Source organism: Myotis nattereri (assembly GCF_964212035.1).
Source record: "Myotis nattereri genome assembly, chromosome: 15".
Classification (NCBI taxonomy): domain Eukaryota; kingdom Metazoa; phylum Chordata; class Mammalia; order Chiroptera; family Vespertilionidae; genus Myotis; species Myotis nattereri.
Window position 1 is genome coordinate 54,187,127 of NC_138090.1, and position 70,019 is coordinate 54,257,145.

General features: G+C 51.1%; 3 protein-coding genes and 3 pseudogenes across 11 annotated transcripts; 1 reads left to right on the forward strand and 5 right to left on the reverse strand.

Annotated features, from left to right (window-relative positions):
- Positions 1-5,078: 5,078 nt before the first annotated feature.
- Positions 5,079-6,457, reverse strand: LOC308530692 (cyclin-L2-like; annotated as a pseudogene). Its single transcript has 2 exons — positions 6,390-6,457; positions 5,079-5,737 (listed from the first exon to the last, which is right to left on the reverse strand). The product of its transcript is annotated as a cyclin-L2-like (transcript).
- A 6,253-nt stretch (positions 6,458-12,710) lies between these two features.
- LOC308530693 (cyclin-L2-like) lies at positions 12,711-13,929 on the reverse strand (annotated as a pseudogene). Its single transcript has 2 exons — positions 13,824-13,929; positions 12,711-13,525 (listed from the first exon to the last, which is right to left on the reverse strand). The product of its transcript is annotated as a cyclin-L2-like (transcript).
- Positions 13,930-26,470: 12,541 nt separating this feature from the next.
- LOC308530694 (cyclin-L2-like) lies at positions 26,471-27,906 on the reverse strand (annotated as a pseudogene). The gene is made up of 2 exons: positions 27,848-27,906; positions 26,471-27,175 (listed from the first exon to the last, which is right to left on the reverse strand). The product of its transcript is annotated as a cyclin-L2-like (transcript).
- Positions 27,907-33,833: 5,927 nt separating this feature from the next.
- ZNF331 (zinc finger protein 331) lies at positions 33,834-49,772 on the forward strand. Of its 6 annotated transcripts, none has more exons than XM_081107085.1 (6): positions 33,834-33,964; positions 35,751-35,794; positions 36,948-37,051; positions 44,164-44,245; positions 45,390-45,516; positions 47,988-49,772. In XM_081107085.1, exons 4-6 carry the CDS (start codon positions 44,237-44,239, stop codon positions 49,319-49,321), a joined length of 1,470 nt encoding a protein of 489 aa, XP_080963211.1. In that variant the 5' UTR covers positions 33,834-33,964; positions 35,751-35,794; positions 36,948-37,051; positions 44,164-44,236; the 3' UTR covers positions 49,322-49,772. The 6 variants fall into 6 exon arrangements, with proteins under 6 accessions (XP_080963211.1, XP_080963213.1, XP_080963210.1 ...); XM_081107084.1 differs by having other exon boundaries at positions 33,844-33,964; positions 36,948-37,058; XM_081107087.1 differs by lacking the exon at positions 35,751-35,794 and having other exon boundaries at positions 33,842-33,964.
- Positions 49,773-53,872: 4,100 nt separating this feature from the next.
- LOC308530695 (cationic amino acid transporter 3-like) lies at positions 53,873-62,056 on the reverse strand (the record flags this gene model as incomplete). Its single annotated transcript, XM_081107383.1, has 11 exons — positions 53,873-53,964; positions 54,086-54,194; positions 54,468-54,634; positions 55,042-55,244; positions 55,795-55,897; positions 56,000-56,139; positions 56,562-56,784; positions 56,939-57,051; positions 57,455-57,632; positions 59,920-60,075; positions 61,684-62,056. 11 exons carry the CDS (start codon positions 62,054-62,056, stop codon positions 53,873-53,875), a joined length of 1,857 nt encoding a protein of 618 aa, XP_080963509.1.
- Positions 62,057-67,818: 5,762 nt separating this feature from the next.
- LOC308531543 (E3 ubiquitin-protein ligase RBX1-like) lies at positions 67,819-68,148 on the reverse strand (the record flags this gene model as incomplete). The annotated part of the gene is made up of 1 exon (XM_081108503.1): positions 67,819-68,148. The coding sequence occupies one exon, from the start codon at positions 68,146-68,148 to the stop codon at positions 67,819-67,821; it is 330 nt and encodes a 109-aa protein (XP_080964629.1).
- Between the last annotated feature and the right edge of the window lie 1,871 nt (positions 68,149-70,019).

Below are 70,019 nucleotides of genomic sequence, written 5' to 3' on the forward strand. Positions count from 1 at the left end.
ATTTTAATATATTTTTTATTGATTTTTTACAGAGACAAAGGGAGAGGGATAGAGAGTTAGAAACATCGATGAGAGAGAAACATCGACCAGCTGCCTCCTGCACACGTCCTACTAGGGATGTGCCCGCAACCAAGGTACATGCCCTTGACTGGAATCGAACCTGGGACCTTTCAGTCCGCAGGCGGACGCTCTATCCAGAGCCAAACCGGTTTGGCTATATATATATATTATTATTGATTTCAGAGAGGGAGAGAGAGAGATAGAAACATCAATGATGAGAGAGAATCATTGACTGGGTGCCTCCTGCACACCCCCCAATGGGGATTGAGCCCACAACGCGGGACATGTGCTCTTGACCGGAATCGAACCTTGGACCTTTCAGTCTGAAGGCCAACGCTTTGTCCACTGAGCCAAACCAGTTAGGGTGGGAGAGACTATTTTCTTACAGAGAATAAAACCGTAGGTGGCGAAAGGAAAAAATAAAATTGGTTATTCAGATTTTTCAGTTATTTTTCAATCAGTATTTGTAACATAATCTCCTAGAAAATAATACATTTCCCTTAAATATATAGACTGTTTTAATGGAAAGTGCTGTACTGTTTTACATTCTGAGCAAAAATAGAGAAGGCTTTCAGTGTCCCCACAGCCCACGTAAAAATATTCTCACTCTGTATTCTAGGGGGTGTAACATTTCATTATTGTTTTGATTTGTATTTTCCAAATGCCTAATGATGTTGATCATATTCTCATTCCTGTCTCTGGTGAAATGTCTATTCAAGTTCGTTTTCCCATGTCTTTTTTTAACCGGGTTGGTTTCTTAATGAATCTTAAAAGTTTACATATTATTCATCTGGAAATGTCTTCATTTTTGCCCCGCTTTTTTGTTGTTAATCTTCACCTGAGGACATTTTCCTCATTGCTTTTCAGAGAGTAGAAGGGAGGGAGAGAGGAAGGGAAAGAAGGAAGGAGAGAGAAAGAGAAATATTGGTGTGAAAGAGACATCCCGAATTGTTGCCGCCCACAGGTGCCCTGATGGAGAGTGAACTGCAACTGAGATATGTACTCTTGACCAGAAATCGAACCCTCCACCCTTCTGTGGGCAGGCTGGCTCTCTAACCACTGAGCACACCGGCCAGGGTGAGGATAAAACTTTTTTTTTTTAATTTTTCTTTATATATATTTTATTTAGTTTTTACAGAGAGGAAGGGAGAGAAGTAGTCAAAAACATGGATGAGAGAGAAACATCGATCAACTGCCTCCTCCACACTTCCCACTGGGGATCCGCCCCCAACCCAGGTACATGCCCCCGACTGGAATCGAACCCAAGACCCCGCAGTCCGCAGGCCGAAGCTCCATCCACTGAGCCCACCGGCCAGGGTGAGGATAAAATTTTTTAAAAGAAAGCAGAAGGTGCTGTAAAGAGGATTATCATTGCTATTATTTTGATCATTTGAGCCAATATAAGGAATATTCATTTCGTAACTTGATTCAATTAAAATACATGGCTCCAGCTTCTCTTTTCTTCTTAAAGCTCTCAGGAATTTGTGAGGGTCGCTGAAGGAGCGAAGGAGGAACTGCACGTGGACACAGAGTGGCCTAGCGATGCTGCTGGAGTTGCACAACCAGGGCCAGGACCGCTGTGTCCTCACCTGCACTGAGTGCAAGCAGCGGGTGAAGACAGGCTGGCACTGCCCCGGGTGCGAGGACTACGACCTTTGCATTAACTGCTACAACACCAATGGCCACACCCACAGGCTGGTGCAGGTGGGGCTGGGCCTGGATGAAGAGGCAGAGGAGGGCGATGGGGGCGCCAACCAGGGGGAGATGCAGTTCAGGAGAATCCGGGAAGCTCGGCGCCTGAGCATCCTGCGCTGCATCCAGACCCTGAGGCATACCCGCCAGTGCCGCGACACCAGCTGCTCTCGGACCAACTGCCAGACCATGAAGCGTGTTGTGCTGCACCCCAAGCGCTGCCAGCGTAAGGCTAATGGGGGCTGCCCAGTGTCCAAGCAGCTATTCGCCCTTTGCTGCTACCATTCCAAACGCTGCCAAGAAAACCCATGCCCCGTTCCCTTATGCCTCAAAATCAAACAGAAGCTCCTCGAGCAGCTGCTCCGGTTCCGCCAGCAGCGGATTGGGAATCGCCTGCCCCAGGGGTAGCTCATGCGCCAGTGGATGGCACCATGAACACCCGTAATGTGCCTCAGCAGTCCTCCATCCCCTCCTTGAGCACAACCCTGGACACCCCACAACAGCCCAACACACCCCAGACACCACAGCCTCCGACTCAGTCCCAGCCCTGGCCTGTGAGCATGTCACTAGCCGGCTTCTTCAACTCGGTCAGAACTTCGCCCCCATCAGTGTCCATGAGGAAGCCCATGAACCTTCAGCTCCAGCCCAGACTGCAGCAAAGCCTGCAGAACCTGAACCGGGGAGCAACCCCAGCGTGGCGAGAATGAACCACAGCACAGAGGGATGCCGCGGAGCAGCAGCAGCAGCAGCAGGAAGGCAGCGCTGGCATGGCTGCAGGCCTGGCAGGACACGCCCAGTTCCAGCAGCCTCGGGGACGCCCATGCCTCCCGCAGCCATGCAGCAGCAGCAGGTCCAGCAGCAGCGTGGGTCCCAGGCAGCCAGACCCTGTTAGGACCTAACAGTGAGGCATATTCTGTACCTTTCCCGTGCCCTCAGTTTCTCCCCTGCGCTCAGTACTTCCTATGGTCCCCACTGGAGGCTCCTGTCCTCTCTGCTGTTTTCCTGTTATTCTCCTTTCAGGTGTCCCAGGAGACAACTAAGCCGCTGAGAAAAGCAGCTCTAGACCCAGCTTTCTGCAACCGCCTGCACCTCCACCCGACCCAGCCAGAGACATAAATATCCCGCCCTCCCTACTCTTGCTTGCTGAGATGGATATGCTGGTGTGTATTAATAATACCATTTCTAGCCCTGACCGGCTTGGCTCAGTGATTAGAGTGTCAGCCTGCACACTGTAGGGTCCCAGGTTCAATTCCGGTCAGTAGCATAAACCTTGGTTGCAGGCACATCCCCAGTAGGAGGTGCAGGAGGCAGCTGATCGATGTTTCTCTCTCATTGATGTTTCTAACTCTCTATCCCTCTCCCTTCCTCTCTGTAAAAAATCAATAAAATATATTTAAAAATTTAATAATAATTTTATGGTTGGGGGTCACCACAACATGAGGAACTGTATTAAAGGGTCACGGCATTAGGAAGGAGGTTGAGAACCACTGTAGAGAGTGGAAGAGATAAGGAAAGACAGAGGGAAATACTGATGTGAGAGAAACACATTGATTAGTTGCCTCCTGCATGCGCCTTGGCCAGGGCCCTGGCCTGGAAGGAGCTTGTAACCCAGGTACGGGACCTTGACCAGAATAGAACCCGGGACCCTTCAGTGCATGCCGAGGCTCTATCCACTGAGCAATACCGGCCAGAGCTCCTTCCAGTTCTTTTTTTTTTTTTGTGGCAAATAATTTTTTAAGCTGGCTGAATGTCAATCGGTGTTGCTATGAAAGAGAACCAACTTTAACTTTACTTTTCCCTCTCAACTTTGGCCTGCTCTCATGCAAAGCACAATGCCTCAGGAAGAAAACAGGGGTGAGAAAGTACTTGGTTAAAGAAATCTAAGCGCTCAGAATCCGTAGTGCAAAGAAACATGCAAACTCAATGGACTGCCGAGCACGGAGCCACCAGACTTTTCTGAGACCAGCCGTCCTCTTGCGTTCCTCTTCTTTCAAGAGGTGTCCACAGCCTGTCCCTCCTCCTTCCATGAGGGAGTCCGCTCGGAAAGGGAGCATCACCCTGGGAGCATGGGAACAGCATGCCGAGGAGGGCTCCGTGCCCGAGGGCAGTCCTCTTCTCAGGCTTATCCAATAACCATTTCCAAACTGTCCCATTTCAACAAGGTGTCTTAAAATGAATATTCATAAAATCAGACAAGAGCATCAAAATACTACAATTTCACCAGAATCAGTACATTTAAAAACTTTATCATAGAAAACAGAGAAATACAAAAATAACTTGCATTTTTAAAAGGTAACATTTTAAAATTGGCTACATTTAACATTTTCTTTCATATGTATTTTCTAAGATTTAACAGAGCAAAATCTGACCTCATATGAAACTTTATAATATTGCACACACAAGGATTAATTCCATGAGAAAACAGGTGAACAGTCATATAGTCACTGCTCCCAACATGCCCCAATAGGACAAGCCTGAGTCAAGCTGCATCCACAGGGGAGCCAAATCCTGCTGTGATTTGCCTGATCTTCCACCCAGCCCTGGCCCCACCCCCACCCCCACCTGGGTATCGGGTATCCTTGCTCCCAAGCCCTGGAGAAGGCGACAGACAAATCCACTCCAAGGTTTCTCAAGTTCTGCACGTTCCGATGGGCGCACCAGGAGGTGACCGAGAACAAGTGTGAGGGCACCGAGACCCGGGAACCAGAGCATTGCAAGTGAATAGTTCAAACATTTTATACACATAACCATCGAGAAGTTTTCTGGTCTTAAAACATTTTCAATACTCAAATAGTGATGATAATACTACCCTATTAACTTTTAAGTCCTAAAAACAAAACAAATCCCTCAAACATATACTTAAGCTGATTGCTCCATTTGAAATGTTACAATATAACGTGCCCCTGGGGTCATCTAAAGATGCATTCCCTTTACGCAGCTGCTGAAAAGGGCAGCCCTAGAACCTGCAGAAATGATGCCATAATCCCATACTCAAGTCCCAGTTCCCATCAGCCAATTCTTGCCGCTTTCCATAGATTTTTCTCAAAGATAGGTATTGCATCTTTAGTGCACAGGTAGGTACAGCAGTTTTAAAGAAACAAAATTCAAGTCAAGACAGTTATCAAGTCTAATCAATACAATTACCAAAGCACGACAGAGGGTTAACAAGAAACGCAACCATCAGAACCACAGCAGCGTCGGCCAGCACTGGACTGTCGTGAGCATACACCATCTCGGCCCGCCTTCCGCGGAGCCTGCCCGGGAGAGGCTGAGGACGGCCGCTGTCCCCGCACCGAAGCGCTTGGGCCGCAGAGGAGAGGTCTTAGTCACTTACCCTCAGAGGCTCCCCATGAGGTCTGGACCAGGTGTTGGTTCCGCTCACACTCTAACACCTGAAGGTCCATAACGATTATCTTGTGCGGGTGCTTCACGTGGACGCAGAAACCCAGCTCCTTGAGAACCCGTCTCTCTGCCTTTATGATCTGGTTCTTCAGGTTCACATACTCTTGATCCAGCGGGAGCGGCGCCGGTTTCTTCTTCTCCCGCCGCTGCCGGAGGCGGTGGAAGACGTTCACGACATCCCGGATGCGCCGCGGAGCCTCCTCGATCTCGGAGGCCAGGTGCACGCCGGCCATGGACACGTGCTCCATGGAATGCTTCACAAGGACTTGGTGTAGAAGCAGCGCTGGAACAGCCCCTGCCCGTCGCCATGGCCGCCTGCGGCAGGCGGAGCAGGATGCCGGCCGCCTGGGTGAGCTCGCAGCCCACGACGCGGAGATCGGTCTCCAGGCCGGTGTCGAGCCCACTCGACATGGATGGCGTGAAGCGGAGCTTGTCGTCGGGCAGGAGACAATTCTCCAAGGTGATGAGCACTCCGGAGTACAGCTGGTCCCCGATCAGCACGCCCTGCGACCCGGGGCCTGGGCCCCTCCCGGCCGCCTCCGCCCTTTTGTGCCGCCGACCCTTCTTCCGGCCTCTCCAGTTCCTAATCCCTGAGCACCACAGCGTCACCCAGGCCGACAACCCACCCCGCCGTTCGCATTGTCCATCATTAATACCTTCGTTCACTTGGTAACCTTGGCCGCCAAGGGGAGGACCCCTAAAGCCAAGATTCCCTAGTGACCGAACCCAAAGTCCCCCAAGAGCCCTTCTCTCGCCTCACAGGGCCCCCCACCGCCCCCCACTCCTGTCCGCACCCCGCGCAGGCCCACCTGATACTGCGCTAAGCAAGACTGCACGGAGCGGCCGAAGGCTCACCTCACTTCAGCAACGATTTCTATCCGCCGCTGGGACACCTGAGTCCTCCCTCCAACTGTCGCTAGGGACGCTGCCCGACTTTCCCGCTACAGCCGTGGGCGTGGCTCTGTGCCGTACCGTGGCCACGCCCCGGCTCTGTGACGTCCCGTGGCCACGCCCTGGCTCTGTGACGTACCGTGGCCACGACCTGCTCCCCTCGGATCCAGTCCCAACCCCTCGACATGGATAGCGTTCGCCCTTCAAGAGAATTTTGAAATCACCTTTTGGACGCGTGACAGCCTCCCCCTGGGTCAGCAGCACCGCGCTGAGTAAGTTTTCAGAGGCCGGAGCCTATCGAAAGCCAACGCGGCGCTCGTTGTGTTTTATATTTTAGCCCCCACTTCGGGAATTCCCGGACCCCCCGGACTGGAAAGATGGCGGCGCCCATGGCCTTGCCGCGGTGCACCATGGGGGCGGCAATCTTACCGGAAGTGCAGTTCCCACAGGCGACAGCGCCCAGGAACTGAGGTCCGGAGGCGCCTGGGGACGAGCAACGAAGCCGGTAGGACCCGAGATGTCGGAGATGTGGTCAGACCAGGGACAAAGCCCTGGAGGTGTTTGCGCGCGGGGGACGTCTGGGATTTGAGTGGAGCCGGTCTGCGACCTCGATCGGAAAGGGGTTGTCGTGGAGGAACCGGTGGGGAGGGCAGGGCTGTGAAGAGCGAGGCCCACGGGTGTCTCTAGACACGTGATAACTGAAGACTGGCGCTGAGTGCAGAAGGTGGGAAGGAGGTGGGATTCCTCCCGCGCTAGGGAAACCAAAGTGCTGTCTCGCAAAATGGAAAAAAAAAAGGCGTTAACGGTAAAACAGGTCAGCAAAAGCGAAAGCAAAGTTTGAGAGATCCTATATAATAAGACCCTAATATGCAAATTGGCCAAGCGGTGGAATGACTGGTTGCTATGACTTGCAGTGACCACCAGGGGGCAGACACTCAACACAGGAGCTGCACCCTGGTGGTCACTGTGCTCCCACAGGGGGAGCGCTGCTCAGCCAGAAGCTGGGCTCGGGACTGGCAAGTGCAGCAGCGGTGGTGGGAGCGTCTCCTGCCTCAGCAGCTGCATTAAAGACCCCTGGGGAAATGTCCGACTGCGGGAGCAGGCCTAAGCCGGCGGGAGGACATCCCCTGAGAGGTCCAGGACTGCAAGAAGGCGCAGGCAGGGTTGAGAGTCCTCCCCGCCCCCCCGACCCCCAGTGCACGAATGAATGTCATGCATTGGGCCTCTAGTACCAGTGTATGGTTCCAGGCAGAGGCATGTCCCATGGGTCCCCACAGACCAGCAATCCTACTAAAGTGACCTCCAGAAAAAAACAAACTTAGTCCTTGACTGAATCTGCTTTAAGGCAGACTAAGTCCTATTTCTTGAATGAGAGCAAGGAAGGATTGGTAAGAAGACAAGGGCTGATGGGCATGAGGGATTGAAGGCCCTGGTACAGGTATCTTTTTTTTGTAACACTACCTGTTTTTTAGATATATATATATACTTTTTAAAATATTTTTTAATTGATATTTTACAGACGAAGGGAGAGGGATAGAGAGTTAGAAACATCGATGAGAGAGAAACATCGACCAGCTGCCTCCTGCACACGTCCTACTGTGGATGTGCCCGCAACCAAGGTACATGCCCTTGACTGGAATCGAACCGGGGACCTTTCAGTCCGAGGGCCAACGCTCTATCCAGAGCCAAACCGGTTTGGCTATATGTATATTATTGATTTCAGAGAGGAAGAGAGAGAGATAGAAACATCAATGATGAGAGAGAATCATTGACTGGGTGCCTCCTGCACGCCCCCCAATGGGGATTGAGCCCGCAACCCGGGACATGTGCTCTTGACCGGAATGGAACCTTGGACCTTTCAGTCTGAAGGCCAACGCTTTATCCACTGAGCCAAACCAGTTAGGGTGGGAGAGAGTATTTTCTTACAGAGAATAAAACTGTAGGTGGCGAAAGGAAAAAATAAAATTGGTCATTCAGATTTTTCAGTTACTTTTCAATCAGTATTTGTAACATAATCTCCTAGAAAATAATACATTTCCCTTAAATATATAGACTGTTTTAATGGAAAGTGCTGTAGTGTTTTACATTCTGAGCAAAAATAGAGAAGGCTTTCAGTGTCCCCTCAGCCCACGTAAAATATTCTCACTCTTTGTATTCTAGGGGGTGTAACATTTCATTATTGTTTTGATTTGTATTTTCCAAATGCCTAATAATGTTGATCATATTCTCATTCCTGTCTCTTTGGTGAAATGTCTATTCAAGTTCTTTTTCCCATGTCTTTTTTTAACCGGGTTGGTTTCTTAATGAATCTTAAAAGTTTACATATTATTCATCTGGAAATGTCTTCATTTTGCCCCCCATTTTGGTTGTTAATCTTCACCTGAGGACATTTTCCTCATTGCTTTTCAGAGAAAGACTGGAAGGGAGGGAGAAAGGAAGGAAAAGAAGGAAGGAGAGAGAAAGAGAAATATTGGTGTGAAAGAGACATACCGAATTGTTGCCGCCCACAGGTGCCCTGATGGGGTGGAGAGTGAACTGCAACTGAGATAGGTACTCTTGACCAGAAATCGAACCCTCCACCCATCTGTGCGCTGGCTGGCTCTCTAACCACTGAGCCCACCGGCCAGGGTGAGGATAAAACTTTTTAAAAGAAAGCAGAAGGTGCTATAAAGAGGATTATCATTGCTATTATTGTGAGCATTTGGGCCAATATAAGGAATATTCATTTCTGTAACTTGATTCAATTAAAATACAGGGCTCCAGCTTCTCTTTTCTTCTTAAAGCTTTCAGGAATTTGTGAGGGTCGCCGAGCAGAGAAGGAGGAACTGCACGAGGACACAGAGAGTGGCCTAGCGATGCTGCTGGAGTTGCACAACCAGGGCCAGGACCGCTGTGTCCTCACCTGCACTGAGTGCAAGCAGCGGGTGAAGACAGGCTGGCACTGCCCCGGGTGCGAGGACTACGACCTTTGCCTCAACTGCTACAACACCAAGGGCCACACTCACAGGCTGGTGCAGGTGGGGCTGGGCCTGGAGGAAGAGGCAGAGGAGGGCAATGGGGGCGCCAACCAGGGGGAGATGCAGTTCAGGAGAATCCGGGAGGCTCGGCGCCTGAGCATCCTGCGCTGCATCCAGACCCTGAGGCATACCCGCCTGTGCCGCGACGCCAGCTGCTCTCGGACCAACTGCCAGACAATGAAGCGTGTTGTGCTGCACCCCAACCGCTGCCAGCGTAAGGTCAATGGAGGCTGCCCAGTGTGCAAGCAGGTATTCGCCGCTTGCTGCTACCATGCCAAACGCTGCCAAGAAAACCCATGCCCCGTTCCCTTATGCCTCAAAATCAAACAGAAGCTCCTCGAGCAGCTGCTCCGGTTCCGCCAGCAGCGGATTGGGAACCGCCTGCCGCAGGGGTAGCTCCTGCGCCAGCGGATGCCACCATGAACACCCGTAATGTGCCTCAGCAGTCCTCCATCCCCTCCTTGAGCACAACCCTGGACACCCCCACACCAGCCAAACACACCCCAGACACCACAGCCTCCAACTCAGTCCCAGCCCTGGCCTGTAAGCATGTCACTAGCCAGCTTCTTCAGCTCGGCCAGAACTTCGCCCCCATCAGTGTCCATGAGGAAGCCCATTAACCTTCAGCTCCAGCCCAGCCTGCAGCCCAGCCTGCAGAACCTGAACGCCATGTCAGCCAGCGGGCCCCGACCTGCTGTCCCTCCGCAGCAGCAACAGTGGGACGCCTGAACCCCCAGGCCCAGGCCTTGAACATCGTGAACCCGGGGCGCAACCCCAGCGTGGCGAGAATGAACCACAGCACAGAGGGATGCCGCGGAGCAGCAGCAGCAGCAGGAAGGCAGCGCTGGCATGGCTGCAGGCCTGGCAGGACACGCCCAGTTCCAGCAGCCTCGGGGACGCCCATGCCGCCCGCAGCCATGCAGCAGCAGCCGCGTGAGCCCCAGGCAGCCAGACCCTGTTAGGACCTAACAGTGAGGCATATTCTATACTTGCCCATGCCCTCAGTTTCTCCCCTGCGCTCAGTACTTACTATGGTCCCCACTGGAGGCTCCTGTCCTCTCTGCTGTTTTCCTGTTATTCTCATTTCAGGTGTCACAGGAGACAACTAAGCCGCTGAGAAAAGCAGCTCTAGACCCAGCTTCCTGCAACCGCCTGCACCTCCACCCGACCCACCCAGAGACATAAATATCCCGCCCTCCCTACTCTTGCTTGCTGAGATGGATATGCTGGTGTGTATTAATAATACCATTTCTAGCCCTGACCGGCTTGGCTCAGTGGATAGAGTGTCAGCTTGCACACTGTAGGGTCCCAGGTTCAATTCCGGTCAGTAGCATAAACCTTGGTTGCAGGCACATCCCCAGTAGGAGGTGCAGGAGGCAGCTGATCGATGTTTCTCTCTCATTGATGTTTCTAACTCTCTATCCCTCTCCCTTCCTCTTTGTAAAAAATCAATAAAATATATTTAAAAAAATAATAATTTTATGCTTGGGGTTCACCACAACATGAGGAACTGTATTAAAGTGTATTAAAGGGTCATGGCATTAGGAAGGTTGAGAACCACTGTAGAGAGTGGAAGAGATGGGAAAGAGAGAGGGAAATATTGATGTGAGAGAAACACATTGATTAGTTGCCTCCTGCATGCGCCTTGGCCAGGGCCCTGGCCTGGGAGGAGCTTGTAACCCAGGTACGCGACCTTGACCAGAATAGAACCCGGGACCCTTCAGTCCGCAGGCCGAGGCTCTATCCACTGAGCAAAACCGGCCAGAGCTCCCTCCAGTTCTTTTTTTTTTTTTTTTTGTGGCAAAAAATTTTTTAAGCTGGCTGAATGTCAATCGGTGTTGCTATGAAAGAGAACCAACTTTAACTTTACTTTTCCCTCTCAACTTTGGCCTGCTCTCATGCAAAGCACAATACCTCAGGAAGAAAACAGGGGTGAGAAAGTACTTGGTTAAAGAAATCTAAGCGCTCAGAATCTGTAGTGCAGAGAAACATGCAAACTCAATGGACTGCCGAGCACGGAGCCACCAGACTTTTCTGAGACCAGCCGTCCTCTTGCGTTCCTCTTCTTTCAAGAGGTGTCCACAGCTTGGCCCTCCTTCTTCCACGAGGGAGTCCGCTCGGAAAGGGAGCATCGCCCTGGGAGCATGGGAACAACACGCCGAGGAGGGCTCCGTGCCCGAGGGCAGTCCTCTTCTCAGGCTTATCCAAGAACCATTTCCAAACTGTCCCATTTTAACAAGGAGTCTTAAAATGAATATTCATAAAATCAGACAAGAGCATCAAAATACTACAATTTCACCAGAATCAGTACATTTAAAAACTTTATCATAGAAAACAGAGAAATACAAAAATAACTTGCATTTTTAAAAGGTAACATTTTAAAATTGGCTACATTTAACATTTTCTTTCATATGTATTTTCTAAGATTTAACAGAGCAAAATCTGACCTCATATGAAACTTTATAATATTGCACACACAAGGATTAATTCCATGAGAAAACAGTTGAACAGTCATATAGTCACTGCTTCCAACATACCCCAATAGGACAAGCCTGAGTCAAGCTGCATCCACAGGCGAGCCAAATCCTGTTGTGATTTGCCTGATCTTCCCCCCCCACCCCCCCCCCGCCCCCCCGGCCCCACCCCCACCCGGGTATCGGGTATCCTTACTCCCAAGCCCTGGAGAAGGCGACAGACAAATCCACTCCAAGGTTTCTCAAGCTCTGCACGTTCCGATGGTCGCACCAGGAGGTGACCGAGAACAAGAGTGAGGGCACCGAGACCCGGGAACCAGAGCATTGCAAGTGAACAGTTCAAACATTTTATACACATAACCATCAAGAAGTTTTCTGGTCTTAAAACATTTTCAATACTCAAATAGTGATGATAATATTACCCTATTAACTTTTAAGTCCTAAAAACAAATCCCTCAAAGATATACTTAAGCTGATTGCTACATTGGAAATGTTACAATATAAAGTGCCCGTGGGGTCATCTAAAGATGCATTACCGCCGAAACCGGTTTGGCTCAGTGGATAGAGCGTCGGCCTGGGGACTGAAAGGTCCCAGGTTCCATTCCCGTCAAGGGCATGTACCTGGGTTGAGGGCACATCCCCAGTAGGGAGTGTGCAGGAGGAAGCTGATCGATGTTTCTCTCTCATCAATGTTTCCAACTATCTCTCTCCCTTCCTCTCTGTAAAAAATCAATAAAATATATTTTTTTAAAAAAATTAAAAAAAAAACACATGCATTCCCTTTACGCAGCTGCTGAAAAGGGCAGCCCTAGAACCTGCAGAAATGATGCCATAATCCCATACTCAAGTCCCAGTTCCCATCAGCCAATTCTTGCCGCTTTCCATAGATTTTTCTCAAAGGTATTGCATCTTTAGTGCACAGGTAGGTACAGCAGTTTTAAAGAAACAAAATTCAAGTCAAGACAGTTATCAAGTCTAATCAATACAATTACCAAAGCACGACAGAGGGTTAACAAGAAACGCAACCATCAGAACCACAGCAGCGTCGGCCAGCACTGGACTGTCGTGAGCATACACCATCTCGGCCAGCCTTCCGCGGAGCCTGCCCGGGAGAGGCTGAGGACGGCCGCTGTCCCCGCACCGAAGCGCTTGTGCCGCAGAGGAGAGATCTTAGTCACTTAACCTCAGAGGCTCCCCATGAGGTCTGGACCAGGTGTTGGTTCCGCTCACACTCTAACACCTGAAGGTTCATAACGATTATCTTGTGCGGGTGCTTCACGTGGACGCAGAAACCCAGCTCCTTGAGACCCGTCTCTCTGCCTTTATGACCTGGTTCTTCAGGTTCACATACTCTTCATCCAGCGGGAGCGGCGCCGGTTTCTTCTTCTCCCGCCGCTGCCGGAGGCGGTGGAAGACGTTCACGACATCCCTGATGCGCCGCAGAGCCTCCTCGATCTCGGAGGCCAGGTGCACGCCGGCCATCGACACATGCTCCATGGAATGCTTCACGAGGACTTGGTGTAGAAGCAGCGCTGGAACAGCCCCTGCCCGTCGCCATGGCCGCCTGCGGCAGGCGGAGCAGGATGCCGGCCGCCTGGATGAGCTCGCAGCCCACGACGCGGAGGTCGGTCTCCAGGCTGGTGTCGAGCCCACCCGACATGGATGGCGTGAAGCGGAGCTTGTCGTCGGACAGGAGACAATTCTCCAAGGTGATGAGCACCCCGGAGTACAGCCGGTCCGCGATCAGCGCGTCCTGCGACCCGGGGCCTGGGCCCGTCCCGGCCGCCGCTGCTGCAGGAGCCGCTGGACCCTTGGCCCCGGCCACGGTCGTTACAGCCGCTGTCGCCGCCGCCGCCGCCCTTTTGTGCCGCTGACTCTTCCTCGGGCCTCTCCGGTTCCTAATTCCTGAGCACCACAGCGTCACCCAGGCCGACAACCCACCCCGCCGTTCCCATTGTCCATCATTAATACCTTCGTACACCTGGTAACCTAGGCCGCCAAGGGGAGGACCCCTAAAGCCAGGATTCCCTAGTGACCGAACGCAAAGTCCCCAAAGAGCCCTTCTCTCGCCTCACAGGTCCCCCCACGGCCCCCCACTCCCGTCCGCACCCCGCGCAGACCCACCTGATACTGCGCTTCGCAAGACTTCGCGGCAGATGCCAAGGCTCAACTCACTTCCGCAACGATTTCTATCCGCAGCTGGGACACCCGAGTCCTCCCTGTGGCTGTCGCTAGGGACGCTGCCTGACGTTCTGGCTGCAGCCGTGGGCGTGGTTCTGTAACGTACCGTGGCCACGCCCTGGCTCAGTGACGTACAGTGGCCACGCCCTGGATCTGTGACGTACATTGGCCACGCCCACCTCCCCTCGGATCCCGTCCCAAGCAGTCGACATGGATGGCGTTCGCCCTTCAAGAGAAGTTTGAAATCACCTTTTGGACGCGTGACAGCCTCCCCCTGGGTCAGCAGCACCGCGCTGAGTAAGTTTTCAGAGGCCGGAGCCTATCGAAAGCCAACGCGGCGCTGGTTGTGTTTTATATTTTAGCCCCCCCTTCCGCCCATCCCCGACTCCCCAGGACAGGAAAGATGGCGGCGCCCATGGCATTGCCGCGGAGCACCATGGGGGCGGCAATCTTACCGGAAGTGCAGTTCCCACAGGCGACAGCGCCCAGGAACTGAGGTCTGGAGGAGCCTGGGGACGAGCAACGAAGCCGGTAGGACCCGAGATGTCGGAGATGTGGTCAGACTAGGGACAAAGCCCTGAAGGTGTTTGCGCGCGGGGGACGTCTGGGATTTGAGTGGAGCCGGTCTGCGACCTCGGTGGGAAACGGGTTGTCGTGGAGGAACCGGTGGGGAGGGCAGGGCTGTGTAGAGCGAGGCCCACGGGTGTCTCTAGACACGTGATAACTGAAGACTGGCGCTGACTGCAGAAGGTGGGAAGGAGGTGGGATTCCTCCCGCGCTAGTGAAACCAAAGTGCTGTCTCGCAAAATTGGAAAAAAAAAAAAGGCGTTAAGGGTAAAACAGGTCAGCAAAAGCGAAAGCAAAGTTTGAGAGATCCTATATAATAAGACCCTAATATGCAAATTGGCCAAGCGGTGGAATGACTGGTTGCTATGACTTGCAATGACCACCAGGGGCAGACAGTCAACACAGGAGCTGCACCCTGGTGGTCACTGTGATCCCACAGGGGGAGCGCTGCTCAGCCAGAAGCTGGGCCCGGGACTGGCAAGTGCAGCAGCGGTGGTGGGAGCGTCTCCTGCCTCAGCAGCAGCATTAAAGACCCCTGGGGAAATGCCCGACTGCGGGAGCAGGCCTAAGCCGGCGGGAGGACATCCCCTGAGGGTTCCAGGACTGCAAGAAGGCGCAGGCAGGGTTGAGGGACCTCCCCCCCCCCACCCCCGACCCCCAGTGCACGAATGAATGTCATGCATTGGGCCTCTAGTACCAGTGTATGGTTCCAGGCAGAGGCATGTCCCATGGGTCCCCACAGATCAGCAATTCTACTAAAGTGACCTCCAGAAAAAAACAAACTTAGTCCTTGACTGAGTCTTCTTTAAGGCAGACTAAGTCCTATTTCTTGAATGAGAGCAAGGAAGGATTGGTAAGAAGACAAGGGCTGATGGGCATGAGGGATTGAAGGCCCTGGTACAGGTATCTTTTTTTTGTAACACTACCTGTTTTTTAGATATATATATATACTTTTTAAAATATTTTTTAATTGATATTTTACAGACGAAGGGAGAGGGATAGAGAGTTAGAAACATCTATGAGAGAGAAACATCGACCAGCTGCCTCCTGCACACGTCCTACTGTGGATGTGCCCGCAACCAAGGTACATGCCCTTGACTGGAATCGAACCGGGGACCTTTCAGTCCGAGGGCCAACGCTCTATCCAGAGCCAAACCGGTTTGGCTATATGTATATTATTGATTTCAGAGAGGAAGAGAGAGAGATAGAAACATCAATGATGAGAGAGAATCATTGACTGGGTGCCTCCTGCACACCCCCCAATGGGGATTGAGCCCGCAACCCAGGACATGTGCTCTTGACTGGAATCGAACCTTGGACCTTTCAGTCTGAAGGCCAACGCTTTATCCACTGAGCCAAACCAGTTAGGGTGGGAGAGACTATTTTCTTACAGAGAATAAAAGTGTAAACGGCGAAAGGAAAAAATAAAATTGGTTATTCAGATTTTTCAGTTACTTTTCAATCAGTATTTGTAACATAATCTCCTAGAAAATAATACATTTCCCTTAAATATATAGACTGTTTTAATGGAAAGTGCTGTACTGTTTTACATTCTGAGCAAAAATAGAGAAGGCTTTCAGTGTCCCCACAGCCCACGTAAAAATATTCTCACTCTTTGTATTCTAGGGGGTGTAACATTTCATTATTGTTTTATTTGTATTTTCCAAATGCCTAATAATGTTGATCATATTCTCATTCCTGTCTCTTTGGTGAAATGTCTATTCAAGTTCGTTTTCCCATGTCTTTTTTTAACCGGGTTGGTTTCTTAATGAATCTTAAAAGTTTACATATTATTCATCTGGAAATGTCTTCATTTTTGCCCCGCTTTTTTGTTGTTAATCTTGACCTGAGGACATTTTCCTCATTGCTTTTCAGAGAGAGACTAGAAGGGAGGGAGAAAGGAAGGAAAAGAAGGAAGGAGAGAGAAAGAGAAATATTGGTGTGAAAGAGACATACCGAATTGTTGCAGCCCACAGGTGCCCTGATGGGGGTGGAGAGTGAACTGCAACTGAGATATGTACTCTTGACCAGAAATCGAACCCTCCACCCTTCTGTGCGCAGGCTGGCTCTCTAATCACTGAGCCCACCAGCCAGGGTGAGGATAAAATTTTTTAAAAGAAAGCAGAAGGTGCTGTAAAGAGGATTATCATTGCTATTATTGTGAGCATTTGGGCCAATATAAGGAATGTTCATTTCTGTAACTTGATTCAATTAAAATACAGGGCTCCAGCTTCTCTTTTCTTCTTAACGCTCTCAGGAATTTGTGAGGGTCGCCGAAGCAGAGAAGGAGGAACTGCACGAGGACACAGAGAGTGGCCTAGCGATGCTGCTGGAGTTTCGCAACCAGGGCCAGGACCGCTGTGTCCTCACCTGCACTGAGTGCAAGCAGCGGGTGAAGACAGGCTGGCACTGCCCCGGGTGCCAGGACTACGACCTTTGCATCTACTGCTACAACACCAAGGGCCACACCCACAGGCTGGTGCAGGTGGGGCAGGGCCTGGATGAAGAGGCAGAGGAGGGCGATGGGGGCGCCAACCAGGGGGAGATGCAGTTCAGGAGAATCCGGGAGGCTCGGCGCCTGAGCATCCTGCGCTGCATCCAGACCCTGAGGCATACCCGCCTGTGCCGCGACGCCAGCTGCTCTCGGACCAACTGCCAGACCATGAAGCGTGTTGTGCTGCACCCCAAGCGCTGCCAGCGTAAGGCTAATGGGGGCTGCCCAGTGTCCAAGCAGCTATTCGCCCTTTGCTGCTACCATGCCAAACGCTGCCAAGGAAACCCATGCCCCATTCCCTTATGCCTCAAAATCAAACAGAAGCTCCTAGAGCAGCTGCTCCGGTTCCGCCAGCAGCGGATTGGGAATCGCCTGCCGCAGGGGTAGCTCATGCGCCAGTGGATGGCACCATGAACACCCGTAATGTGCCTCAGCAGTCCTCCATCCCCTCCTTGAGCACAACCCTGGACACCCCACAACAGCCCAACACACCCCAGACACCACAGCCTCCGACTCAGTCCCAGCCCTGGCCTGTGAGCATGTCACTAGCCAGCTTCTTCAACTCGGCCAGAACTTCGCCCCCATCAGTGTCCATGAGGAAGCCCATGAACCTTCAGCTGCAGCCCATCCTGCAGCCCAGCCTGCAGAACCTGAACGCCATGCCAGCCAGCGGGCCACGACCTGCTGTCCCTCCGTAGCAGCAACAATGGGAGGCCTGAACCCCCATGGCCAGGCCTTGAACATCATGAACCCGGGGCGCAACCCCAGCGTGGCGAGAATGAACCACAGCACAGAGGGATGCCGCGGAGCAGCAGCAGCAGCAGCAGGAAGGCAGCGCTGGCATGGCTGCAGGCCTGGCAGGACACGCCCAGTTCCAGCAGCCTCGGGGACGCCGATGCCTCCCGCAGCCATGCAGCAGCAGCAGGTCCAGCAGCAGCGTGGGTCCCAGGCAGCCAGACCCTGTTAGGACCTAACAGTGAGGCATATTCTGTACTTTCCCGTGCCCTCAGTTTCTCCCCTGCGCTCAGTACTTCCTATGGTCCCCACTGGAGGCTCCTGTCCTCTCTGCTGTTTTCCTGTTATTCTCCTTTCAGGTGTCCCAGGAGACAACTAAGCCGCTGAGAAAAGCAGCTCTAGACCCAGCTTCCTGCAACCGCCTGCACCTCCACCCGACCCAGCCAGAGACATAAATATCCTGCCCTCCCTACTCTTGCTTGCTGAGATGGATATGCTGGTGTGTATTAATAATACTGTTTCTAGCCCTGACCGGCTTGGCTCAGTGGATAGAGTGTCAGCCTGCACACTGTAGGGTCCCAGGTTCAATTCCGGTCAGTAGCATAAACCTTGGTTGCAGGCACATCCCCAGTAGGAGGTGGAGGAGGCAGCTGATCGATGTTTCTCTCTCATTGATGTTTCTAACTCTCTATCCCTCTCCCTTCCTCTCTGTAAAAAATCAATAAAATATATTTAAAAAAATAATAATAATTTTATGCTTGGGGCGTCACCACAACATGAGGAACTGTATTAAAGGGTCACGGCATTAGGAAGGTTGAGAACTACTGTAGAGAGTGGAAGAGAGAGGGAAAGACAGAGGGAAATATTGATGTTAGAGAAACACATTGATTAGTTGCCTCCTGCATGCGCCTTGGCCAGGGCCCTGGCGGGGGACGAGCCTCTAACTGAGGCACGTGACCTTGACCGGAATAGAACCCGGGACCCTTCAGTGAGCAGGCTGACGCTCTATCCACTGAGCAAAACCGGCCAGGGCTCCCTCCAGTCCTTTTTTTTCTTATTTTTTTATTTTTAAAATTTATCTTTATTGTTGAAAGTATTACAGATGTCCCCCTTTTTCCCCAATGACCCCCTCCGCCGTGCACCTGCCCCCCCCCAGGCCTTCACCACCCTATTGTCTGTGTCCATGGGCTATGCATATATGCATACAAGTTCCCTAGTTAATCTCTCCCCCCCACTCCCACCCCACCCTCCTTCGAAATTCATCAGTCTGTTCCATGCTTCTATGTCTCTGGATCTATTTTGTTCATTGCTGGGGTCCAACCCTAGCAAGTCTCCAGGGGTCCCCAAAGGTGTGGATAGAGTCAGTGAAGGAGGAATGACATGGAGGCCGCGTTCAGGTCATCATCATAGCCACGTTCTCTAGCCAGGTTCTATCCAGGTTCTCTAGCTAGGATCTCTAGGCAGGATCTCCAGCCAGGATCTCCAGCCACGTTCTGTCTAGGATCTCCAGCCAGGTGCTGTAGCCATGTTCTCTCGCTAGGTTCTCCAGCCAGGTTCTCCAGTCAGGTTCGGTCGCCAGGTTCTGTAGCCTGGTTCTTCTGCCAGGTTCGGTTGCCAGGTTCTGTCCAGGTTCTGTTACCATGTTCTCTCGCTAGGTTTTCCAGCCAGGTTCTGCCCAGGTTCTCCTGCCATGTTCTGTCTAGGTTCTCCAGCCAATTTCTGTAGCCATGTTCTCTCGCTAGGTTCTCTAGCCAGGTTCTGTAGCCAGGTTCTGTCTAGGTTCTCCAGCCAAGTTCTGTAGCCAGGTTCTGTCCAGGATCTTTTGCCATGTTCTCTTGCTAGGTTCTGTCTCTAGGTTCTCTGTCTCCCTCCAGTTCTTAATCCCTGAGCACCACAGCATCACCCAGGCCGACACCCACCCCGCCGTTCCCAGTGTCCATCATGAATACCTTCGTTCACTTGGTAACCTTGGCCGCCAAGGGGAGGACCCCTAAAGCCAAGATTCCCTAGTGACCGAACGCAAAGTCCCCAAAGAGCCCTTCTCTCGCATCACAGGCCCCCCCACGGCCCCTCACTCCCGTCCGCACCCCGCGCAGACCCACCCGATGCTGCGCTTCGCAAGACTCCTCAGCAGCAGCCGAAGGCTCACCTCACTTTCTGGACATTTCTATCCGCAGCTGGGGCGCTCGAGTCCTCCCTCCGATGGTCGCTAGGGACACTGCCAGACGTTCCGGCTGCAGCCGAGGGCGTGGCTCTGTGACGTACCTTCGCCACGCCCTGGCCATGTGACGCACGTGGCCACGCCCTGGCTCTGTGACGTACCTTCGCCACGCCCTGGCTCTGTGACCTACCGTGGCCACGCCCTGGCTCTGTGACGTACCTTCGCCACGCCCTGGCTCTGTGACCTACCGTGGCCACGCCCCTGCTCTGTGACGTACCGTGGCCACGACCACCTCCCCTCGAATCCAGTCCGAAGCGGTCGACATGGATGGCGTTCGCCCTTCAAGAGAAGTTTGAAATCACCTTTTGGACGCCTGACAGCCTCCCCCTGGGTCAGCAGCACCGCGCTGAGTAAGTTTTCAGAGGCCGGAGCCTATCGAAAGCCAACGCGGCGCTGGTTGTGTTTTATTTTAGCCCCCCCTTCCGCCCCTCCCGGACCCCCCCGGACTGGAAAGATGGCGGCGTCCATGGCATTGCCGCGGAGCACCATGGGGCGGCAATCTTACCGGAAGTGCAGTTCCCACAGGCGAGAGCGCCCAGGAACTGAGGTCCGGAGGGGCCTGGGGACGAGCAGCGAAGCCGGTAGGACCCGAGATGTCGGAGATGTGGTCAGACCAGGGACAAAGCCCTGGAGATGTTTGCGCGCGGGGGACGTCTGGGATTTGAGTGGAGCCGGTCTGCGACCTCGGTCGGAAACGGGTTGTCGTGGAGGAACCGGTGGGGAGGGCAGGGCTGTGAAGAGCGAGGCCCACGGGTGTCTCTAGACACGTGATAACTGAAGACTGTGGCGCTGACTGCAGAAGGTGGGAAGGCGGTGGGATTCCTCCCGCGCCAGTGAAACCAAAGTGCTGTCTCGCAAAATTGGAAAAAAAAAAAAGGCGTTAAGGGTAAAACAGGTCAGCAAAAGCGAAAGCAAAGTTTGAGAGATCCTATATAATAAGACCCTAATATGCAAATTGGCCAAGCGTTGGAATGACTGGTTGCTATGACTTGCAGTGACCACCAGGGGGCAGACACTGAACACAGGAGCTGCACCCTGGTGGTCACTGTGCTCCCACAGGGGGAGCGCTGCTCAGCCAGAAGCTGGGCCCAGAACTGGCAAGTGCAGCAGCGGTGGTGGGAGCCTCTCCTGCCTCAGCAGCAGCATTAAAGACCCCTGGGGAAATGTCCGACTGCGGGAGCAGGCCTAAGCTGGCGGGAGGACATCCCCTGAGAGGTCCAGGACTGCAAGAAGGCACAGGCAGGGTTGAGAGACCTCCCCCCCCCCACCCCCGACCCCCAGTGCACGAATGAATGTCATGCATTGGGCCTCTAGTACCAGAGTATGGTTCCAGGCAGAGGCATGTCCCATGGGTCCCCACAGATCAGCAATTCTACTAAAGTGACCTCCAGAAAAAAACAAACTTAGTCCTTGACTGAATCTTCTTTAAGGCAGACAAAGTCCTATTTCTTGAATGAGAGCAAGGAAGGATTGGTAAGAAGACAATGGCTGATGGGCATGGGGGATTGAAGGCCCTGGTACAGGTATCTTTTTTTTGTAACACTACCTGTTTTTAGATATATATATATATATATATATATATATATATATATATATATTTAAATATATTTTTTATTGATTTTTTACAGAGACAAAGGGAGAGGGATAGAGAGCTAGAAACATCGATGAGAGAGAAACATCAACCAGCTGCCTCCTGCACACGTCCTACTGGGGATGTGCCCGCAACCAAGGTACATGCCCTTGACTGGAATCGAACCTGGGACCTTTCAGTCCGCAGGCGGACGCTCTATCCAGAGCCAAACCGGTTTGGCTATATGTATATTATTGATTTCAGAGAGGAAGAGAGAGAGATAGAAACATCAATGATGAGAGAGAATCATTGACTGGATGCCTCCTGCACACCCCCCAATGGGGATTGAGCCCACAACGCGGGACATGTGCTCTTGACCGGAATCGAACCTTGGACCTTTCAGTCTGAAGGCCAATGCTTTGTCCACTGAGCCAAACCAGTTAGGGTGGGAGAGACTATTTTCTTACAGAGAATAAAACTGTAGGTGGCGAAAGGAAAAAATAAAATTGGTCATTCAGATTTTTCAGTTACTTTTCCATCAGTATTTGTAACATAATCTCCTAGAAAATAATACATTTCCCTTAAATATATAGACTGTTTTAATGGAAAGTGCTGTAGTGTTTTACATTTTGAGCAAAAATAGAGAAGGCTTTCAGTGTCCCCACAGCCCACGTAAAAATATTCTCACTCTTTGTATTCTAGGGGGTGTAACATTTCATTATTGTTTTGATTTGTATTTTCCAAATGCCTAATGATGTTGATCATATTCTCATTCCTGTCTCTTTGGTGAAATGTCTATTCAAGTTCGTTTTCCCATGTCTTTTTTTAACCGGGTTGGTTTCTTAATGAATCTTAAAAGTTTACATATTATTCATCTGGAAATGTCTTCATTTTTGCCCCGCTTTTTTGTTGTTAATCTTCACCTGAGGACATTTTCCTCATTGCTTTTCAGAGACAGACTAGAAGGGAGGGAGAAAGGAAGGAAAAGAAGGAAGGAGAGAGAAAGAGAAATATTGGTGTGAAAGAGACATCCTGAATTGTTGCAGCCCACAGGTGCCCTGATGGGGGGTGGAGAGTGAACTGCAACTGAGATAGGTACTCTTGACCAGAAATCGAACCCTCCACCCATCTGTGCGCTGGCTGGCTCTCTAACCACTGAGCCCACCAGCCAGGGTGAGGATAAAATTTTTTAAAAGAAAGCAGAAGGTGCTGTAAAGAGGATTATCATTGCTATTATTGTGAGCATTTGGGCCAATATAAGGAATGTTCATTTCTGTAACTTGATTCAATTAAAATACAGGGCTCCAGCTTCTCTTTTCTTCTTAAAGCTTTCAGGAATTTGTGAGGGTCGCCGAAGGAGCGAAGGAGGAACTGCACGAGGACACAGAGAGTGGCCTAGCGATGCTGCTGGAGTTGCACAACCAGGGCCAGGACCGCTGTGTCCTCACCTGCACTGAGTGCAAGCAGCGGGTGAAGACAGGCTGGCACTGCCCCGGGTGCGAGGACTACGACCTTTGCCTCAACTGCTACAACACCAAGGGCCACACTCACAGGCTGGTGCAGGTGGGGCTGGGCCTGGAGGAAGAGGCAGAGGAGGGCAATGGGGGCGCCAACCAGGGGGAGATGCAGTTCAGGAGAATCCGGGAGGCTCGGCGCCTGAGCATCCTGCGCTGCATCCAGACCCTGAGGCATACCCGCCTGTGCCGCGACGCCAGCTGCTCTCGGACCAACTGCCAGACAATGAAGCGTGTTGTGCTGCACCCCAAGCGCTGCCAGCGTAAGGTCAATGGAGGCTGCCCAGTGTGCAAGCAGGTATTCGCCGCTTGCTGCTACCATGCCAAACGCTGCCAAGAAAACCCATGCCCCGTTCCCTTATGCCTCAAAATCAAACAGAAGCTCCTCGAGCAGCTGCTCCGGTTCCGCCAGCAGCGGATTGGGAACCGCCTGCCGCAGGGGTAGCTCCTGCGCCAGCGGATGCCACCATGAACACCCGTCATGTGCCTCAGCAGTCCTCCATCCCCTCCTTGAGCACAACCCTGGACACCCCCACAGCAGCCAAACACACCCCAGACACCACAGCCTCCAACTCAGTCCCAGCCCTGGCCTGTAAGCATGTCACTAGCCAGCTTCTTCAGCTCGGCCAGAACTTCGCCCCCATCAGTGTCCATGAGGAAGCCCATGAACCTTCAGCTCCAGCCCAGCCTGCAGCCCAGCCTGCAGAACCTGAACGCCATGTCAGCCAGCGGGCCCCGACCTGCTGTCCCTCCGCAGCAGCAACAGTGGGACGCCTGAACCCCCAGGCCCAGGCCTTGAACATCGTGAACCCGGGGCGCAACCCCAGCGTGGCGAGAATGAACCACAGCACAGAGGGATGCCGCGGAGCAGCAGCAGCAGCAGCAGGAAGGCAGCGCTGGCATGGCTGCAGGCCTGGCAGGACACGCCCAGTTCCAGCAGCCTCGGGGACGCCCATGCCGCCCGCAGCCATGCAGCAGCAGCCGCGTGGGTCCCAGGCAGCCAGACCCTGTTAGGACCTAACAGTGAGGCATATTCTGTACTTGCCCATGCCCTCAGTTTCTCCCCTGCGCTCAGTACTTCCTATGGTCCCCACTGGAGGCTCCTGTCCTCTCTGCTGTTTTCCTGTTATTCTCATTTCAGGTGTCCCAGGAGACAACTAAGCCGCTGAGAAAAGCAGCTCTAGACCCAGCTTCTTGCAACCGCCTGCACCTCCACCCGACCCACCCAGAGACATAAATATCCCGCCCTCCCTACTCTTGCTTGCTGAGATGGATATGCTGGTGTGTATTAATAATACCATTTCTAGCCCTGACCGGCCTGGCTCAGTGGATAGAGTGTCAGCTTGCACACTGTAGGGTCCCAGGTTCAATTCCGGTCAGTAGCATAAACCTTGGTTGCAGGCACATCCCCAGTAGGAGGTGCAGGAGGCAGCTGATCGATGTTTCTCTCTCATTGATGTTTCTAACTCTCTATCCCTCTCCCTTCCTCTCTGTAAAAAATCAATAAAATATATTTAAAAAAATAATAATTTTATGCTTGGGGTTCACCACAACATGAGGAACTGTATTAACGTGTATTAAAGGGTCATGGCATTAGGAAGGTTGAGAACCACTGTAGAGAGTGGAAGAGATAGGGAAAGAGAGAGGGAAATATTGATGTGAGAGAAACACATTGATTAGTTGCCTCCTGCATGCGCCTTGGCCAGGGCCCTGGCCTGGGAGGAGCTTGTAACCCAGGTACGCGACCTTGACCAGAATAGAACCCGGGACCCTTCAGTCCGCAGGCCGAGGCTCTATCCACTGAGCAAAACCGGCCAGAGCTCCCTCCAGTTCTTTTTTTTTTTTTTTTTGTGGCAAAAAATTTTTTAAGCTGGCTGAATGTCAATCGGTGTTGCTATGAAAGAGAACCAACTTTAACTTTACTTTTCCCTCTCAACTTTGGCCTGCTCTCATACAAAGCACAATACCTCAGGAAGAAAACAGGGGTGAGAAAGTACTTGGTTAAAGAAATCTAAGTGCTCAGAATCCGTAGTGCAGAGAAACATGCAAACTCAATGGACTGCTGAGCACGGAGCCACCAGACTTTTCTGAGACCAGCCGTCCTCTTGCGTTCCTCTTCTTTCAAGAGGTGTCCACAGCCTGGCCCTCCTCCTTCCACGAGGGAGTCCGCTCGGAAAGGGAGCATCGCCCTGGGAGCATGGGAACAGCATGCCGAGGAGGGCTCCGTGCCCGAGGGCAGTCCTCTTCTCAGGCTTATCCAGGAACCATTTCCAAACTGTCCCATTTCAACAAGGTGTCTTAAAATGAATATTCATAAACTCAGACAAGAGCATCAAAATACTACAATTTCACCATAATCAGTACATTTAAAAACTTTATCATAGAAAACAGAGAAATACAAAAATAACTTGCTGTTTTAAAAGGTAACATTTTAAAATTGGCTACATTTAACATTTTCTTTCATATGTATTTTCTAAGATTTAACAGAGCAAAATCTGACCTCATATGAAACTTTATAATATTGCACACACAAGGATTAATTCCATGAGAAAACAGTTGAACAGTCATACAGTCACTGCTCCCAACATACCCCAATAGGACAAGCCTGAGTCAAGCTGCATCCACAGGCGAGCCAAATCCTGCTGTGATTTGCCTGATCTTCCCCCCCCCCCCGCCCCACCCCCACCCGGGTATCGGGTATCCTTGCTCCCAAGCCCTGGAGAAGGCGACCGACAAAGCCACTCCAAGGTTTCTCAAGCTCTGCACGTTCCGATGGGCGCACCAGGAGGTGACCGAGAACAAGTGTGAGGGCACCGAGACCCGGGAACCAGAGCATTGCAAGTGAACAGTTCAAACATTTTATACACATAACCATCGAGAAGTTTTGTGGTCTTAAAATATTTTCAATACTCAAATTGTGGTGATAATATTACCCTATTAACTTTTAAGTTCTAAAAACAAATCCCTCAAACATACTTAAGCTGATTGCTACATTTGAAATGTTACAATATAAAGTGCCCGTGGGGTCATCTAAAGATGCATTACCGCCGAAACCGGTTTGGCTCAGTGGATAGAGCGTCGGCCTGCGGACTAAAAGGTCCCAGGTTCCATTCCGGTCAAGGGCATGTACCTGGGTTGAGGGCACATCCCCAGTAGGGAGTGTGCAGGAGGCAGCTGATCGATGTTTCTCTCTCATCGATGTTTCTAACTCCCTTCCTCTCTGTAAAAATTAATAAAATATATTTTAAAAAAAAATTAAAAAAAAAAGATGCATTACCTTTTCGCAGCTGCTGAAAAGGGCAGCTCTAGAACCTGCAGAAATGATGCCATAATCCCATACTCAAGTCCCAGGTCCCATCAGCCAATTCTTACCGCTTTCCATAGATTTTTCTCAAAGATAGGTATTGCATCTTTAGTGCACAGGTAGGTACAGCAGTTTTAAAGGAACAAAATTCAAGTCAAGGCAGTTATCAAGTCTAATCAATACAATTACCAAAGCACAACCATCAGAACCACAGCAGCGTCGGCCAGCACTGGACTAATGTGAGCGTACACCATCTCGGCCAGCCTTCCGCGGAGCCTGCCTGGGAGAGGCTGAGGACGGCCGCTGTCCCCGCACCGAAGCGCTTGTGCCGCAGAGGAGAGATCTTAGTCACTTACCCTCAGAGGCTCCCCATGAGGTCTGCACCAGGTGTTGGTTCCGCTCACACTCTAACACCTGAAGGTCCATAACGATTATCTTGTGCGGGTGCTTCACGTGGACACAGAAACCCAGCTCCTTGAGAACCCGTCTCTCTGCCTTTATGATCTGGTTCTTCAGGTTCACATACTCTTCATCCAGCGGGAGCGGCGCCGGTTTCTCCTTCTCCCGCCGCTACCGGAGGCGGTGGAAGACGTTCACGGCATCCCTGATGCGCCGCGGAGCCTCCTCGATCTTGGAGGCCAGGTGCACGCCGGCCATCGACACGTGCTCCATGGAATGCTTCACAAAGGACTTGGTGTAGAAGCAGCGCTGGAACAGCCCCTGCCCGTCGCCATGGCCGCCTGCGGCAGGCGGAGCAGGATGCCGGCCGCCTGGGTGAGCTCGCAGCCCACGACGCGGAGGTCGGTCTCCATGCCGGTGTCGAGCCCACTCGACATGGATGGCGTGAAGCGGAGCTTGTCGTCGGGCAGGAGACAATTCTCCAAGGTGATGAGCACCCCGGAGTACAGCCGGTCCCCGATCAGCGCGCCCTGCGACCCGGGGCCTGGGCCCGTCCCGGCCGCCGCTGCTACAGGAGCCGCTGGACCCTGGGCCCCGGCCACGGCCGCCTCCGCCCTTTTGTGCCGCCGACCCTTCTTCCGGCCTCTCCAGTTCCTAATCCCTGAGCACCACAGCGTCACCCAGGCCGACAACCCACCCCGCCGTTCGCATTGTCCATCATTAACACCTTCGTTCACTTGGTAACCTTGGCCGCCAAGGGGAGGACCCCTAAAGCCAAGATTCCCTAGTGACCGAACGCAAAGTCCCCAAAGAGCCCTTCTCTCGCCTCACTGGCCCCACTCACGGCCCCCCACTCCCGACCGCACCCCGCGCCGGCCCACCTGATACTGCGCTAAGCAAGACTTCGCGGCAGATGCCAAGGCTCAACTCACTTCCTCAACGATTTCTATCCGCCGCTTGGGCACCCGAGTCCTCTGCAGACGGGGGCGTGACTCTGTGACGTACAGTGGCCACGCCCCGGTTCAGTAACTTACCGTGGCCACGCCCTGGATCTGTGACGTACCGTGACCACGCCCTGGCTCTGTGACGTCCTGTGGCCACGCCCTGACTCTGTGACGTACGCTGGCCACGCCCAGCTCCCCTCCGAGCCGGTCCCAAGCGGTCGACATGGATGGCGTTCGCCCTTCAAGAGAATTTTGAAATCACCTTTTGGACGCGTGACAGCCTCCCCCTGGGTCAGCAGCACCGCGCTGAGTAAGTTTTCAGAGGCCGGAGCCTATCGAAAGCCAACGAGGCTCCGGTTGTGTTTTATATTTTAGCCCCAACTTCGGGACCTCCCGGACTGGAAAGATGGCGGCGCCCATGGCCTTGCCGCGGTGCACCATGGGGGCGGCAATCTTACCGGAAGTGCAGTTCCCACAGGCGACAGCGCCCAGGAACCGAGGTCCGGAGGAGCCTGGGGACGAGCAACGAAGCCGGTAGGACCCGAGATGTCGGAGATGTGGTCAGACCAGGGACAAAGCCCTGGAGGAGTTTGCGCGGGGGACGTCTGGGATTTGAGTGGAGCCGGTCTGGCGACCTCGGTCGGAAACGGGTTGTCGTGGAGGAACCGGTGGGGAGGGCAGGGCTGTGAAGAGCGAGGCCCACGGGTGTCTCTAGACACGTGATAACTGAAGACTGTGGCGCTGACTGCAGAAGGTGGGAAGGCGGTGGGATTCCTCCCGCGCCAGTGAAACCAAAGTGCTGTCTCGCAAAATTGGAAAAAAAAAAAAGGCGTTAAGGGTAAAACAGGTCAGCAAAAGCAAAAGCAAAGTTTGAGAGATCCTATATAATAAGACCCTAATATGCAAATTGGCCAAGCGGTGGAATGACTGGTTGCTATGACTTGCAATGACCACCAGGGGGCAGACACTCACCAAAGAGCTGCACCCTGGTGGTCATTGTGCTCCCACAGGGGGAGCGCTGCTCAGCCAGAAGCTGGGCCCGGGACTGGCAAGTGCAGCAGCGGTGGTGGGAGCCTCTCCTGCCTCAGCAGCAGCATTAAAGACCCCTGGGGAAATGTCCGACTGCGGGAGCAGGCCTAAGCTGGCAGGAGGACATCCCCTGAGAGGTCCAGGACTGCAAGAAGGCACAGGCAGGGTTGAGGGACCTCCCCCCCCCCCACCCCCAGTGCACGAATGAATGTCATGCATTGGGCCTCTAGTACCAGTGTATGCTTCCAGGCAGAGGCATGTCCCATGGGTCCCCACAGACCAGCAATTCTACTAAAGTGACCTCCAGAAAAAAACAAACTTAGTCCTTGACTGAATCTGCTTTAAGGCAGACTAAGTCCTATTTCTTGAATGAGAGCAAGGAAGGATTGGTAAGAAGACAAGGGCTGATGGGCATGAGGAATTGAAGGCCCTGGTACAGGTATCTTTTTTTTGTAACACTACCTGTTTTTTAGATATATACTTTTTAAAATATTTTTAATTGATATTTTACAGACGAAGGGAGAGGGATAGAGAGTTAGAAACATCTATGAGAGAGAAACATCGACCAGCTGCCTCCTGCACACGTCCTACTGTGGATGTGCCCGCAGCCAAGGTACATGCCCTTGACTGGAATCGAACCGGGGACCTTTCAGTCCGAGGGCCAACGCTCTATCCAGAGCCAAACCGGTTTGGCTATATGTATATTATTGATTTCAGAGAGGAAGAGAGAGAGATAGAAACATCAATGATGAGAGAGAATCATTGACTGGGTGCCTCCTGCACACCCCCCAATGGGGATTGAGCCCGCAACCCGGGACATGTGCTCTTGACCGGAATGGAACCTTGGACCTTTCAGTCTGAAGGCCAACGCTTTATCCACTGAGCCAAACCAGTTAGGGTGGGAGAGACTATTTTCTTACAGAGAATAAAACTGTAGGTGGCGAAAGGAAAAAATAAAATTGGTCATTCAGATTTTTCAGTTATTTTTCAATCAGTATTTGTAACATAATCTCCTAGAAAATAATACATTTCCCTTAAATATATAGACTGTTTTAATGGAAAGTGCTGTAGTGTTTTACATTCTGAGCAAAAATACAGAAGGCTTTCAGTGTCCCCACAGCCCACGTAAAATATTCTCACTCTTTGTATTCTAGGGGGTGTAACATTTCATTATTGTTTTGATTTGTATTTTCCAAATGCCTAATAATGTTGATCATATTCTCATTCCTGTCTCTTTGGTGAAATGTCTATTCAAGTTCTTTTTCCCATGTCTTTTTTTAACCGGGTTGGTTTCTTAATGAATCTTAAAAGTTTACATATTATTCATCTGGAAATGTCTTCATTTTGCCCCCCATTTTGGTTGTTAATCTTCACCTGAGGACATTTTCCTCATTGCTTTTCAGAGACAGACTAGAAGGGAGGGAGAAAGGAAGGAAAAGAAGGAAGGAGAGAGAAAGAGAAATATTGGTGTGAAAGAGACATACCGAATTGTTGCAGCCCACAGGTGCCCTCATGGGGGTGGAGAGTGAACTGCAACTGAGATATGTACTCTTGACCAGAAATCGAACCCTCCACCCTTCTGTGCGCAGGCTGGCTCTCTAACCACTGAGCCCACCGGCCAGGGTGAGGATAAAATTTTTTAAAAGAAAGCAGAAGGTGCTGTAAAGAGGATTATCATTGCTATTATTTTGAGCATTTGGGCCAATATAAGGAATGTTCATTTCTGTAACTTGATTCAATTAAAATACATGGCTCCAGCTTCTTTTTTCTTCTTAAAGCTTTCAGGAATTTGTGAGGGTCGCCGAAGGAGCGAAGGAGGAACTGCACGAGGACACAGAGAGTGGCCTAGCGATGCTGCTGGAGTTTCGCAACCAGGGCCAGGACCGCTGTGTCCTCACCTGCACTGAGTGCAAGCAGCGGGTGAAGACAGGCTGGCACTGTCCCGGGTGCGAGGACTACGACCTTTGCCTCAACTGCTACAACACCAATGGCCACACCCACAGGCTGCTGCAGGTGGGGCTGGGCCTGGATGAAGAGGCAGAGGAGGGCGGTGGGGGCGCCAACCAGGGGGAGATGCAGTTCAGGAGAATCCGGGAGGCTCGGCGCCTGAGCTTCCTGCGCTGCATCCAGACCCTGAGGCATACCCGCCAGTGCCGCGACGCCAGCTGCTCTCGGACCAACTGCCAGACCATGAAGCGTGTTGTGCTGCACCCCAAGCGCTGCCAGCGTAAGGTCAATGGTGGCTGCCCAGTGTGCAAGCAGCTATTCGCCCTTTGCTGCTACCATGCCAAACGCTGCCAGGAAAACCCATGCCCCATTCCCTTATGCCTCAAAATCAAACAGAAGCTCCTCGAGCAGCTGCTCCGGTTCCGCCAACAGCGGATTGGGAATCGCCTGCCGCAGGGGTAGCTCATGTGCCAGTGGATGCCACCATGAACACCCGTCATGTGCCTCAGCAGTCCTCCATCCCCTCCTTGAGCACCACCCTGGACACCCCACAACAGCCCAACACACCCCAGACACCACAGCCTCCGACTCAGTCCTAGCCCTGGCCTGTGAGCATGTCACTAGCTGGCTTCTTCAACTCGGCCAGAACTTCGCCCCCATCAGTGTCCATGAGGAAGCCCATGAACCTTCAGCTCCAGCCCAGCCTGCAGCCCAGCCTGCAGAACATGAACGCCATGCCAGCCAGCGGGCCACGACCAGCTGTCCCTCCGCAGCAGCAACAGTGGGAGGCCTGAACCCCCAGGGCCAGGCGTTGAACATCATGAACCCGGTGCGCAACCCTGGCTTGGCTCAGTGGATAGAGTGTCAGCCTGCACACTGTAGGGTCCCAGGTTCAATTCTGGTCAGTAGCATAAACCTTGGTTGCAGGCACATCCCCAGTAGGAGGTGCAGGAGGCAGCTGATCGATGTTTCTCTCTCATTGATGTTTCTAACTCTCTATCCCCTCTCTGTAAAAAATCAATAAAATATATTTTAAAAATTAAAAAAATTTCTAAACTCTCAAAAAAACAAAACAACCCACATACATGGCTCCATAATAATAATGTAAAAAGAAAGTGGCCGAGTTGGTGTGCTCAGTGGTTGAGCATTGACTTATGAAGCAGGAGGTCACGGTTCCATTCCCAGTCAGGGCACATGCCCGGGTTGCAGGCTTGATCCCCAGTGTGGGGTGTGCAGGAGGCAGCTTATCAATGATTCTCTCTCATCATTGGGGTTTCTTTCTCTCCCTTTCTCTTCCTCTCTGAAATCAATAAAAAATATTTTTAAAATAATTAAAAAAATAAAACGCCCCCAAAATAACAAATTTATCAGCATTTAAGGTGGTTTTTAAAACAACCAATTACTGAAACATCTGAGACCTTGCTCTCGAGCAGTTGTCTGCAGTTTGGGTTCAAATACATTCCTATAAAAATTCAAATGAATAAATAAAACAACTGATCCCACTTCTAGGAATATATCCCAAGATACCAGCAAAACACCAATCAGAAAGGATATATGCACCCCTATGTTCATAGCACAATTCACCATAGCTAAAATTTGGAAACAGCCTACATGCCCATCAGCAGATGAGTGGATTAGAAAACTGGTACATCTACATGATGGAATACTATGCTGCAGTTAAAAAGAAGGAACTCTTGCCATTTGCAACAGCATGGATGGAACTGGAGAGCATTATGCTAAGTGAAATAAGCCAGTCAGAGAAAGATAAATACCACATCATCTCACTCACTTGTGGATTATAGAGAACAACATAGACTGATGAACAGGGACAGATCCAAAGACAGAGAAACAGCGATCAGACGATCAATCCCCAGAGGGAAAGTAGGGGAGGGAGGGGAGTAAGGAGAAGAGATCAACCAAAGGACATGTATGCATGCATATAAGCCAAGCCAATGGACATGGACAACAGGGGGATGAGAGCATGAGTCGGGGGGGGTGGGGGGTATGGGGGTTAATGAAGAGGATGAGGACACATTTGTAATACCTTAACTAATAAAGAATTTTTAAAAAAAGACTAAAAAAAATAAAATAACTGATTACTTCAGGAAGTGTTAAAGAGGCAAACACAAACATCCCGCCTTTCCAATAAGATCAATATCAGATGTAACCACATAGTCCCACTTTATAAGGGAAGCCAAAAACTTACCAGTTAATGGATGTAAACGAACCTCAGAATTAGAAATCGAAAATTTAAAAAAAATAACGATTTAAGGGGAAATTCTCAATCTTAAAATCAACTACTTAATACTAGAGGGGGATGAGGAATTCTTTTTTTAAATATATCTTTATTGATTTCAGAAAGGAAGGGAGAGAGGGGATAAAAACATCAATGATGAGCGAGAATAATGGGCTGCCTCCTGCACACCCCCTACTGGGGATCGAGCCCGAAACCCCCGCATGTGCCCTTGACCGGAATTGAACCTGGGACCCTTCAGTGCTCTGGCCCACCGTCCAACCCCTGTGCCAAATCAGCTAGGGCAAAGCTGCATAACTTTTGACACCCCTTCCTCCACAAAAACAAACACCGCCCCCCCAAACTTTAAAACTACACCCGGCCCTGGATACCATGGGGAATTAGTTGCAGGACCCCTGCGGATCCCCTGCGGATACCAAAATCCATGGAAGCTCAAGTGCCTAAGGCCTTTATATAAAAGTAGGTAGAATAATGCATACAGTCAGCCCTCTGCATCAGAATTCCCAACCGGATCAAAATACTGTTCCTAATTGGTTGGTTGACTCCGTGGATGCAAACCCCTTGGGCAGGAAGAGCTGACTGTATTTTTTTTTTTTTTCCGGGGTGGGGTCGGGGAGAGAATCCCAGTAGAAGCCCTCCCTGGCAGTTCAAACCTATGTCGTTCAAGAATCAACTATAATCCCAAAGTAACATTATACACATTGCTATCTAGCTACCCCAATGGAAGGGTCCCAAATGCACATTGAGGAACAATCCACACCTCAGGACTCCCATCTTTTCTTTTGGCGATTCCTTCCTGGACATGCTCCCAGGAGTTGGTGGCACAGTGTCCGTAGCAGGGGGCCCAAATTTTTGCTAGGAGAAATCTGAAGGGTGGGCAGTGCTCCCAGCATTGGTAGATTCTGGAGGCACGCGTCCTCTAGGGGACGGGGCACGGTGCCTTCTGAAGGCCCCGCTTCCAGCCTCAGGGCATCGCCCTGTGAACTGCGTTTCCCAGAAGTCTCTGCGACAACGCCCCTTAGGGCCTTGGAGAGTGGCACGCTGGCGAGGTGAGCCGCTTCCATCTTCGCGGATTCCCGGGTTCTGGACTACATTTCCCAGAGCCCCCCGAGGCGCGGCTTCATTAGGAGCGCTCCGCGTTGCATTCTGGGAGACGCGGCCCCAGCACACAGGGTTTTTTTAGGCTCGGGCTTCCCTGGATGCCATCCAGCGTTCACCTCGACCCTTGCGCCCCCTCCCGACGCCCTGTGGGCCGTTGGGTCCCACGCGGTAAGCTGTTAGCATCCCAGGAGGAAACCCGCGCGGGATGCGGCGGGGGGCGGGGGTGGGGGTAAGGGGGGCAGGCGGGTGTCGGGGCGCCAGACGCCCGGGGCGAGGAGGCCCGAAGCGCAGCCTCGGCCTGCGGCTGCGGGGAGAAGTGCGCGCGCGCGTGAGTGTGTGAGTGTGTGAGTGTGTGTGTGTGTGTGTGTGAGTGTGTGTGTGTGTGTGTGTGTGTGAGTGCGCGTGTCAGTGTCAGGGACCGGGCCACGCCCCCGGGACTCGAGAGCGTCGGCGCGGGCGGCAGGCCGGGCCCCCTTCTGTGACGCACCAGCGCGTGGTGGTGCTGGGGGCGGCTCTGCTCCGTGGGGGTGACCTGCGCGTGGGCTCCGCGGGGCGGGGTGGGCGGGGCCGGGCAGGTGACTGTGACGTGGGTGTCGGTGGGTGCGCGTTGGGAGGATTGGGTGCGTGGCCGCCGCGGAGCGAGGACCGGGGTGTGCGCGGCAAGCGCGCCCCGTGGCTGTGCTGTCTCTGCGGCTCCCCTGCCGTCACCTTCCCGCCGGGAGGTGCCTGCCCGGACGCAGGGGCCCCAGGGGGGAGTCAGAGCCCGACGCTGCGAGGAGAGTGACAGCTGGAGGCGGGACACCCCTTCCTGGCCGTGGAGGGGCGTCTTCTTGTTTGTGGGCAAAGCTGTCCCTGCTTAATTGGTAGCAGATTCTGACTTGCGCAAGTAGCATTCTTTTTAAAAATATATATTTTAGCCGAAACCGGTTTGGCTCAGTGGATAGAGCGTCGGCCTGCGGACTGAAAGGTCCCAGGTTCGATTCCGGTCAAGGGCATGTACCTGGGTTGCGGGCACATCCCCAGTAGGAGATGTGTAGGAGGCAGCTGATGGATGTTTCTCTCTCATCGATGTTTCTAACTATCTCCCTCCCTTCCTCTCTGTAAAATATCAATAATATATATATATATATATATATATATATATATATATATATAATATTATATATATATATATTATTGATTTCAGAGAGGAAGGGAGAGGGAGAGAGAGAGATAGAAACATCAATGATGAGAGAGGATCATTGATCGGCTGCCTCCTGCACGCCCCCTAGTGGGGATCGAGCCCACAACCCGGGCATGTGCCCTTGATGGGACTATAACCCAGGACCCTTCAGTCCACAGGCGGATGCTCTATCCACCGAGCCAAACCGTCTAGGGCAGTAGCATTTTTTTTTAAAAAAAAAATATTTTTATTGATTTCAGAGAGGAAGGGAGGGGGAGATTGAAACGTCAGTGATGAGAGAGAATCATTGATTGGCCGCCTCCTGCACCCCTCTACTGGGGGTGGAGCCCATAACCCAGGCACCAGAATCAAACCTGGAAGAACCTGGGATCCTTCAGTCCCACGGGCCAATGCTCTATCCACTGAACCAAGCCAGCTAGGGCGCAAGTAGCATTCTTTAAAAAATAAAAATAAAGAAGGGCGCATCGTCCTGAGATGGCAATTTCAGCGCTAAAGTGCTCTTCCCAGGGCTACCTGAATGACAGGACAGAAGGGCCTCAGGAATAAGATCCTGTTTTGCAGGGGGGAGGTTCCAGACCTGACCGGTGGGGGGAGGGGGCAGCTGCACAGTGACAAGGCCCCGCGGGCACTGGAGCCTAGTCCCCAGGAATCTCTGAAATACTCACACCCGAGTTCCCCCTCGTTTCTGGTTGGTTTTAGATATGACATGGGGACAGGTGTGGCATGGGGACAGAAAGGACCTGGTGTCTCATTCTCTCCTCTTTCCCCCAGGCCAGCCATCCTGCATCGCCAGGCGTCTTAAAATCAAGGTTCTGGTGAGTTTTGTTGTTGTTCAGAATGCAAATGATTTGTTTATAGGGCGGAGGAATATCTGCTTTCCTTGGCCAAAAATGCCCCCCCTAACAGGGACCTATCCCAGTGACTCCTCCCCAGGACGTGTGACAGGGCCCTGCAGGTATATTCCCCCGTGTCCTCCCCACTGAGCCACCCTCCCTGGTGAGCATTCACTTGGCCGATTGCTCACATCCCCGTAGCTGATAGCACGGAATGCCAGTGGGAGGTTAGTGTTTGCGCTTTAGTTCAGTGTGACTTGGTGTTTAGGGGGAGCTGAACACTAGACATCTATGGTCCTTTCACAGGCCTGCCTTTCAGATCACAACAAGAAAGGAGAGGGTGCCCTGGCTGGTTTGGCTCAGTGGATAGAGCGTCAGCTTGTGGGCTGAAGGTTCCCAGGTTTGATTCCGGCCGAGGGCACATGCCCAAGTTGTGGGCTTGATCCCCAGTAGGGGCCGTGCAGGAGGCAGCCAATGATTCTCTCTCATCATTGATGTTTCTATCTCTCTTTCCCTTCCCTCTTCCTCTCTGAAATCAATAAAGATATGAAAAAAAAGGAAGAAAATGATTTTTTTTAAAAAAAAGAAAGGAGAGGGTGTGATCATTGTCGTAAATGACAAAGCAAACGGCTTTGGGAGGCGTTTGAGGGTGGGGTTTGAGCGAAGGTCTTTGCCAGAAAGGCAGGGGTTTTTTTCTTTTCAGTAATCAGTTAATAGAAATGTGTTGCATGCGCCAGGTCTTGTGTGAGGTCTGACAGTTGTAGCTGAGTTGCATCTTGTATGAACTGTGAGAAGCAGTTGGTACTGGGTATGAGAGCCCGGGTTGGTCAGCTTTTTCTGTAGAGGATCCTGTGCCAAGTATTTTAGTTTTGTGGGTTGCTTGTGGCTGCATGCTCTTCTTTTCCAATGGATTTATTTGTTTCGAATGGTTTTAGATTCACAGAAGAATTCCAAAGAATTTTTCATACAGAGAATTCCCAGGTACCCTGCCCCTGTTTCCCCATTTTGACCAAGTTACATTAGCACGGCACATTCCTTATACTGAATGGGCCGATTTTGGTACGTTATCGTTAACTCAAGTCCATGCTTTATTCCTTTCCCGTAGTTTTTACATAATCTTCTCCATCTGTTTCAGGATCCCATCAGGGAACCACGATACAGCTCGTTGTCCTGTCTCCTCAGGCTCCTCTCGGCTCTGACAGGTTCTCAGCCTCCCCTCGTTTCTGATGACTTGAAGACGTAAGAGGTGCTGATCGGGCGTTTGGCAGGGTGTTCCTGCCCTGGAGTCTGATGTTTGTCTCACGCGTAGAGGAGGTGCATGGGTTGGAGGGTAAAAGATCACAGAGGGTACAGACTGGCAACACGATGTACGGTTGTTGAGGTTGCCCGTGATCGTGTTGGCCACGGCAGTGTTTGTTCGTTTTCTCCACTGGAAAGTCCCTCCTTTTCCCTCCTTTTCCCTCCTTTTCCCTCCTTTTCCCTCCTTTTCATACTTACACTCTTTGGAAGGAAGTCGTATGTGCAGCTCATGGGTAGAGTGTGCAGAATTATGCCCCCTCCTCCTCCTTTGTTTCTCAATCATTTCTTTTTGTTTTCACCACCCTTTAAAAATGTAAAACCTGCCGAAACCGGTTTGGCTCAGTGGATAGAGTGTCGGCCTGCGGACTGAAGGGTCCCAGGTTCGATTCCGGTCAAGGGCATGTACCTGGGTTGCGGGCATATCCCCAGTGGGAGATGGGCAGGAGGCAGCTGATCGATGTTTCTCTTTCATCGATGTTTCTCTCTTTCTCTCTCCCTTCCTCTCTGTAAAAAATCAATAAAATATATTAAAAAAAAAAAAAGAAGGAATGCTTACCCTTTAAAAAAAAAAAATGTAAAACCGCCCTCGCCGGTTTGGCTCAGTGGATAGAGCCGTGGTTCTCCACCTTCTGGCCCTTTAACTACAGTTCCTCATGTGGTGACCCAACCATAAAATTATTTTCGTTGCTACTTCATCACTGACATGTTGCTACTGTTTTGAATCGTCATGTAAATATCTGATATGCAGGATGGTCTTAGGCGACCCCTGTGAAAGGGTCATTCGACCACCAAAGGGGTCGCGACCCACAGGTTGAGAACCGCTGGGATAGAGCGTCGGCCTGCAGACTGAAGGGTCCCAGTTTCAATTCCGGTCAAGGGCACATGCCCTGGTTGTGGGCTTGACCCACAGTGTGGGACCTGCAGGAGGCAGCCGATCAATGATTCTCTCTCATCATCGATGTTTCTATCTCTCTTTCCCCGACCCTTCCTCTCTGAAATCAATAAAAAATATTAAAAATAAATAAATAAATAATAATAACAAAATAAAAATGTAAAACCCTTTAGCCCTACAAAAATAGACTGACCTAGAGTATTGGGGTTTCAATCCTGTCTCTGCCTCTTAGCATTTGGGGCTCTATAAAGATAAGGTTGTGATGAGGATGAGATAATATAGGTAAAGTCCCGTAGAATAGCCCCCAGAGCATTAGTGTTCAGTACATTCTGTTTTCTCTATGTGGTACGTCTGGATGCCCTGTAGGTCAGAAGCAACATACATATGAAGGTCATTGTGATGGATACTTACCAGTTCTCAAAATGAACCAGAGCACCTGGCTGGTGTTGCTCGGTGATGGTGATTGGTTGAGCGTCAACCTATGAACCAGGAGGTCATGGTTTGATTCCTGGTCAAGGTACCTGCCTAGGGGGCTCGATCCCCAGTGTGGGGCATGCAGGAGGCAGCCGTCAATGATTCTCTCTCATCATTGATATTTCTGTCTCTCTCTCTCCCTCTCCTGTCCTCTCTGAAATTAATAAAAATATATGTATTTTAAATGAACTAGAGCATAGAACAGGAATCCTTAGCCTGAGGTCCTTCCTTTAATTGCATTTGCCATTTTCCAAGGGAAATTGTATACAGACTTATTGCATATGGCTTTCTTCTTCGGAAAAAATCTATAACTTCGTGGCATTCACAAGTGTGGACGTGCCCCCCCAAATTAGACCCTTGTTCTGGGACCAAAGGCTATGTTCAGAACACAGCCAGTATTCAGAATGATGGACATGGTTAAAGTAAATCACACCCAATTCATGTTATGAAGTATTATGCAGCTATGAAGAGTGATATTTAGAAATAGTCATAAGAAGGAAAAATGCATGTGATGTAATATTAAACAGTACTCAGTTATAAACAATACTATGCATGAACATTTTTACTTAGTTGAAATTTTATTTAATAAAACACTTTTTAAGTATCCTATTCAATATGACATTTTAATTGCTTACTCAATGAAGGCGGAAGGGAGAGGGGCCACTTGTATTGAGCACCTTCCCTGTAACAAACACTCTTCTTTCTGCTTCGCACACTGTCCCTAATCAGGCCACAGAGCAGCTTAGCTGTTGTTGTGCCAAGTCTGATGGCATTAGAGACACAGGGGAAGGATGTGCAAGGTCAGGAGGTCATATCGGTTTGTCACCTGTTTTTCCGATACTGGGCCTTGTGTCAGTTTCCAGTTGCTGCTGTAACATATTGCCACAGATTTAGTGGCTTAAAGCAGCACAGGTTTGTTAAGGTGCAGTCCTAGAGGTTAGAAGTCCAAAATCCCCTGGGCTGAAACAGGCATGTCAAACTCAAAGGCTGAATAAACAAGGTATAAGTGTATGTGGGCCGAAAAAAAACCCCAAAAAGCTCCCATTTTCATAGAAACGTGGGTTTATTTCACTAGAGACGTGCTGAATACAAAGGGCTGAAATAAATGAGTCATCGTTAACATAAAATAATAGAACATTTTAATAAAAATTAATATTTTTTCTTGAACATGAACTTACCAGACACTGAATAACTGCACAAATTCATAAGCATTATGTAAATAAACCTATTCTTCTTGTTCTCTGAAAGCGAAATATTTCCTGTTGTACACACCAAACAAGTCAGTCCAAGACTAATGACGTGGCAATCGGCTGCTAAAATATTCACTGCTGGTGTTAGTGGAGAGACATGGGGTGCCAGCGAGTAAGGGAAATGAACGCAACAGGATTATAGTCATCAGTCATTAGCGAACGTTGTAGTTTGTTATTAATAATTATGTATAACAGGATTTGTAAAAATTAAGTTACGCAATTTTTATTGAAACGTTTTTTACATGCCGTTATATTGGCTGGGCCGCAAAAATATTCATTGTGGGCCCGCGGGTCTGACATACTTGGGCTAAACCAAGGTGTTGGTAAGGCTGCATTCCTTTTCAGAGGCTCTAGGGGGCACCCTTCCCCTGCCTTTCCCCGCTCCAGAGGCTGCCTGCATTCCTGGAATTACAGCCCCATTCCTCCATCTTCAGAGCCAACAGACAAGTCCTCTCATGTCACATCACGCTGTCCCTGCTTCCCTCCGCGCATCTTTCTCTCTCCTTCTGACACCCCTCATCTACTTTTGCGATTACATTGGACCCACCTGGATAATTCTGGATGATCTCCTTATTTTTTTTTTTTATATATATATTTCATTGATTTTTTACAGAGAGGAAGGGAGAGAGATAGAGAGTCAGAAACATCGATGAGAGAGAAACATCGACCAGCCGCCTCCTGCACATCTACTGGGGATGTGCCCACAACCCAGGCACATGCCCCTGACTGGAATCGAACCTGGGACCCTTCAGTCCGCAGGCCGACGCTCTATCCGCTGAGCCAAACCGGCTTCGGCAATGTCCCTATTTTAAGGTCAGCTGATTAGGACTTTAAGTCCGGTTGCAACCTAACTCCCCTTTCCATTTAATATAACATATTTCCAGTTTCCAGAATTAGGACGTATGCTGTTCAGTCTACCACAGGCCTATTCATTCAGCTTTCTCTTACTGACTGCAATATACCGCACTCCAACAGTGGGGTTTTCTCTTTATTATTTTTTCTTTAACTTTGGGACTGTCTTAAGTTTATTTCTCATAATGGGATTAATGCAGGCCTACTGCCAACAATTTCAGTTTCCTAAGGAGCTCATAAAGGAGAAACTTGAGAATGTGTTCTCCCTCCCAGGCATGCCAGCACCCTCCCCTCCCCTTCCTTCCCCTCCCTCCCCCTCCCCTCCCCTTCCTCTTCTCTCTCCCTCCTACCTCTGTCCCTCTCCTCCTCCTCCCAGGCCTATTACCATTCCCTTCCTCACTTCCAAGCTCCTAGGGCCCTTCCTTTAAAGAAAAAAGAAGAAGAAACTTGAGCCCGGCCAGTGTGGCTCAGTGGTTGAGCATCAACTCATGAAACCTGTGAACCAGGAATTCATGGAGCATATACTGGGTGTCTCCCCCCAAAATGTATACACTTAAAAGCTGATAGCTAAGTTGATTTTTCTTTCTTTTTAGATTTAACCTACTGGAATTAATAATTATTCAAAGTCTGTATTCATTTTTGGGGAATAATTCTCCAAAAAAAAATATATGTGTGTGTGTGTGTGTGTGTGTGTGTGTATATATACATATATATGATCTGTGCCTTCCTTTGTTCTATGCTGCCCCCTGGTGGTCAGCACATGTCATAATGATTGATCGAACTCCCCAAGGGGACACTTTGCATATTAGCCTTTTAAAAAATATATTATATATATGTAATATAATAAAACATTATATATGTGTGTGTATATGTATTGCTTAAAATATATTATATATATATATATATATTATATACACACACACACATACATATATATACGAGACATATACATATTTTCTTCCTTGGGATACATGCCAAAAAGTAGAATGTTGAGCCAAAATCATACTTCTGTTCAGTGCCTGCAGTGAGCCTGACCCTGGGGTAAGTGCGGTGCCCTAACAGGTGCTAGGAGCAGGACATCATCCCTCTCACTGTGGGCACTGAGGTCAGGTCATGACCAAAGAGTCCTGCTCGCACAGGCTCTAGATGGAGAGATATAAAGTTTATTTTCTAAGTTAATTAAGTGTCTGACCAAATATAGCAGGCTAATGTTTAAGTGGATAATTTTGTATGGCCCAGGAATGATGTTATAAATATCCAAATGGCTCTTGGCAGAAAAAGGTTCCCCACCCCTACTCTGGATGGACTCAGGGTCCAACCCATTGTCCTACCCATGGCCAAGAGGTATTACAGGGAAAGGGTTCAGGGCAGTCAGCCGAGGAAAAGGCTCACAGGACTAATCCTCCCTCCATCAGAGTCCAGCCACATGCAGTGTTGTCTGAGGGGGAGCTCACAGCCTGGGAGCCAGGGTTTTTATCAGGTGTCAGTCACGTAGGCACCCTCTGCATAGCACATACAAACATTCCAGGAGCGTGAGCTGCTGTCCTCAGTGAGGGGATGGCGGGAACCCTGCAAGTCCAGCCAAGGACCAGTCTTGCAAGCAGGCTTAAGGTTAGCACTTTCAGGCCCGCTGTGCAAGGGATATACACTTTTCAGGATGCTTTCCTCTATTCCTTTCTACTTTGATCTCTCTCTCTCTGTCTCTCTCTCTCTGTTGATGTCTTATGGTCTGTTTGTCAGTATCTGTGTGTTTGTCTCCATATGTGTGTATATTTATTCATATAGCACATATATGGATATATACACACACTATATTATGTGTATATATTCATATATAGAATTTAAAAAATACATTTTATTGATTTCAGAGAGGAAGAGAGAGGGAGAGAGATGGAAACATCATTGATGAGAGAGAATCATTAAATCGGCTGCCTCCTGCACACCCCACACTGGGGATCGAGCTCAAAACCCAGGCATGTGCCCTGACCGGGAATTGAACTGTGACCTCCTGGGTCATAGGTTGAAGCTTAACCACTGAGCCACCATGGCTGGGCTTATATAGAGAAGTTGACAAGGTATTGTACCATCTTGTTTTGGTAACATTATTTTCCTCCTGATGGTATATCTGAAATACTTTTCATATTCTAAGTATTCCAACTTAGCAGTAAGTAACCACTGACCCTGGTGTTCTGCATTGATAGTGTGCATATGTTTATGGGGTCAGCTTTTCTTGTCCGCCTGCCACGTCCTGACTCGTGTCACCCTCTCTGGAGGCCAGAAGAGATTTGAGTTTGGATGATGCAGCCTCTCCTAACCCTGGACAGTGTGACTGGAGGGAGCAGGATGGACTCCAAGTGAGGCTGGGTACGCTCAACACACCCACTCGAGTCCAGATCCCAGTCCCCTCCCCAGAGTTAGCCACATTGGGGGTTTGAGGGCCACCCTCAGTTTTGACGCCAACTGCAGGTTTGGGAGTTTCCTGAAACCAGCCTCAGGGTCAGTAATTCAGGACTAGGACTCCCAGCACTCACTGGAAGCTCTTCTCTCAGGGGTGCGGTTTCTTACAGGGAAAGAGCACAGAGTAGCATCAGCCAAGGAAGTAGGTGTGTAAGTCCAGGTGTGGGGGGTGTTCACAACCTGAGCTCCGGTGGCCTCGCCCCAAGGGCACTGCCTACCAGGGACTCACCTGGTCCACCAGGGCTTCATCACATAGGCACCACTAATTGACTTGACTGTAGAGAAATATAGACCTGATTGATTAGGTCAGCTGATTCCCCATGACCCAAAACCCCCACCCAAATCACTTGGTCCTTCTAGGATGAGGAGCTCCTACCCTAAGACTGTTGGGTATGGCCAGCCCCACCCAAAGATTGTTGGGTATGGCCAGCCCCAGCCTAAGATTGTTGGGTGTGGCCAGCCCCAGCCTAAGATTGTTGGGTATGGCCAGCCCCACCCTTAGATTGTTGAGTATGGCCAGCCCCACCCAAAGATTGTTGGGTATGGCCAGCCCCACCCTTAGAATGTTGGGTATGGCCAGCCCCACCCTTAGATTGTTGGGTATGGCCAGCCCCACCCTTAGATTGTTGGGTATGGCCAGCCCCACCCTTAGATTGTTGGGTATGGTGAGGCCCACCCTAAGAATGTTGGGTATGGTAAGGCCCACCCTAAGATGCAGCATGGCAGCTAGTACCCAAAACAAAAGACCTTCCTATCAAGTCTGATGCAGATTACCTCTCAGAAACTGAGGACAAAGGTCAGGTCTCTCTTTGGTCAAGAGCAAATCCTTAATACTTACCTCTAACAGGGAGCTGGCTGAAGATCCTCCTGCTAAAATGTTTGGGTCTGACTTCAAAGCAAAAAAATAACTAAAAACCCCTCTTTTCTGCCCTGTGCTGCTGGGTGTCCTGGAGTTGGAGGGAGAGCCTGTTTTCCCTCCGATCTTTTCTGACCTGTGGTGTCTGTGTGGGGGTGCTGGGAAGGAGCTGGCGTCCTTGCGAAGCAAAGCTGGAGGATCAGGAAGGTTGTGTGAAGTCACTCTGGGGACCCAGGAGCACTGACTTCAATGCCTCTTTCTCCTGGCCCAGCTCCGCCTTTTCCAGAGTCGGTCTGCAGTGAAGGAAGCCCTTAGACAACTCATCAGGTCCTGATTCTGAAACTATGGCCCACGTAAGTGTGTATGTCTCTTCCCTCCCTGCAGTGTGCTATTTGGATCCCGTGGTGGTTTTTATGAATTATCCCCAAGCCTCCTGCCCCAGGGAGCCCCATCCAATGACCTGCTTCCAGTCCTCTCCATTTCGTCAATGGTAATGCCGCATAGCCCCTCGCCCACCTCGGAGCCCACGTTCATAGAACGTGGCGCTGATGATTCAGTACCTCCCTTATGCTCAGTGTTTTGTCAGCGGGAATGTTGGGGGAATGGAGGAAGAAAGTCCCTGGGGAGAAAGATTTGCTTCGGATCCATGGTCTGATTAGTTGGAGATGTTGGACGCTTTTGAGCACAGGAGAACACAGAAGTCCTCTGTTCCAGGCAGAAAAGAGGGGATGTGCATATTAGTTGGCCTCGGGGTTAGTGTGTGGGGACAGCTCAGGCTCTGAGGCTGTGAGCATCCGACAGGGCAGGGGCTGAGGCCAGGGGACCCGAGAGCCACTTTTCTTGTTGAACAGACTTCTGTGTGTGTCTGCGTCGTTTGCCACCACCATCCATTCAATCAGGAACAAGGGATGGGGAGTGGGGGCGTGGTCATGGGTCAGAGCATCCAGTACAGAGGAATAGGTGACCACATGCTCCCAGAACTGTGGACAACCAGAGTCATTTTGTGCAATCACTATCATTCAGTCTAATCTGTCCATGTGGTGGAATTTTAAAAATGTTTTCTGTCATTACAAAGGAAGACTGCTTAAAAGATAGCCTGGCAAAACGATGAACTTGAGGCTTGAAAACATTCAAACAGGCCAACCCTGTTTTCGAAGATAAAAGATCGCATGTTACATTTCTGAAACAAAGCCGGAGGAATGCTGTGAGGCAGGCACGTGGCAGTCTGTGTGCGTGGGAATGGGAGGAAGCCGGGACCGCTCTGTCTCTGCTCTGCAGGCTGTGGTGCGGAATTGCACAGGTGCAGCCGGCTTTTCTCTGCAATCACACGGAGGGATTCTGCCTGTCACAGCCACGCCCTCACTGTCCCCTCCCATCTCTCAGGCTTTCCGGGGGGCACTGTGTCCACTCTACCCAGAGCGTAGGCCTGCCTCTCCTTTCCTTCGTCTTGAAACTGCCCTTCCGTTTCCTCAGGGACATGTGGGTTTGTGTTCTCAGGGTCCCGTGACATTCTCAGACGTGGCCATCGACTTCTCCCAGGAGGAGTGGGCCTACCTGGACTCCACGCAGAGGGACCTGTACTGGGACGTGATGTTGGAGAACTACAGTAACTTGGTCTCACTGGGTAAGTTGCCTGAGTCATCTAAGTCACACTCTGCTCCCTGGAATGTCAGCCCCTTCCCTTGTGAATTTTAGGGCTGCCTTTTAAGAGAGTTTAGCCCAGCAGGTGTGACTCAGTAGTTGAGTGTTGACCCATGAACCAGGAGGTCACGGTTCGATTCCCGGTAAGGGCACATGCCTGGGTTGCGGGCTCGATCCTCAATATGCAGAGGCAACGGGGCAATGATCCTCTCTCATCACTGATCTTTCTCTCTTTCTCTTCCTCTCCCTGCCTTTCTGAAATCAGTAAAAAAAAAATTTTTTTTAAGAAATGAGTTGAATCTTCTTCCTGTTCCCAGGGAGTGCTTTGAGCCTTGTTGGGTTGGAAGTGACCATCACACACCTTCCTCTCGTCATCCACCAGTGATCTTCCCACCTTCGTCTGGCCCTTCCTGTAGTTCCCACTCTCTTCATGAGCAAAGGATTAGTTAGAATTCTGGAATATTTATTTCACAACCATCTTCAAGAACACCAAGCTTCCTACTGTGTTGCTATGTTTATACCCAAATGGCCCGTGGCTCTTTGCGGTGACGTGATTTCTCTATAGAGGTGGATCGACAAACAGAATTCACATAAAAGCAAACAGCATATTCCATGTCCGACACATTGTGCCCAAAGTGAGGTTGAAGGTTACAAATCTGTGACATTTGAGTTAAACATTAGATGATAATATCTTGTCATTATCTCAGGAAATTTCTTATTTTTCTGTTAGAAAAGTAACAACCATAATATTTATGGCTAATTTTTTAAAAATATATTTTTGTTGCCGTAGCCGGTTTGGCTCAGTGGATGGAGCGTCATCCTGCGGACTGAAAGGTCCCAGGTTCGGTTCCGTCAAGGGCATGTGCCTTGGTTGTGGGCACATCCCCAGTGGGAGGTGTGCAGGAGGCAGCTGATCGATGTTTCTCTCTCATCGATGTTTCTGACTCTCTATCCCTCTCCCTTCCTCTCTGTAGAGAATCAATAAAATATATTTAAAAATATTTATATTTATATATATATATATACATACATATATATATACATATATATATATATATATATATATATATATATATATATATATATTTGTTGATTTCAGACGGTAAGGGAGAGGGAGAGAAAGAGAGAGAAACATCAATGATGAGAGGAATCATTGATCGGCTGCCTCCTGCACACCCCCTACTGAGGATCGAGCCCACAATCTGGGCATGTGCTCTTGACTAGAATTGAACCCAGGACCGTTCAATCCACAGGCCGACAGGCTATCCACTGAGCCAAACCAGCTAGGGCCTTATGGCTGATATTGTGCTCACTGTATACGAGGTATTGAACTAGGCATTGTGTGTATGTGTTGTATAAATACCCTTCATTTCATTCCCACAAGTTTAGGAGATAGACACAGTGATTAAGTGTGATTTGCGGATGAGTATGCTGGGTCCAGAGGACATGGTCAGACAGAGGAGGCAGGACAAGAACTGAACGGAAGAATTCTGGCCCAAATCCATGCTGCCAGCTACCACGTTCTACTCGCCACCAGGGAGAAGGCCTTCAGAAGTTTAAAATGAGACCTGTCCCTACCTCTCGGTCCACCTCTTGGTTCTCTAACCCTTTCTTTTTGAAGTCTCTGTGACTTTGACGTCTAGGTGGTTATAAACTTGGTTTTCCTGGGTTGCCCAGGTTTTTCATCACCACATGTACAAAGTGTGCTCCTGCTGAAACCGGTTTGGCTCAGTGGATAGAGCGTCGGCCTGTGGACTGAAAGGTCCCAGGTTCGATTCCGGTCAAGGGCATGTACCTGGGTTGCGGGCACATCCCAAGTAGGAGATGTGCAGGAGGCAGCTGATCGATGTTTCTCTCTCATCGATGTTTCTAACTATCTCTCTCCCTTCCTCTCTGTAAAAAATCAATAAAATATATTAAAAAAAAAAAAGTGTGCTCCTTTTCGTCTTTAATTTCCAGATTTCCCCTCTAGTGTCTGGTGCTTGCTCGTGTCTGCTGATAGGAAGTAGTAGCTGATAGTCTTCAGGTTTATTCATTAATATTGTGGTACCAGACACGCACATGTTACCAAGGGTCTAGTTGGTTTATATTTATTCTACTAGAGAAGCTTTTTAAAAATACATACATATACAATGTGTGTGTGTGTGTGTGTGTGTGTGTATTTTTTAATTGATTTCAGAGAGGAAGGGGAGAAACATCGATGATGAGAGAGAATCACTGATCGGCTGCCTCCTGCACGCCCCACACTGGGGACCCAGCCCATAACCCGGGCCTGTGCCCTGACCAGGAATTGAACTGGGACCTCCTGGTTCCTAGGTCGACACTCAACTACTGAGCCACACCGGCCAGGCAGAAGTTTTATTTCTACTAGAGAAGTTTTTGGTTTGTAGTTTGCTTTGTTTGTTTATTTTGTTTTTCTTAAAAGGAAACAAAATGTGGTGTTTTTTCCTCTAGATTTGGAGTCACCCCATGAGACCAAGAACTTATCTACAGAAAAGGGCATCTGTGAGATGCGTTTCTCCAAGTGGAACTCGGACGGGAAAAGCAAGTCCCTTGGCCTTGACTGGGTGTGTGAAGGTGAGTTAGTAGGGGCGCGGGACCCTCCAGGGGGGTATCTCAACCGAAGGAAAACCAGCCGTGCGAAAGCGCCCGCCGGGGAGGAGGCCTCGGTCAGGCCACCCCAGAGACCTCCTCGCAGGGAGAATGCCTATGAGTGCAAGGAGTGCGGGAAGGCCTTCAGCCGTGGCTACCAGCTGACTCAGCACCAGAAAATCCACACGGGCGAGAAGCCCTACCAGTGTAAAGAGTGTAAGAAGGCCTTTCGCTGGGGTAACCAGCTGACTCAGCATCGGAAAATCCACACCGGTGAGAAGCCTTACGAGTGCAAGGACTGCGGGAAGGCCTTTCGCTGGGGCTCGAGCCTCGTCATTCACAAGAGGATCCACACGGGCGAGAAGCCCTACGAGTGTAAGGACTGCGGGAAGGCCTTCCGCCGCGGGGACGAGCTCACGCAGCACCAGAGGTTCCACACGGGCGAGAAGGACTACGAATGCGAGGACTGTGGCAAGACCTTCAGCCGCGTGTACAAGCTCATTCAGCACAAGCGGATTCACAGCGGCGAGAAGCCCTACGAGTGTAAAGACTGTGGGAAGGCCTTCATCTGTGGCTCGAGCCTGGCTCAGCACAAAAGGATTCACACGGGCGAGAAGCCCTACGAGTGTCAAGAATGCGGGAAGGCCTTTACCCGTGTCAATTACCTTACCCAGCATCAGAAAATTCACACCGGTGAGAAGCCTCATGAATGCAAGGAGTGCGGGAAGGCCTTCCGTTGGGGTTCCAGCCTCGTGAAACACCAGAGAATCCACACGGGGGAGAAGCCGTACAAGTGCACGGAATGTGGGAAGGCCTTCAACTGTGGCTATCACCTGACCCAGCACGAGAGAATCCACACTGGCGAGACGCCTTACAAATGTAAGGAGTGTGGGAAGGCCTTTATTTATGGGTCCAGCCTGGTGAAACACGAGCGGATTCATACCGGAGAGAAGCCCTACGAGTGCAAAGAGTGTGGGAAAGCCTTTAGCCACGGCCACCAACTCACACAGCATCAGAGAGTGCACAGCGGTGCGAAGCCGCACGAGTGTCAGGACTGTGGAAAGGCGTGTGGCCACGCGCACCATTACAGAGGACACCCGGGGCTCCACGCCGCGGGCAAACCTTTCGAAGACAAAGAATGCTCAGAGGCCTCTAGACAGCACTCGTTTCTTCCACAACACGAGGCAAATTCGTGATACGATTTAACATAAGGAAGTCGTCACCGGCCACTCTTCTTCCAGAATCTCAGGATAGTCCTGCGAGAGGCAGGTTTGGAGACGAGAAGTCACTTTTCCTCCCTGATTACAACATACGCAGTGTAGACAGTTTGTTTACTGGATGGGTTAATGGATGCATAGAAGGTTCCCAGGACCTTTTGATTTCATTTCAGATTCATTCTGGGGAATAACTGCTGATGTAACATACATGCAATAGCCTTTCCTCTCCACGGCTGTCATCCTCAGCCCCCCTCACTCACTGTGCCTCGGGGGAAATGACCTTTAACCCCTGTGTGGATCTGTGAAATCAGGACAGCCACCTGATACTGCCCGTGGGCCATTAGACAAGTCTGGTATGTGGAACTCCCTGCAAGTGTATCTGGAATATTGTGCAAACTCAATAAACATTAGCTGCGTTTCTGTCGTCATTACCCTCGCTGTTGCTGTTAGTGAATTATTGCAAGAAGACCCCCTGTGGGGATAACAAGTTTAGAAAAGACTATTAAACTTCTACAAGAAAATACAGTTTTCATAGCCCGGGGGCCTATGGTGTTTCTTAGCACATAAAAGGTGCTAAACATAAAATAAGGGTAATAAGTTGCACTTCCTCACCTGACCTGCATGGCTCAGTGGTTGAGCATCGACCTATGAACCAGGAGGTCACGGTTCGATTCCCTGACAGGGCACGCGCCTGGGTTGTGGGCTCGATCCCCAGTGTGGGGCGTGCAGGAGGCAGCTAATCAATGAGCCTAATCATTGATTTTCTCTCCTTCCCTTCCTTTCTGAAATCAATAAATATATGTATTTTTTAAATATATTTTATTGATTTTTTACAGAGAGGAAGGGAGAGGGATAGAGAGTCAGAAACATCGATGAGAGAGAAACATCGATGAGAGAGAAACATCGATGAGAGAGAAACATGGATCAGCTGCCTCCTGCACACTCCCCACTGGGGATGTGCCTGCAACCAAGGTACATGCCTTTGACCGGAATCGAACCTTGGACCCCTGAGTCCAAAGGCTGACGCTCTATCCACTGAGCCAAACCGGTTAGGGCTAAAAATATATTTTAAATAAATAAGTTGAACTTCCTCAAAAGGAACAAAGTCATGTTCATCAGTGGCACCGTGAGGAAGTGAAAGGCAAGAAGCAGGGTGGGAGAAGATGGTACCTGGACCTGAAAATGTAAAGTATGCCCCAGGTCAATAATGAATCGGCCCCGGCAGGTCACTCAGGTTAGAGCCTCATTCTGACTCGCCCAGATTGTGGGTTTGATCCCCGGTCAGGGCACATACAGAAAGCAGCCAACGAACACACCAATACTGGAACTGTTGTAGGCGGCGGGAACGGCCCAGGTGTTCTACTGGTGGGGTCAGACCACACCTGGGGTTCAGCAGCCTCGGTTCTTGGGTTCTTGCTGGGAAAGAATTAGAGCCAAGACCCAAACTGTAGGGGAGCATTTAATAGGTCAATCACTGAGGCAGGAAAGTAATTCCTAGAAGAAATGGGCTGAGGAAACGCGTTATGGGGGTAAAGGAAGGGCCCTTGGAGCTTGGGAGGGGGGAGGGTCGGGGAAGGGGAAGGCACGGGCTCCCGGTGGAAGAGAGCACACCACACTGAGTCTTCCAGCTGCAGGGTGTTATGTGGAGACTTTGGGGGCAGTCCCAGGAGATCGAAATAGACCAGCGGCTCTCAACCTGTGGGTCGCGACCCCTTTGGGGTCTAAGACCCTTGGAAAACATATATAATTACATATTGTTTTTGTGATTAATCACTATGCTTTAATTATGTTCAATTTGTAACAATGAAAATACATCCTGCATATCAGATATCTACATTACGATTGATAACAGTAGCAAAATTACAGTTATGAAGTAGCAATGAAAATAATTCTATGGTTGGGGGTCACCACAACATGAGGAACTGTATTAAAGGGTCGCGGCATGAGGAAGGTTGAGAACCACTGCACTAGACTAGTCATTTTTCCAGGTGTGTCCGTTCAGGGTTGTGGCCTCCACTGATTGACTGGCCGGCACCGGGCAGCGGGTCATTATTCCGTGCAGCTGGTCCTGACCTCAGCCGTGGCTGCCTTTGTTGCTTATCTGGGCCTGGAGCTGAAATACAACTGAGGCCTAAATGTCATCTCTAGGGAGGAAAGGTCCGGGGTCCAAACAGCGCGACCAGCAGTGACATGCTGGGGGCGAGGTCCCACCCCACAATGTCCTTTGCTAGGCCCTGGGGCTTCCTGCCCTGGTGACCTGTTCCTGGCCCGTCTTCCTTGCTGTGTTCATGTCTAACTGCCTGTTACAGACCAACAGATCAATGTTCCTCCCTGTCTCTCTCTCATCAAATTTTTTTTATTTTTATTTTTTTTAAAAAAAATATATTTTATTGATTTTTTACAGAGAGGAAGGGAGAGAGATAGAGAGTTAGAAACATCGATGAGAGAGAAACATCAATCAGCTGCCTCCTGCACATCTCCCACTGGGGATGTGCCCGCAACCCAGGTACATGCCCTTGACCGGAATCGAACCTGGGACCCTTGAGTCTGCAGGCCGATGGCTCTATCCACTGAGCCAAACCGGTTTCGGCAAAATTTTTTTTATTTTTATTTAAAAAGTAATAAATTAAGAGGTGGGAGGACTTAAATGACTATGGAACAAGAGAAGATCACCAGGTCACCAGTAAGTACGTGAAATTGTGTTCAACTTCCTTTCCCATCCAGGAAATGCAAAGCAAACCGCCACGTCGCTAGACACTCAGCAGAATGGCTAAAATAGAAATTGCATGAGCCGCTGTCTTTGTTGGATTTGCAAACATGGCCTGTTCAGGAAGGAACTGAGCCGGCACACTGTACCCATCACATCCTGGAGGTCCCTCCACAGGGACCGGAGGCCATGCTGCGGGCTGAGAGCCGGTTTGTCCTGAAGGGGCCAGGGCCTGGGGTAGAGACCCAGGAGAGAGCTGGGAGCAGTCAGACTTGGGGGGACCTGAGCCGTCTGAGGCCGATCAGCCTTAGGGCAAAGGGTGATATTGAGGAAAGAACTGGAGCCCCTGGTGGGAACCTGAGAACAAGGGGGTGGGCGCTGTCCTTCCAAACTGCTCCATACAGGTAGGGGGGTGAGGAGAAGGAATTGGCAAGTTCCTGTCGGGAGAGGGAGGAGGGCCACAGAGGACGGAGTGTGCGGAGGGAGGCGGGATGTGGGAGGCAGAGATAAGATGAAGCTGTGCAGACACAGGCAGTGCCGGGCAGGCCTCTGGACACAGCCGAGCAGGGACACTGCCTGAGTGGACAGGTGACACAAAGAAACAGGGAAGTGGCCATCACTCAGGACTCTTGCCCCAGGGTAAGGGCTACGCCCTCCATCTTACCCTGGATCCTCCATTTTTGGGCAGCCATGTGCTCGGCAAGGAGCTTTTTCCCGGAAGCCCAAGCCTCCACTAGCCACACCCAGGATTTCTTTAAACTAACCAATGACAATCAAGGGACGTGCGTGCCATAGATATGACCACATCCTATGTAACAAGACACCGACTTGTGCCTGGCCAATCAGCAGGGCCCACAGTCATCTCTCTTCCCCTTACTCCAACCCCCCTATAAAACCCCTTTCCACACAGTTCTTTCTCTCTGCCGCTTGCTGCTGCGTCGGTGAGTGTGGTCGGGGAGCCGAGCTAGCTCGAATAAAGACTCTTTGCTTTTGGATCAGACTCAGCTGGCTCCCTGGTGGTCTATTGGGGATCTTGAAATCTGGGCATAACAGTTCCGACTACATGGATGGACCTAGAGGGTATTATGCTAAGTAAAATAAGCCAGACAGAGAAAGACAAACACCACATGATCTCGCTTATATGTGCCACCTGAAAAAACCAAAATAACCAAATGAGCAAAACAGACACGGAGATACAGAGAACAGACTGCTAGTTGCCAGATGGGAGTGTGACAGGGCAGTGCTGGGTGAAAAGGGTGAGAAGTACAAACTGGTAGCTACAAAGGAGTCACGGGGATTTCTACAACACAGGAACATAGTCAAAAATATTATAATAAATATTACAGTGTCAGGGGATTCCTGCATAAATTACATAAGTATCTCACCACAATGCTGTATGTCTGAAATGAATATAATACTGAATGTCAACTGTAATTGAGAAAAAACCTTTTTTTTAATTAAAAATTACCCCCCAAAAGTGCACGGTTGACACCACAGAGTTGAAACAGGTCTTTTCACCCATGGGGCAATCTGTTCTCTCTGGAAGTGGGCACACGGGGGTTCCCTCCGTGTGGCGAATATTTCCTCCTCTGGTGGCCGACAGGTCATGGTCCGACTTGCGTTGCGAGAGCGCATCTCCCTGCCCAGGCACAGTGTGCACTGTCCGCGTGTGTGTCTGCCTTTACAAGTGGACACTGAGCAGGGCTCGGGGTGTGTCCCACCTGCACACTCCATAGAGGCTCAGAGGCTCCGAGGAACCGGAAGAGGCTGCAGCGCGAGGAGATGCCAGGCAGCATCCGGCTCCCGTGGTCACACTAATCCCACTAGAGGCGTGTGTGAAAGCTGGAGGCGGCTGGCTGTGGCTCACTGGTCTCCAAGCTGTGCCGGATCCCGTATCCAAAGTATATGGCGAAGCCTGGGACAGACACGGGACCATGAGAAGGCACAGTGCCCCCTGGGCCTCTTGTTACGGCACCTGAGACGGCTGGGTGGGAATGGAGCGGAGGTTGGGTTCAGTCCCCCAGGAGGCCACTTACCAATCGCCATCCAGATGCCAAACTGGGCCCAGGTCATAGAGGTCATCTGCATCATCAAGTACATGTTCACAAAGATGCTGACCAGGGGCAGGACAGGCAGGGCGGGGACCTGTGGGCAAAGCCAGGTCATCGCTGAACACACCAGACGCTCCAGAGGGACACCCCGCCCCCACCCACAGGTGGGAAGGGAGAGCTCAGTCCTGCTCAGGCCACACCCTCCACGCCCACTCAGAGGGGGAACCCCACCGCATGCTCCTGAGCAGAGTGTGGGTGGGGGAGCCATCCATTCGTTGTGGCCCCTCCCCCTGCCTTCCCTGGTCCAGCGAGGCAGGCAGAGTTCATTCCCTCCAGGCAGGTAGACTGGGGTCCCCAGGTCACCCACCTTGAAGCTAAGAGGAGCTAGGCTCTGGGGCTGCCTCCAGAGGATGAAAGTGAGCCCCACAATGAGCAGCAGCAGCAGAGCAGTCACCGCCGTGGCCATTGGGTCCCCGGAGACCAGACGGCCGGGCCACTGGGCCAGGACCAGGCTCAGGCCCGTCAGCAGGAGAGCTGCCAGGGGCGGGGGGCAGAGAACAGGTCAAGGTCAGAAGCCAAAGGGGTCAAAGCCTTGGGTCACATCCCACCCTCAGACTGCCCACCCCAACGTGGGCCACCACGCCCTGGCCGGGGTCACTCATGGTTAGAGCGCCAGCCTGTGCACCTCAGGGTCACAGGTTTGGTTCATGGACATGTGCCTGGGTGGCAGGTTCGACCCCTAGTGCGGGAGGCATCCGATCTGTGTGTCTCTCCCACATCGATGTTTCTCCCCGCAACCCCACCCCCAGGTCCACTCTCTCTAAAAATCAATGGAGTGGCATCGGGAACAAAAATATGGGCCGTCACCTGTCCAACACTCCTCCACAGGCACTCACTCCCGCCTCATCCCGTCATCACCCAAGAGCCAGCCCACTGCTCACCCAGCAGCAAGGCACACTCGTAGACGATGCGGCCAGATCGCGGGGTGGGGACGGCGCTCTCGGGGCTCCACAGGCTGCTTAGGGCGCCCCCCATTCCTGCTTCAGGTACAGGTTCCTGGGAACCGGCGTCAAGCCCAGGCTTTATCTCCGTTATCTCCACCTCCGGCTTCTCGTTCTGGCTTAAATGCTGGTCTGGCTGGTACCTGGATGACAGACATGCCTGCCACCTTCACACGGCCTCTCCCCGCCCAACATCACACGGCCCCTCCCCCAGCCGAGTGGAGCAGGACCCTGAGGAGGCCGCACGAAGGCAATAGAGGAGCAGCCCCCGCCCCAATCAGGACCCTGGGTTCAAGCCCTGGCCCGGGGCTCAGTTCGGGGGACATCCTCCAGTGCATCTAAGGTCCCAGGTTCCATGCGTGGTCAGGGCACAGGCCCAGCTGTGGGTTTGTCCCCAGTCGGAGTGCATATGGGAGGCAACCACAATGTCCTTCTCTCTCTCTCTGTCTCTCTCTTCCCTCAGGAGCCCAAGCCGCGGTGGCTCGTGGTTGAGCGTTGATGATCTAAGAACCAGGAGGTCCCGGTTTGATTCTCAGTCAGGGCACATGCCCGGGTGGTGGGCTTGGTCCCCAGTGAGGGGCTGTGCAGGAGGCAGCCGATCAGAGATTCTCTCTCATTATTGATGTTTCTGACTCTCCCTCCCCTCCCTTCCTCTCTGAAATCAATTTTAAAATCATCTTATCGGGGCCTCACCTGAGAACCAGCACGGAAAAGGCCACCAGGGCGTACGCCAGCAGGGTCCCGATCGACATGAGGTCCACCAGGTGGTTGAGCTCGAAGAGGAAGGCCATGAGCGCTGCAAGGAGGGCGCAGACACCGTGGGGAGCAGGCGAGGACCCCCTGGGGACATCCCAGCGGAGGGAATTGGATGGCCATGGGGCGGGTTTGGCTTATTCACCTGCAAGAGTTCCCGATACTACGGTGGCTGCGATGGGGGTGTGCGTTCGGGGGTGGACCCGGGCCAGTGCCCGGAACAGGAGTCCGTCCTCTGCCATGGCCAAGATCACCCGCGGCATGGGGAACATGGCGCCCAGGAGGCTGTCGGGGGGAAGGGAAACGTGTTTGGTGATCGCCAGCGGGCAGGCTGGGCTTCCCAGGCCTGGCCCACACTTCATCGTTGTTCATCCTCACCTGGGGATATTTTTCCATTGATTTTTAGAGAGAGCGGAAGGGAGGGGGAGAGACAGAGAGAGATACATCAATGTGAGAGACACATCCATTGATCAACTCCCGCCCCCCCGCCCCGAACAAGACTGGGGATCGAACCTGCAACCAGGGTACATGCCCTTGACCAGAATTGAACCCGGGAGCCTTCAGTCCACAGGCCGACGTCCTAGCCACTGAGCCAAGCCGGCCAGGGTGTCTACACGGCTCGAGGTGTGCCTCCCCTTGTCTCTCCACCCAAGGCTGGGGCAGCTGGGGACGGGAGCTGACGGGGGGAGGCAGCTGATGGGACTGACCTGGACGAAAGCGCACACAGGGTCCCCACAGCCACCACGTATCGGGCCCAGGGCCAGCCCGCGTGGAGGAAGGCCTCTGGCAGGGGGCTGTCGGAGTCGATCTGGTAGTAGGGCACCGTGAGGGTGAGCGCCGCCGAGACCCCGAAGTATGCCAAGAAGCAGACAAAGAGCGAGATCACGGTGCCCAGGGGGACGGCCCGCTGAGGGTTGCGGGCTTCTTCCCCTGCGCGGTGGGAGGGGTGTGGGGTCAGGGACACACACCGAGGGGAAGGCACAAAACCCTCTTCCTTCTGAAACTCCCGGGAGCCGGGCCAACCTTCCACCAACCCTGTGCCCAAGGGCGGCCCACACCCGCCACGGGGCAGCCTGACCGTTACCTGCAGTGGCGATGCAGTCAAAACCAACAAACGCATAGAAGCACGTGGCTGCCCCGCGGAGAACCCCCTCAAAGCCAAAAGGCACGAACCCCCCGGAGCCCAGAGGGCCCAGGCTGCGGTGAGAGAAGGGACGAGGAAGAAGAGGGGTGAGCAGGTCAGCCATCTCTACGGGACCACAGCCCCGGTCCATTCCCCCACCACCGGCCCCACCGCCCAGATCTGCTTCCCAGCACATTCCCAGCTCTGCACTCCACACACGTCTGTGGCCAAGAGTGCCCTCCCACCCGGCCGGTGTGGCTCAGTGGTTGAGCATCGACCTATGAACCAGGAGGTCAAGGTTCAGTTCCCGGTCAGGGCACAGGCCCGGGTTGTGGGCTCCATCCCCAGTGTGGGGGGCATGCAGGAGGCAGCCGATTATTGATTCTCTGTCATCATTGATGTTTCTCTCTCCCTCTCCCTTCCTTTCTACAATCATCAACAAAAAATATATTTAAGAACAAAAATTGCCCTCCTGACCTCAAGGTGCCATTGGTCTTAGATTTGGTCAACTCGTAGTCCTGCTCTGTGAGCTGCCAGCGGTGCAGACGTCCATTAATGAAGCCAGAGAGGACGATGAAGCCGAGAACCAAGAGGTTCACGCCCGTGAATATCTTGGTAACCAGGGCTGACTCGCGAACTCCCAGGACCAGGACACCTGTGGGGAGACGGAACAGAAAACTAGACAGAAAGCCAAAGAGTGGTTCCCGGGGGCAGGGCGGGGACTGCTGAATGGGTGCAGGGTTTCCTCTGGAACTAGAAGAAGATGGTTGCACAATATTTGGAATGTACGTAGGGGTCATACACGTTAAAATGGTGGGTTTCACCCCAGCCAGTTGGGGTTAGTGGATAGAGTGTGGGCCCTTGGACTGAGGGGTCCCAGATCCCACTGCAGTCAAGGGCACGTACCTCGGTTGCAGGCTGGACCCCTGGCCCCAGTCAGGGCAGGAGTGTGAGGCAACCCATCTTTGTGTCTCTCTCACATCATTGGTGTTTCTTTTACTCAGTCTCTCCCCCTCCCACTCTCTCTAAAAATCAATGGAAAAATATCCTTGGATGAGGATTAATGAAAAATAAAAATAAAAAACATTGATGGTTGATTTTTTTAAAAAAACATATTTTATTCATTTTTTTACAGAGAGGAAATTGAATGTCGGGATCAAACCAGCCACCTAGGTATGTGCCCTGAACTGGAATCCACCCGCCACCTTTTGGTGCACGGAATGACACCCAAGGGAGTCACACACCAGGGCTGAAATGGCTGATTTTTTTTTTCCAATTCTCACCCGGGGATATTTTCCCATTGATTTTAGGGAGAGTGGAAGAGAGAGGGAAAGACAGAAACATCCATGTGATAGAAACACATCGATTGGTTGCCTCCGACCAGGGCCTGGACCCAAGGAACCTGTAACCAAGGTATGTGCCCTTGACCAGAATCGAACCCAGAGGCTGATTTGGTCCGAAGGCCAATGCACTATCCACTGAGCCAAACCAGCTAGGGCATAGGGCTACAGGTTTAGGGGACCTACCCATGCACTGGGCCTCTAGTAATAAAATAAAATGGTTCATTTTCCATTATGGGAATGTCACCTCCATTTCTGTTTTAATGATACAAAATAATTTTTTTTAAAGCTTTCGTCTTACTACAGAGAAAGTTACTGGTTCTCAGCTGGAGGTGACTTTGTCCCATGCCGGAAGCCGGTCCACCCTTGCTGCTTGACACAGTCGCTGCAGGGAAGAAACATCTGCACAGCATATGTTTCAAGGGACCTGGCGTATATGGCATACTGTTAACATGTTTGCTCACCTTCTTGGAGCTATGTGTTTTAACCAAGGTCACCTCTCCGAGAAAGGTTGTTTCCCCAGGTAGGGATTTTCCCCTGAAGTTAGGGAGGGGATAAAACCCCTTAACTAAATGCCAGGCAGGTAGTTAATCACTTCAACTACGAACAATCACCCTTAAGCTACACAATCTTTACTCCCTGGAATGGAGATAAGAAACGCCCTAACCTTTGGAATAGAAATTGACAGGATTAAAATCAACTGGTATAAATACAGATGTAACAAGACAACAAAACACAGAACCTGGCTAGAGAACCTCGCTATGCTGATCAACTAAACGCTGCCTCTGTGTCATGCCTTCTTTGCCCACTCCGTCCACACCTTTGGGAACCCCTGGACCTGCTGGGGCTGGACCCCAACAGTCCCACAGGGACATTTGGCGATGTCCTAGACATTCCAATTGCTCTATTTGGGAGGGGGGGGGGGAGCGCCCCTGGCATCCAGTGAGTAGATGATTGGAGGATCGCTCAATATCTTAGGATGATCTTTTTTTTCATATTTATTGTTGACATGCCCCCTTTTCCCCCCATTAATCCCTTATAGCCCGCCCCCCCACCCCAGACTTTCATCACCCTATTTCATCAACCATGGGTTACACATATATGCATACAAAGTCTTGGGTTGATCTCTTCCCATCCACACTCACTTTCCCTCTGAGATTCTAGTCTGTTAAATTTTTTTTAAATGAAATCCTACAGCCCTGGCCAGTTTGGCTCATTGGATAGAGCATCCGCCTGCGGACTGAGGGATCCCGGGTTCGATTCCAGTCAGGGGCACATGCCTGGGTTGTGGGCTTGATTCCCAGTAGGGGGCGTGTGGGAGGCAGCCGATCAGTGATTCCCTCTCATCATTGATGTTTCTCTCCCGTCTTCTCTGAAATCAATAAAAATATATTTAAAAAATAAAAGGTCCAGCTCAAAATGAGTTCCGAGGGTGGGAACAATGTCGACATCTTGCCTGCCTGTTTCTCCCAAATCAGAAAAGGGAAAATCCCCTTTTCTGGCCTCACATCTCCCCACCGTTTGCCGCAACCAAGCCTTCCCGCCCCAGCCGCTCCCCCTCCATGCCCCGCTCATCCCATCCCGTCTCTGGCCCCACCTCACCCGTGAGCAGCAGCACCAGGCCCAGCGAGAAGAAGTCCAGGTAGCTGGCCAGGAAGGGCACCCGCAGAGGTACGCTCCCCTGCAGCGCCCGAGACATGTGGTGCCCGGTCAGGCTGTCGATGGTGGTGCTCCAGGCCCTGGCCACACTGGCGCTGCCTGCAGCCAGAAGGAGGCACATTCGTTCACAGAACAGCCGGCACCCCTGCTGGGCACCAGGGCTCAGGTTTTGGGGGAAAACAAACATGCAAAAGAGTCATCTCAAAGAGGTTCCTTTCTGCTACCCCCGCCCCTTTTTTAAAAACATTTTTTAGCCCTAACCACTTTGGCTCAATGGATAGAGCCTCAGCCTGTGGACTGAAGGGTCCCAGGTTTCGATTCCGGCCAAGGGCATGTACCTTGGTTGTGGGCACATTCCCAGTAGGGAGTATGCAGGAGGCAGCTGATCGATGTTTCTCTCTCATCGATGTTTCTAACTCTCTATCCCTCTCCCTCCTCTCTGTAAAAAAAATCAATAAAATATATTTTTTTAAAAAACATTTTTTAATTTATTATTTTAGAGCGAGGAAGAGAGAGGGAGAGAAAGAGAGAGAAACCTCAAACCAGCAACCTTGGAGGATGGGAACAACTCTCTAATCAACTGAGCTACCAGGCCAAGGACGCCTCCTCCTCATGGGGTGGGGAGAGGAGACCCATGTTTCACACAACAGGTGAACTATTTAATTTGTTAGAAGGAGTCCGCGTTATGCAAGAAAGGAAAACACGGGAGAAGGCCCTGGAGGGCTGGGAGGTGAGGGGTGACATTTTAAATTGGGCCCGGCCAGTGTGGCTCAGTGGTGGAGCGTTGACCTAGGAACCAGGATTCTTAGTTCAATTCCCGGTTAGGGCATGTGCCCGGGTTGCGGGCTTGATCCCCAGTGTGGGGCATGCAGGAGGCAGTCGATCCATGATTCTCTCTCATCATTGATGCTTCTGTCTCTCCTTCTCCTTCCCTCTCTGAAATCAACAAAAATGTGTGTGTTTTATTTAAAAGAAATGTTAAATCGGGTGGTCAGGGGCGGCTCCTGAAGCCAGCAGCGGCCGAGCGGAGACCTCACCACGGTGAGGCAGGAGCCTTGGGCCACTTCTCTCACCCACGGGGACCCTTCCCCGGTTCCTACCCTTCCCACTGCTTCCTGGTTGTTGTCGTTCTAGAACAGGGGTTCTCAGCCTTCCTAATGCTGCGCCCCTTTAATACAGTTCCTCATGTTGTGGTGACCCCCCCCCAATTTCATTGTTACAAATTGAACATAATTTAAGCATAGTGGTTCATCACAAAAACAGTATGTAATTATATGTGTGTTTTCCGATGGTCTTAGGCGACCCCTGTGAAAGGGTCGTTCGACCCCCAAAGGGATCGCGACCCACAGGTTGAGAACCGCTGTTCTAGAATATATTTCATTGATTGTACAGAGAGGAAGGGAGAGAGGTAGAGAGTGAGAAACATTGATGAGAGAGAAACATCCATCAGCTGCCTCCTGCCCGCCCCCTACTGGGGATGGAGCCTGCAACCGAGGTACATGCCCTCGGCCAGAACCCAACCCGGGACCCTTCAGTCCGCAGGCCGACGGCTAGGCCTAGGGCAACAGTGTGGGGGTGTTCCTCACACTTACCCACTTCCCCTCGAAGCTGGACCCCCAAGTGCTCATGGAGGAGGATGAAGACCCCCCCGCCCTCCTGTTGTCCTGATGGAAGTCTGTTGTCCCCCCAGGGGCCCTGCCGTCTCACCAATGACATAGGAGAGGATGAGGTTCCACCCGGTGACGAAGGCGCACAGCTGTCCCACGGTGACGTAGCTGTAGAGATAGGCAGACCCGGAGCAGGGCACCCGCGCCCCGAACTCCGCGTAGCACAGCCCAGACAGCACGCAGGTCAGGGCGGCCACCAAGAAGCAGAGGACGATGGCCGGTCCCGCCTTGTCCCTGGCCACCTCCCCGGCCAGGACGTACACTCCCGCCCCCAGGGTGCTGCCCACCCCGAGGGCCACCAGGTCCAGGGTGCTCAGGCACCGGGCCAGGCCGCTGCCAGACCCCTCCCTCCACGCCAGGGGCCGCCTGCGCACCAGCTTCTCACAAAACCGGCCCAGGCGTCCACACAGCATCTTGGGTGGAGCTGGGCCGGAGGCACAGATCTGCAGGGAGAGAAAGACAGGAGGCCATCAGGAATGTCCGCCCAGCCTGGCTGGCCGGGTGGCTCAGTGGTCAGAGCCTCAGCCTGCGGACCGATGGGTCTCGGGTTCCATCCCCGGTCAAGGGCACCTACCTTGCTTACAGGGTCAACCCCTGGCCCAGAAGGCGACCAATCTATGTATCTCTCTGACACGGATGTTTCTCTCTCTCTCTCCTTTCCTCCCTTCTCTCCCTTCCACCTTTTCCCTACAAATCAATGGAAGAAAATATCCTTCGGTGAGAATTTAAAAAAATAAAAATGTAAAATAAAATAGAATAAAATGAGAATGTCCCCCTAGCCTGGCTGGTGTGGCTCCACTGGCTAGAGCACCTCCGCTGCCCCATGCTGCACAGACCTCTCTCTGTCCTCCCTTCTTTTACAAAACAGGGAAACCTTCCTATTATCATGGTGTCCTCCCTGTCCTCGCCTCGGCGATAAGAGAGCTCACAGGCGAAGGTTTGTCTGTCGAGGACCCTTGAAACTTTCTGGGGGGTTTTGGGTTGTGGTTTTTTTTTTTTTTTCCCCAAATCTGATCTTTATTATTATTATTTTTTTTTATTTTAAATAAACATCAATCAGCTGCCTCCTGAACACTCCCTACTGGGGATGTGCCCGCAACCAAGGTACATGCCCTTGACTGGAACCGAACCCGGGACCCTTCAGTCCGCAGGCTGACGCTCTATCCACTGAGCCAAACAGGTTAGGGGTGATCTTTATTTTTATTGATCTATTTATTTTGTTAATCCTCACCCAAGGATACTTTTTCCCGTTGATTTTTAGAGAGAGCGGAAGGGAGGGGGAGAGACAGAAAAACATTGATGTGAACCCTGGCTGGTTTGTCTCAGTGGATAGGCCGATGCTCTATCCCGGGTTCGATTCCAGGCAGGGGCACATGCCGGGGTTGCGGGCTCGATCCCAGTGGGGGACATGCAGGAGGCAGCCGATCCATGATTCTCTCTCATCATTGATGTTTCTATCTCTCTCCTTCTCCCTTCCTCTCTGAAATCAATATTTTTTAAAAAAATATATTTTATTGATTTTTTACAGAGAGGAAGAGAGAGGGATAGAGAGTTAGAAACATCGATGAGAGAGAAACATCGATCAGCTGCCTCCTGCACACCCCCCACTGGGGACGTGCCCGCAACCAAGGTACATGCCCCGGACCAGAATCGAACCTGGAACCTTTCAGTCCGTAGGCCGACGCACTATCCACTGAGCCAAACCGGCTTCGGCAGAGTAGGATTTTTTTAAAAAAACTAGTTAAAAAAAAAATAAATAGCGCTGGCTGGTGGCTCAGTGGTTAGAGCATCCCATCGGCACATGGACTGAAGGGTCCCGGGTTTGGTTCCGGCCCAGAGCACGTACCTCGGTTGCAGGCGCATCCCAAGCCCCGGTCCAGGCACGTGCACATGCGGGAGGCAACCAATGTATCTAAGACCGATATTTTTTTTCTCGCTCTACCTCTCTCTTCCCCTCTCTCTAAAAAATCTGTGTGTGTGTGGGGGGGGGGGGGAAGATATCCTCAGGTGGGGACTCGTAACAGAAATAAAAATTAAAAACGAAAAAACACCAGCCTCAGAGCCCAAGGACACGCATCCAACCTCCCCCACCTCCACCCTCACCCCTTCTCTCTCTCTCACACACACACACAGCTCCGCTCCGGCTTTCATCAGGAAAATGGGTCTTTTCCAGCCTTGACATGGAGCCGGGCTGAGCACCCAGCTGCAGGCCGGATCGCCCAGGCCTCGGGGGATGTCTGAACCCTCGCCCCGTCTCCTGCCGAGCAGGGTCAGGTACCCAGACTTACCGGCCTGACTGCGGACGGTGAGAGCAGATGCTGATCCTGGGTCGCACACGCAGCCTGTGAGTTTGAGTGGAACCCCGGGAGCAAGGGCTGATGACATCTCTCAACTCTGAGCTGGAAACGCCTAAAAGCCCACCTCCCCCTGGCTGGGCAGGGCGTCAAGGTGGGGCCGGGGGCGGGAAGGAGCCTGCAGCGAAGGAGGCTGCTGTGTTTGCCCTCAAGGTGTCATGAACGCCCCACGGCTGAGAAACAATAGTAAATTACAGTTAAATTAGGTCATCGAAGCCTCTGGCTCTGTTACAGGACCACAGCTCCCTCTTAACATTTCTTTTTTTTTTTTTTTAACATATTTTATTGATGTTTTACAGAGAGGAAGGGAGAGGGACAGAGAATTAGAAACATCGATGAGAGAGAAACATCCATCAGCTGCCTCCTGCACACCCCCCCGCTGGGGATGTGCCTGCAACCAAGGTACATGCCCCTGACCAGAATCGAACCCTGGACCCTCCAGTCCGCAGGCCGACGCTCTATCCACTGAGACAAACCGGTTAGGGCTCTTAACATTTCTTACAGCCAAAAAGAGCAGCTCACGGTTTAGCCAGGGGTGACGGGTTCCAGAAACTGAAGTATGGTAGCAGTCATCTCAGGTAGAAATTGTAGTTTAACCCTGCTGTTTGGCTTAACAATAGAAAAGTTATTTTGATTTTCTGAATTATATAAATCATCCCATTCGATTGAACGCCTTATTGATTGTCATGCGAATATCCCATTGATTGTGATCTCACTGGTTTTAGAAAGCAAATTCCTCTGTACCTGGGAACCAGGACAGCACGATTATCCCCAGACCTGAGGGTTCTAGATAATGTGTTCCTGTCAACCCAGTGGTCCAAAGACCCAAAACTATAATTAATCTTTGTAGATAACTAATCGTCTCAATCTCGCTTCTGTAACTGCTTTGTGCAAACCAGGGTCCTCATTCCAAACCCTGGGTTGTAATCAATACCTTTGTGATTTTTGCCTGTATAAATCTGGTGTTGAGGCCATCTTATCACTTGGAGATTTAGGAGAGCGAAATGCCCCCTAGGAGTCCCGGATTGCAATAAATGTGACTCTTTTTTTAAAAAATTAAATCTTTACTGTTCAGATTATTAACAGTTGTTCCTCTTTTTTCCCCCCATAGCTCTCCTCCACCCAGTTCCCACCCCACCCTCTGCCCTTACCCCTCCCACTGTCCTCATCCATAGGTGTACGATTTTTGTCCAGTCTCTTCCTGCACCCCCACACCCCTTTCCCTCCAAGAATTGTCAGTCCACTCCCTTTCCATGCCCCTGGTTCTATTATATTCACCAGTTTACTCTGTTCATCAGATTTTTCATTCACTTGATTTTTAGATTCACTTGTTGGTAGATATGTATTTGCTGTTCATAATTTTTTTAAAATATATTTTATTGATTTTTCACAGAGAGGAAGGGAGAGGGATAGAGAGTTAGAAACATCGGTGAGAGAGAAACACTGACCAGCTGCCTCCTGCACACCTCCCACCGGGGATGTGCCCGCAACCAAGGCACATGCCCTTGACCGGAATCGAACCTGGGACCCTTGAGTCCGCAGGCCGACGCTCTATCCACTGAGCCAAACCGGTTTGGCCATAATTTTTATCTTTACCTTTTTCTTCTTCCTCTTCTTAAAGAATACCTTTCATCATTTCATATAATGCTGATTTGGTGGTGATGAACTCTTTTAGCTTTTTCTTATCTGTGAAGCTCTTTATCTGACCTTCAATTCTGAATGATAGCTTTGCTGGATAAAGTAATCTTGGTTGTAGGTTCTTGGTATTCATCACTTTGAATATTTCTTGCCACTCCCTTCTGGCCTGCATAGTTTCTGTTGAGAAATCAGCTGACAGTTGTATGGGTACTCCTTTGTACGTAACTAGCTGTTTATCTCTTGCTGCTTTTAAGATTCTCTCTTTGTCTTTTGCCCTTGGCATTTTAATTATGATGTGTCTTGGTGTGGTCCTCTTTAGATTCCTTTTGTTTGGGGTTCTCTGTGCATCCTGGACTGGTAAGTCTATTTCTTTCACCAGGTAGGGGAAGTTTTCTGTCATTATTTCTTCAAATAGGTTTTCAATATCTTGCTGTCTCTCTTCTTCTGGCACCCCTATAATTCGGATGTTGGTATGCTTGAAGTTGTCCCAGAGGCTCCTTATACTATCTTCATATTTTTGGATTCTTTTTTCTTTTTCAGGTGAGTGTTTTTTGCTTCTTCAAATTTCAAATCTTTGACTTGATCCTTGGGATCCTCTTGTCTGCTGTTGGATCTCTGTATATTATTCCTTATTTCAGTCAGTGTATGCTTAATTTCTGGATGGTCTTTTTTCATATCCTCCAGGGTCTCACTAAATTTATTGGCTGTTTCTAGAAAATTCTTGAAAAACCTTATAACCATGGTTTTGAACTCTATATCCAGTAGTTCACTTTCCTCCATTTCTGTCATTTGTAATCTATTTCTTTGTCTCTGCATTTTTTATGCTTCCCTGTGTTGGTAGAGTGGCTTTGTGTGCTAGGTGTCCTATAGGGCCCAGTGGCTCAGCCTCCCCAATTACCTGAGGTGGACACTCTTGGTGCACCCCTTTGTGGGCTTTGTGCAGTCTTGTTGTAGTTAAGCCTTGATTGTTGTAGATATCACTGTGAGGAATTGACCTCCAGGCCAATTGGCTGTGAGAATCAGCTGTGTCTGCAGTGGGAGAACTTCTGTGCTGAAGACACCCTAATGGGGCAAGACTTGCTTCAGTGGGGCTTTGGTGCTCACTGAGTCTGCCCCCTGAGTGTGTCCCATCGGGCCTCCAAGACCCCTCCTTCGACCCGAACTCCCAGCACTGCTGGCCTGAATAAAGGTCCCCAGCCTGACCCCATCCCGGGAAGCCAGTCGGGAGGTGGAAATTCCACCGGCTCCAGCAAGGTGTCTGTGCTAGGGTGAGGGACTGTGGCATGGAAGGGTTACAGAATGTTCCAGAATGTGCTGGGAGGGGGGACTGACGTATGGAGGATTGTGTCAGGGTTAGGAACCATAGAAGAAAAATTGCTAGATTGTCTTAGAAAAACAATGTGTTATGATACGCTCCAGCCAGGTGTGACTCTGTTTACCCCCCTTTGTTCTTATGAACTTTCTAGGAACGTCTAAGGTTACACTGTTGTGCTATAAAGGATCATACTGCACCCTTGATCTCTGCCACATGCTCCGAATCTCCCAGAGGGGGAGATAGGTGCTGTGGTCAGCTGGCCAGCTTAATAAAGGCTCTTAAATTTAAATTCTGAGTTGGTGGTCTATCTTGCTGAGCCAACCCATAACAGTGTCCACTAAGGATCCAAGCCAGTCCCCACCTCCAGCAACCACCCCATACCGGGCCCCAACGGCACACCAAGGACTCCTAGGGACCCTGACTGAACGCAATGTTCCAGTTCCTCAACAAGACCTCCCCGAACCTAACAGCAGACTGCTGGCTCTGCCTCAACCCTGAGCCGCCCTACTATGTTGGTTTCGGGGCCAATGCCTCCATTGGGGGCTGTTGGGGTCCACCCCCAGCAGGTCCAGGGGTTCCCAAAGGTGTGGACGGAGTCGGCGAAGAAGGAATGACATGGAGACAGCGTTCAGTTGATCAGCAGCCTAGCCAGGTTCTCTAACCAGGTTCTCCCTTTTTTTTTTTTTTTTTTTTTTAAGAAGCCAACTGGATTTTATTTGACCCGGAACACGATAGGACTGCAGGAATAGCAAGCTGAAAAGAGAAAGCGGAAAAGACCCAGTTCTATCTAACTTACAATTAACTAACAGGAGGGCAATTCATTAAATGAATAACAAAACAGTTGAGCTTGATGGAGAATATTCTTTATCTAGTGCCCATCCTTTTGGGATTCCCACTCTCTGTTGTCCAGCGGACACACGGGCCGTGTTTTGAGCCAGCGAGAGATGCAGTGCAAGTGAAAAGCATGATTACAAACTCCCCATGCAATGGTGCACTCTTCATAAGTGGCAGATACCGGGCCCACCTGACATTCTATGCAAAGATCCATAACCTGGTTCCTGCAGATGGCACAGTTATCAACCACAATGATGTCCCAGGCCCAGAGGGCTAGTGGGTTCCACTTTTCCACTTCAAAGCTCTTCTTGCCCTCGCCGCTGTTGGTGCCACTCGGGGTATCCACATCCATCGCTGCCGCCATGTTGGAAACACAGGGTCTCAGATTAGGTCTTTGTTTCCTGGTTACATCTGTATTTATACCAGTTGATTTTAATCCTATCCATTCTATTCCAAAGGTTAGGGCGTTTCTTAATCTAGTTCTGTTGTGTTTAATCCTGTCTAGGTTAATCTCTGTGTTCCATTATAAGGGCTATTCCAAGGTCACTGCTCTACTGATAAGCTACAAGGAAGTGACTGAAGGAGATTATGTTACCCAGTAAAGGTTATGTCCTCCCAGCCTGGCTGCTTGCCTTCCCTGGGACGGCCCTGTGTCGGTGGGTCTCCAGGGGTATAGGCTTTGGTGCTTTCCCTGGTGGGCAGACCCCTGGGGATGTGAGCCCAACACGTCCCAAATTTATGTGGGCCAACAGTCTTAGTCCAAGTTCTTCATAAGTAGTACATGGTATTTCTGTAACACTAGGGCGTTTCACTGATTTATTCTCTTTCTTAGTCCTGTTAATCCCTAACTCCAGGGAAAAAATCTTCACCTGGGGAAACAACCTTTATCAGGGAGGTGGTCTTGTTTAAAACACACAGGGCTAAGAGGGGGAGCAGCAAAGATATTAAGAACAGTATGGCATATACGCCAGGTCCCTTGAAACATATGCTGTGCAGATGTTTCTTCCCTGCAGCAACTGTGTCAAGCAGCAAGGATGGACTGGCTTCCGGCAAGGAAAGTTGGCTGCATGCGGTCTCATGTGGCATCTACAGCTTCCCGGTTCCCTTCCCCTGAGGTGTCCCTGAAGCCATTCATTCCTTGGCCAGCAGTCAACCTGACCAGCCCAGATCCGGGCGGAGGGGGTGGGGGGTTCCCTGGATGTGCCCCCCGGTGACACTCAAATGTTGCAGCACTTTCTGCCCAGGCATCAGAGAGTGCATGGTCATTTGAGAGCCACAGGCTGAGCCGTGGTGCCCCCGGGACCTGGGTTTCGCACACCTCCCGGAGGCCACAGCGGGCAGGGTCCTCCTGGCCCATCAGCAGAAGCTCCGTCTCGGCCGGTGGAGCTCACACAGTGGCGGCACTTTGCTCTCAGCACAGAAAGTGCCCCCACAGTTTGAGTCCCACAGGCCGAGGACTCTGGACGCCAGCGCCGACTGGACCGCCTGAGGGCCTGGCCCAGGATGACCCTCCGGGAACCCAAACACCAAGTCCTGGGAAGTGGGAAGCAAGAGGCCAAAATGACACCAATAGAGACGTGGGGACTGGATCTCCTCCACTGTCTGGATTTTAAGGTGATTTCCCCAAACTTGAGGTTTTCAGAGCTTATTTATAGGCTGATGACAGCTTTGGCTTGGTGGCCCAGGGTTTAGCCTAAGTGGGCCCATGTGGAGTCTGTTCTATTCCCCCCCCCCCCCCGTTGTTTTTTTTTTTTTTTACTTCTTCTACCTTTAAAGGCTCTGGAAAAAGTCAGGGCTTCAGAAGTTCTTTGCATCCCGGCTCCTTGGATGTAGGGGGGACAAGGGTTCCCATTCCAAGGAGCCTGTGGGCCGAGGCACCCACCTCACCACCCACAGGGGTGCTGGGTCCCAGGGCCCAGGCAGGAGGGCGGGCAGACACGTGGTGCCTGGGGCCAGTGCCCGATGTCCATGAGGAAGGACACTTGGGGTGAAGCCAGGAGCCGGGGACCAGGGGGTTGGATGAAGAGAGCCCAGTGGGTTTCCAAAGCCCTTTAGCCCCATGGGACGGAAGCCTTGAGAGAGGGAAGAAAAAGTGCTGCTGTGGCAGTGGATCCCCGATTCTCATCCTTGAGTTTTGTGCCTCAACCTCTTCCTTAAAGGTGAGGGGGGTGGGGGTGGGGGTTGATTGAGGCTGTGGGGAAATCCTGGCGATACCCACAGATGTGGAGTGGGCCA

What these genes read in the sequence shown, in the direction of transcription:
- ZNF331 (XM_081107085.1), top strand. An exon ending in CAGTAACTTGGTCTCACTGG is followed by an intron (nt 45,517 to 47,987) that starts GTAAGTTGCCTG and finishes TTTTTCCTCTAG; the next exon opens with ATTTGGAGTCACCCCATGAG.